The 72,089-nt window shown below is 36.6% G+C and overlaps 2 protein-coding genes and 1 non-coding gene across 3 annotated transcripts; 1 reads left to right on the plus strand and 2 right to left on the minus strand.

Moving 5' to 3' along the window:
- Window positions 1-13,734: 13,734 nt before the first annotated feature.
- Window positions 13,735-14,507, minus strand: LOC108473752 (uncharacterized). The gene is made up of 3 exons (XM_017775492.1): window positions 14,283-14,507; window positions 13,955-14,174; window positions 13,735-13,811 (listed from the first exon to the last, which is right to left on the minus strand). The coding sequence occupies exons 1-3, from the start codon at window positions 14,505-14,507 to the stop codon at window positions 13,735-13,737; spliced, it is 522 nt and encodes a 173-aa protein (XP_017630981.1).
- A 22,183-nt stretch (window positions 14,508-36,690) lies between these two features.
- Window positions 36,691-36,797, plus strand: LOC128282870 (small nucleolar RNA R71). Its single transcript, XR_008273222.1, has one exon. It is a non-coding gene; the product is annotated as a small nucleolar RNA R71 (small nucleolar RNA).
- Window positions 36,798-66,898: 30,101 nt separating this feature from the next.
- Window positions 66,899-67,663, minus strand: LOC108473743 (uncharacterized). The gene is made up of 3 exons (XM_017775479.1): window positions 67,546-67,663; window positions 67,205-67,503; window positions 66,899-67,138 (listed from the first exon to the last, which is right to left on the minus strand). Exons 1-3 carry the CDS (start codon window positions 67,661-67,663, stop codon window positions 66,899-66,901), a joined length of 657 nt encoding a protein of 218 aa, XP_017630968.1.
- Between the last annotated feature and the right edge of the window lie 4,426 nt (window positions 67,664-72,089).

Raw genomic sequence — 72,089 nt, forward strand, 5'->3', positions numbered from 1 at the left:
AATTTCAGGTTTATCATCATCGTTTTTGACCAGTGGGTCTCTATGTTAGCTTGGGGAGCGAATTGAACGATTCGAGTGCTTATCTTGTAAATCAGGTGTGGGTTTCAAAACTCTTTTAGGTTATTTGTGAATTGATGATTTAATTTTGTGGCAATTTGTATTGCGTGTGTGATCAGAAACCCTTTCCCTTCGTTATAGAATTTTTGATTTGATTCGGTGAATTCGACATTGTTTGTGTTCTTGTGAAATTGACCATTTGAAAGGTCGAATATCGTGGGATAGCTTGAAACTAGGTGGGATTTTGATTTATTTCTGAGTTATTAAGGATTGGGGAACGATTCGACAACAAAGGCACATTCGGTAGCCTATTTTGGTACGGTTTCGTGACTACATGGGTGACCACATGAGCGTGTACCCCTACATGGGCGGTTCACACAGCCGCGTGCAATTGGGATTTACGGTTATGGGTTGATTTAGGTGCTACACGGTCGTGTGGCTAATTTAGGGGAATTAGTCAATTTTCACACAATCGTGTCCCCTGGGCATACGTGTGTATGTTTTGGACACACGGTTATGTTTGGTAGGCACACGAGCGTGTGAGACCCTCACACAGCTGTGTCTACCCTGTACTCTACTTTAGCACAAATGGATAGAGAGTTACATGACGTGTTCACACAGCCATGTCCCTGGCTCACACGGGCGTGTGCCTCAGCCACATGGTCGTGTGCCTCCTCTCACACGGGTGTATTGACCCCTACACAGCTAGAGTACATGGTCGTGTCGTGTGGTCTTAAGTCACCAATTTTAGTTCTGTGTATGTGTTGATTTGAAAATGTGTCTGTGTGTTTCGACCCTTGGCTAAGCTTTAGTGAGGGTAGTTAAGACTCTAATCTGGGCTTCAGCTTATGTGTTATTTGTGACTGTTGTGTGAAATATATGATTCTGAACCTGGTTAGCTGGGTGTGTATACATATTTGTTTCTGTCTGACTGTCTGTCGATGTGTTCATTGTTTCTGTGATGTTGTAAGCATACATGCACTTGCATAAAGAAATTTTGGGGTTGGTTGTGAAGAGAAGGAAGACTGATTTTGATCTTACAATTTTACTGCAACTTACTCGGATAGCAGTTTACCGCACCGTACTGCATGAATGTCAACTTTACTGCGTACCATTATCTGATCTAGCAGTTTAACTGCAACATGTCTGTATAGTGGTTTACCACAATGCACTGTACTGTATATACGCTAGCCTTGTTGCGTATTTTTATATGAGTGGGTTAGTTCACATACATTGTATGTAAGGTTGGATGGGCCTTTTGAGGTCCTATGCGGTGTGTTTGGTTGGATGAGCTTATACAGCTCTTTTGGGGTGTGATTGGGGGATAGAGCAATTTTTTGGCTGGATTGATGGGTTTTTATTACTTGACTGCATTCATATGCATCTATCTGAGTGACCGAGTGTAAGATTATTTGACTGTATTCTATCTGATTGAATAACACTTGTGACTGAGTGTTTTATGTATAATATTGTGTGATTGAATTGTTACGTACTATTGGTACATTGGTTCCAAGTTTACTTTCCGATTCTATGAATATATGTAAGTTTGTTTCGCTATCAAATTGATATTTGTAATACTGTTTATAGTCACTTGTCGAACTCACGTTGAGCTCGTGTAGCTCACCCTTTTAGTGTTTCCCCTATCTTGTACATTTTCGTCTTCTGTAGCTAGACTCGGCTTGCAGGAGGTCTCAGAAGCTTCGCGTTTCTAAAATTAGTTAATAAAGTGTTTTCTGTAAATCTAAGTTTTATGTAAACGATTTTGGACTATAAGTTCTGTTTTAAACACTGTAGTATGAAATTTTGTGTTAAATGCAAGTAAATGTTGTTTGGATTGAACAACTGTATTTTGAAATATCGGGATTTGATAATTGAATTTTTTTCTTAACCTAAATATTGTTTGTTTTTTGACTTGTTGAACCAAAAACTTTCTACGATCACTTCAGTGATCAATATAACCTCAGGGATTCGGTCTAAACTTCTAGGCCATGTTTTTAGACGTTATAAAAAGCCCGTCGATGCGAATTAGATTGTATAGGATGAGCTTGATAAGAAGGTTCTGTCAACAATTTAGTTGTGCCTCATGAATAATATGTTGTAGGGGGTGCTTATAGAGAAAACGACAATAGTCATATGGAGAAAGTTAGTAACCCTATACATGACAAAGTATTTGACTAATCTATTGGTGTTGAAACAACGCCTATACATGTTCCATATGAATGAAGTTGAGCACTTTAGGGTTCGCATCAGTCAATTTGTTACTCTCTTGAACAATCTTAAGAACGTCAAGGTTAAGATAGATGATGGAGATTAGGCTATGTTATTATTGTGCTATTTGTCCCCTTCATATAAGCCTTTCAGGGAGACTCTGATTTATAGTAGAGATAAACTCTCGTTTGATGATGTGAAAAAAAACTTGTTGAGCAAATACTGTAACAACCTAACTTTCAGTGGTACCAAAAACGATGGTTTTAGAAACTCGTATATTATTATTTAGTATTTATGAGCCTATTATAGTATTGAATTGAATTTTGGTCCAGTAATTTCATGGAATGAATGATTAATTGGGGTTCAATGACTAAATCGTAAAAGTGGTAAAAGTCAACGCTATAGATTTTTATTAGCTTAAGGGCTTATTTAGTAATTAAATTAAAGTCCAAATATCAATTAGACCATTTTTTAGTTGTGAGTGGACGGTTGGAAGCTTACTTAGCTTATAAAAATATTAATTTATGTTTTAAATTAAAAATTAAAATAATAAAATATAACAAAACATGGAAAGAAAGAGAAACACTTTCTCATCTTCTTCTCCATTCAGGAAAACACCATTTTTTTTCAGAGGGGAGAATAGGTCATAGGGCTTTAAACATTAAGTCCTTGATTGGTAAGCTTAGTTATTTTCTTGTAATTTTTATGTTTTTGAGATCCCGAGAGCTTGATGTAGCTAGCCCAAGGACTATTTTGCAAAATTATTAAAGTTTTGAAAAGTTACCATTATGTTTTCTTGAAGATTTTGTGGTTAGTTGGTTAGATTTGAAACTTATATATGAAAAATGTCTAGTTTGTAAAATAAAAGTTACTAGTTTTAAACATAGGGACTAAAGTTTAATAATTTCAAATTTGGCATGAAATTTCTATAAATATAAGTTTTGATGGACTGTAGAAGGATGGAATTAAGATAAATTTTGAAATCAAATCTCAAATTTGAAAGTTATGACATTTTTTATTTTAGGGGCTAAATTGAATAAAATGTAAAACTTGAGAGATTATTCGATGGATTAAATTGAACTATTAGATAACTTTAGCATGTTGTTAAATGATGTTTGGAATCGATAATTGAATTCAATTATGGTTTAGATCAATATTTACAACAACTGGAGGATATACGAGAAAAAAGGGAAATTTGTTAAATAGTCACTGATGCCTTATCCTTTTTTGTTTTTCCAAGTAAGTTCATACAATATAAATAAGTTTAATTTTGCTATTAATTTGTATCTAAAAGCACATATATGAAATTTCAATTGAATATTTGAATTATTTATGAGTTAGTACATAAGTTGTAATTGGACTGAACTGTAATGAAATGGTACTGAACTTTAATGTTGAGATAATCCTAATGAACTTAGTAAAAGTATCGTACACATGGTTAAAAGTTGATTCTGATGATTTTGAGCTCCAACATTTGTTGCGGACTCAATGATACATGTGACTCAGGTTTAGTTCAGACGAGCAACCTGATGTTATTTTATAGGTTTAGCTCGGATGGGTAACCTGACACTAATGTAGATAATTAGCTCAGACGAGCATCAGATGTGATATGCACCTGTATGCAGAGTTCTTTTATGATGTTTCATCGGGTTATATAAAAGATATGAAATGTGAAATTATGATATCGATAATAGTGAAGATGAAATGAAATTAGTATCTGAAGTGTGTTGGTTTGAACTTGGTATATTGCCATTTGAGAATTGTAAGTGTGATCATATATTAAATCTCACCTTGTTAATGTTGTTGTGCTATGCCATGATAGGTGAAATTGTTTTGCATAATGATTTGTATATTTTAAATGATTAAGGTAAGTTAATTGTTTATACTGTATGAGCTTGCTAAGTATTCGGAACATATTGATCGAATCAGCTAGAAGCTCACACCTTCTGTCTCTCAATTCGGTAGACTTTTGATTGTTTTGAGCTTGGTTATATGTGGCATGTACATAGGAGTGTGAAATAGTTGTAATGAAAAGTATATTTTGTGGCATGATTGATCTTTGAACATATATGGTAACGTTATGGATGTGATAAATGGTTGTGTTCATAATTTTGGTATATTATAGTGCAAATATGAATGGCTAAGCATAATACGTTATGTGTAAATGAATTATCGTGTAATATGAAATGGATAAGAGTTATGGAATGGTTTGTAATGATTCATGTACATTTTTTTGATTTGGTGCCAAATGTGGCATATTGGTTAGATATTAGGGAAATGTTGTATGACATGTTTTGGCAAGGTATTGACATATGTTGAACAAGTTTATTTTTGGCCAAAATGCATTATAATTAACTTTTAAGAGTTGGACTTGTAACAAACAACAAAAAGCCTATTTTTGCACCACAAGGGCTAACATATAGCCGCGTGTCACACAGGGGTTAGTGACACGGCTTTGTGCTCACTAGAAATTAGGAAACATTTTTACCACATGATTTCCGGTTGTCATACGGGCTGACTACACGCACGTGTGAGTACTGTAGGTTTGGTCATTTAGTTTTCACATGGCCTAGCTACACGCCTGTGTGACTTTTGATGAAATTTTGTAATTTGACCTATATGGCCATAGTGAGCTACATGGCTTGGACACATGACCGTGTGACTCTAATTCTACATGGTCACAATTTGTTACACGGCATGGGCACACGGTCGTGTGACCCCTGTTTTGAAAAGTTTTCAATTTGGTCCTCGTTTGTGCTCAAGTCCGCTTAAGAGTTTTTGTAAGCTTGATTGAGACTCTAGTTAGTTTGTAAATCATATTATGTAAGGATTATGAATTGTGTTTATTGTTTAATTGAATTTTAAAGGCTGAATTTTATGTGAGTTTAAGTAACTATTGTAGCACCCTATAACTTAGGTCCTGCAACTAGACTGGGTGAAGGGTGTTACAAAGACAAATTCGACAATGAGTTTGGTTTAGACAGCAAGCCAGATAGGCAAGCTTCATTTTTGGTTGTAAAAGGCAGGATTAGACCGAAATCAAGGAATCGAAATAAGACATATGGCTACTACAAGAAGTTAGTCACACTAAGGAAGAGTGTTATAAGCTACAAACTAAGAACAAGAAGGACGCTGAGAGCAACGAGAGAGCGGTGGCTAATGCTAGTGTGGCCGAGGAAAAAGGTGATGATTGGTTGCTAGTGTTTACAATAGAAAGGTCTAAGCTTACACCCAACTGAATCATAGGTTTAGGGTGTTCCTACCATATGTGTCCCAACAATGATTGGTTACCCACATACAGTTCAATTGAAGGTGGAGTTATGCTTATGAGGGATAGCTCACCTTGTAAGATAATCGATATTGGTACCGTTTAGATTAGGATGCACGACAAAATTATCAGGACATTGTCAGGTGTCAAGCATGTACCGGATTTAAAGAAAAATCTTATCTCCCTGAGTATGTTAGACTCGAAAGATTGTAGAAATGTCATCGAGTCATGTGGCATTAAAGTATCTCATGGAGCTCTCGTTTTGATGAAAGGTCATAAAAGCAATAGTTTATATACTCTGCAAGGTTCAACAATGACTAATGCAGTAGCAATTTCCTCGTCTTTTATAGAGTTTGAGTCAACTTGGTTACAACATATGTGACTTTGGTCATATAAGGAACAAATGTATGACCGTTTTGAATAAGATTTGTTCAATTTTTAAGTTCAAGCACGACTTGGATTTGGGTTAAGTATCCTATAAAATCAAGTTAGGCCATTGACGGGGCTCAGTAAAGAAGGCATTGTGAAACTATGAGCCAAGGTGGAGATTTGTGAAGTGTGTCCCGTATTTTTGGCTGAACAGACGGTGACATCACAACTAAAAGCTTTCTAACTTTGCAATGACGGACAACATCGTGACGGCACGAATGGGAACGTTACGATGTGGCGATGTGTTTCTTATATAAATCGAGTTTTTTCTCCTAGTCAAACTCTACTATCTTTTCCCAATTAATCTTTGATTATTCTAGGAATATTTCAGTCCATATTAGCCCATGAAATTCAACCTATAAAAAGGACCTTAGCAACCCTAGAATTAACATATTGACATCTTCATAACATTAAGCTTTTAAGAGAATATTAAGAGTAGATTTTGAGTGAGTTTTGCTATTCAGGGTTTAGAGTTTTATTGTTTTATTATCTCTATCTCGTACTCTTCAATTATTTGCTCACTTAGTGAAGTCTTTTCGCCCGTGTTTTTATCCTCTTCATTGGCGGAATTTTTTCACTTAAATATTTATGCCCAAATTTTCTCTATTTTATCTTGTTACATAATGACTGATTTTCGATGGTAATGGCACAATGGTTTTGGGATCACAAATTTCTGTCTTGTCAACTTGTAAATATTATTTTTAGAATATTTATAGAGTCATTATAGTCGTATTAAAATTTGGTTAAGAAATATTAATGTTTAGTTAGTTAATTAAAGAAAAAGGACTAAATTGTAAAAGGTGCAAAACTTGCTAATTAAAGCAATTAGATGTTGAAATGGTTTAATTAATTTTTTAGGAAGGACTTAAGTGATAATTAAGCCCTAAATAATATAGTGGGACAACAAATTGATGGAAAATGATAAAATAATGAATTTATAATCGCAAACTTGTAAATTAGTTGAAATTAAAACAAAACAAATTGAAAATTTAAAGTTTTCCTATTCATTTCCTTATTCAATGGTTGAAAGCCATAGTTAAGGTGAGGAGAAGTTTCATGAAGTATAGGAAGCTTGCAGGTAAGTTCGTTCTAATCTCGTTTCTTGTAATTTTTATGTTTTTTAGATCATTGCAACTAGGTCCAACTAGCCCATACCTTTATTTTTGATTCTGTTAAAAATTTTGGAAGTTTCCATTGATGAATATTGAATGTTCTTGATAAATACCATGTATTAGGAGCTTTGATTTTGTTATTTGATGATTTTATAGAGTGATTTTTGTTAAATTTTGATTTTAGGATTAAATTGTGAAAGTATCAAAATAATAGGGTTTAATAGTGAATTTGATATTTATTAGGGGCTTTTGAGGGCCTAGTATATTCGTATATATATTGGTTTGAGAAAAAAAGGTTAATTCGATGAATTTAGAGTTAAAGGACTAAATTGTAAAAATTATAAAAGTTTGAGGTAATTGTGTAATTTTAGAAATAAAAGGGTATTAATTGTAAAATGGATTGGAAATGAAATATATGTTGATAAATAAAGAATTTTACATTTTAGATCAAGATCTTGTAGATACTCGTGGAAAAGGAAAAATTTTAGAATAGTCCCTACACTCCTGCAACTTTTACAATTTGGTCAAAGTAAGTTCGTACGATTCAAAAATTTAATATTTATATTGTTAAATTATATATCATGACATAATAGGTAAATATATTTTTTGATATTGAATGATTATTTGAGTAATGTAATTGAAATTGATGTTTGGATCGGTTTGAACGCGAGATAGAGTATAGTTGGGTTTTGGTGCGTTATGGTGGTTTGGAGTGGAGATGGTATTGGAGGGATATATTTGTATATTGCCCGAGTAAACCGATGTTCAATATTTTTTGTGAACTCTCGTGTTATACTCTTTATTTAGTGTGTTGGTTGGATTAGCTCTTATGAGCATTGGTGTGATGGTTGGTTTAGCTCTTATGAACATTGGTGTGATGGTTGGATTAGCTCTTATGAGCATTGGTGTGATGGATGGATTGACTCAAGTGAGCATTTGGTGTGTTTGGTTGAACTGATGATGTACTTCTATCTGTAAGTCATTCTTTGAGTTGAAAATCTCGATAAGTTAACTTGTTGGGTAACTCTGATGAATTTTCCATATATACTTGGAATTTGAATTGATTAATCATGAATTACCAAATGGGATTGTGGATGATAGGAAACTTTCAGGTTTGTTATATTATTGTTTTTGAATTGTTGTATTCTCTTCCGTAAGATTTATCAATTTAATACGTCGAACTTACTAAGCTTTATTGAGCTTACTTGTGTTAAACTTTATTCTTGTAGATACTCGGAAGGTTGGACGATTGAATCAACACTCAAGTCACACTATCCAGCATAATTTGGTAGATTTTGAATGTTTACTTCAGATTATATGGCATGGAATAGGCTGTATGATGATACTAATGTTTTGGATATGTAAATAGTTAAATATGAATTTGGTTGTACAAATTGCTTTGGTTGATTTTCTTTTGGTACTTTTGGTGCCTTATCAATATGTGTTAGTATGGTCATTTGATACTTGTTGGAATGGTTAAAAGAATATGTAATGAATTGGTTATTAAGTAGCTAAGATATTGTATGTTTGAGTTGGTGTTGATAGGTGATATCTTGAATGAATTGATATGTTGAATTGGTGTTATGTTTTGATATAAAATTTATGTATACTTGTGGTATCGATGAGGGTACATTGGTTAGGCACGAAATTAGGTTGATTTGACATGTTTTTGGCATGATTAAAATCAAATTGGATAGGTATTTTAATTGGTAAATGGTTTGCTTAGGTTCTAAGTAAGCTTGAAATGGTAAACTTGTTAAATAAGGTACATTTTAGGTCCACACGGCCAGAGACACGGGCATGTGTCTTAGCCGTATGTCCCTTGTAGGTTCAAGGCATGCAAGTCAGACTGTTACATAGCCTAGCACACAGCCTGGCGCATATGCGTGTAGCTTGGCCGTGTGACCCAAGTTAGTGAGTTACACGGGCATGGACACGGGCTGGGACACAACTATGTGTCCCTATTTTGAATGTCCACATGGTCGGAGACATGGGCATGTGTCTCAGTCGTGTAATCCTTGCAGTCCAAAATTTTCAATTTTTTCTTAAAATTTTCAAATGTTTTCGATTTAGTCCTAGATTGTTTCCGTAGTATTTTTTGGGGCCTCAAGGGCTCTATTAAGGCACATTATGAATGTATTTAGATGAAGTTTGATTAAGTTTGTATTTATGTATGATTTGAATGGTTTACTATTATGTTTGTCCAGTAATGCTCTGTAACCCTGTTTCGGCGATGTATACGGGTTAGAGGTGTTACATTTGGATGTATGATTTGAATGGTTTACTATTTTGTTTGTCTAGTAATACTACTTAACCTTGTTCTGACGACGGATAAAGGTTAGGGATTTTACATTTGGATGTATGATTTGAATGGTTTATTATTTTGTTCGTCTGGTAATGCTCTGTAACCCTGGTCCAGCAACTGATATGGGTTAGGGTGTTACATGTTCATTGCTTATATGGGTCTATCCACAACAATAACAAACAAACTAAAGAAAAGAAAAAAGACAAATTTTTTAAAAGCTTCATGAACTCAACTTTATGTGTACGTTTTTATTAAACTTTCATTTTTTTTAAGCTTCATGAACTCAACTCTTATTATAGATTTTTTTAAAATAATATTGTGGATAATTTTGTTGTTTAATGTAAGGGGTATTTTCTTTCATTGTTTACTTTAGATTTGTTAAATGATGAAATTTCATTTGTGAAGTTTATCGGTGAGTATTTTATATAATCAATTAATATTTTTATTTTTGAAATTATTTATTCTAATTCATTTGATATATTTAATTTTTTTTCAAAAACACCAGTAAATCTGAAACGATATACTGAAATAGATCGGTATTGGTACATACCAATTCCAGTAAGAAAACGATACGTCCACCAGTATGGTATTGACTACCTTAGGTCCAAGGCCCTTACTTACCCCTCCACTATCGCCCCTAAATCCAATGGTTGTCAATATTTGATCTTGAATATGAGTTTGAAGAGTTGCTAGCTTGAGATTACCTAAGAATTGATCAAGGGTCTTCGAGATTTGATATTAGATTGAAAGGTTCACTTCAAAAAGCAGCGAGACTTGATCTTGAAGGATTGTCTCTCTCTTTTGTGTTGGTGCAATCAAATTGGAAAGAAATTTGATCTAATGGTCTTTAAGACTTGATCTTCAATGGATCATTCCACTCCAAGTGCCTTCTAGACATGATCTTGAAGAATGGGTTTAGCCCAATGTAGTTGATTTTGCATCGATTTTTGTTGTACCCATTGATACACACTGTTTCAGTAATAAATTGGAACAACCGTTTCTATTTTCCGCACTTTTGATTCGATCTGTGCGGTTACTTAAAGCTTGTTCGACCAATTCAGTTTGCACCAATTGGAACATTGCTCCCCAATCAATGCATGAATATGTGAAAATAGATATAATTATTATTTTTACCAACTTTAAAAAATTATTAAAAAATTTAGAATTTAAACTTTAAACTAAATTAAAGAAAATAAATAAATAATAAAAAGTAATGAATTTATATAACAAACAAACTAAAATAAATAAATTTTCTAAAAGCTTTGTGAACACAACTTTACGTGTATGTTTTTATTCAACTTTCATTTTGTATATTTAATATGGAATGATCTTATTATAGATTTTTAAAATAATGTTTTGGATAATTTTGTTGTTTAATGTCGATATATTGTTTAATGATCTTAGTAACATATTTTAATTTCATTTTTAATGCGTCCATGGGTGATATTTCAAAGTTAATCGTGAATTTTATGCTCCTCATCCTTTAAATTCATGTTTTTATGCTTAATAGAGCATTTGGAAGAAAAAAGAGCGAAAAACAAGTGAAAATCATAAAATCGGAGCAAGGTATAGGAGCCACATAGGCTGACCCCTTCCACACGATCGTGTGAGCCACATGGGTTACCACATAGCCATGTGGGAGGATGCATCAATTGCGTGAATTTGCATTTTGAACAATGGAAAAACATGATTTTTAAGTTTTTAGGCATTCTAACACGTATATATGAGAAAAATAAGAACACAGGAGTGGGCCATCATAGAATATTCAAAAAAACAACTCGAAAAACACCATTGAAATCAATTTTAAAGCAAATTTCTGTCAAGATTAAAGATTCATGTTTGATTTCTTAGGAGATTATCATAAGTTTCTTTGTTTCTTATGGTAATACTTTATTTTGATTGTTTTTATTTTCAAGCATGAACTAATTTTCTAAATACCTAGGGAGATAAACCCTATGATGGATTATGTCGTTTGATTTTTATTTAACATAATAAATACTTAGATCCTATTCTCAATTATGTGTGCTTAATTCTTGGTTTTATTGTTCTATATTATTGATCCATGTTTAATATGCTTAAATTAGAGGAGGAATAGACCCTATTTAAGAGTAGATCTTGTGTAATTGAGTGGAATTGCATGCAATTCTAGAAATAGGACAACATTAATCTACCGGATTAGAGTCAAATCTAGGGGAATCCATAAATTGAGTTAATGCAATAATAAGGGTTTTAATTAGAAAGAAATTTCAATTAATCAACTTAGTGTAACACTCCAAACTCGGCCTAGACGCTATGGCCGAATCTGGAGATGTCATAAAAAAATGGGTTTTGAAAACGAAGTTGTTACGTTGAATCATCTCAGTCTATTATCTCAAAATATTTTATAACCATAATTGAACATGTTAATTAATTGCCAAACTTATTTTTCAGCGGAAGTCCAACAAAACCAACATATTTTAGAAATTTGATTCGTGTTTTTAGGAAAACATCATTTTACATAAAATCCATCGATTTCATAAGATAATTTAATCAATCATGCAAATATCAACAAACCAATAATCAACATTTTAAAAATCATAAAATCCAGAGAGTCTCAAAAATTACAAACTCTTAGAAGAAAACCAAAACCATAAATAAAACCATAAATTAACAACTGTAAGTAGTTTACGAACGAGTGGTCACCGTTGAGACTCTGCCACAGCGATCCACCTAAGTTTGTGGATTACCTGTACGGAGCAAACAACAGAGGTGAGTTTTCATAAACTCAGTGTGTAACCCAACAGAATTAAGCATGCAAACATACAGAGCTATGTACACTACTATATACAGATTCAGATTCAAACCACAGTCTCAGATAACAGATTCAGATTCAGATATGCAACATCCTACCCCCATCCTCTACACACCAACTCCGACCATCCATCACACCATTTGGGGTTAAAAACACCCACCCATCCCTACACACCACATTGTGCCATTTAGATACATATCAGAATATAAGCAGCCAAGCTGCTAGAATATAGACGATTAACGCCGAACATAATACTTCCTCCTCAAATTCAAATCCCACCCCAAATCAGGTATAGAAAACCATTTACAGATTTATCAAATTAACAATGTTCAACATGCTTTTATACAAATTACAGATATACATATAGCAGTACAGTCAGGCATACATCAGTATCCTACCTAGATCAGTCTATCAAAATATCATAGCATTCAAAATAGGGTTTAAATAGCCCTTACCCATCCTACAGTAGGCCCACAGTCGATCGGAGCGACCTCTGCGACCCTAGGGAAAATTTCAGAATTATGGGCCAACATGCCCGTGTGGCCCACACGCCCAGATTTGGCCTTGCCCGTGTGACCCACATGGCCTGGCCCAAAATCCACACGCCTGTGTGACATGCCCGTGTGGCCCACACGCCTATCCTGACCTTGCCCGTATGACCCACACGGTCACACTCAAGCCACCACATGGCTGTGTGCAGCACACATCCATGCTTTCGTTGACCACACGGTCGTGTCTCACATATGGCCATCCACACAAGCGACCACACGCCCGTATATCGTGGACAGTGCAGTTTTTTGGCTTTTGCCGAAACTCTATTTTTCGCGTTTTGGGAACACACCTTTTATCGACTCATGAGCCTTTAGAAACCTAAAAACAGAGTATCTCAAACCTTTTAGCAACCAAACTACACATTTTTTATGTTTTGCACAAATAAGCAAAACCGACTTACCGCTTACAAAACGTCTACAATCTCGAATCAAGCCGTTAGAGTACGATTACTCGCTCCACCACCTTCTTCTAATCATGGAATTCATCACTTAGCCGTCAAAGACTGACATTACTAGACCCCAGGCAAACTAAAGGGCTGAACAAGATCACTTACCAGTCGAAGCAGGGATCAAGAACGCAATAGTGATGATTAACCGAGAAAATCCAATAGGAAGTAGAAGACCACGAAGAATCGAAGAAGAAGAAAGAAAAACAAGAAAGAGAAAAGGGGAAGAAGAAACATAAAAAACGCAGAGAGAGTTTTGGGAAAAATAAAATAAAATAAAATAAAACAAATTAAATATTCTTCAACTTCCCACTAACACCTCAATCCTAACCACCACAGAATTTAATTTCCACCAAAACTTTACCACAAAACCGAGCAAAAATACTACCCACGCTTGCACGACGATTCAAACACAGAACCTTCAACACACCTACTCCCTTACCACTTGAACCAACATGCTCATTCTGATATGAATTTGCAGGTAATTAATATAAGGCCACTGAAAAAGGGTAAAGCTTGATTCCTAAAATAACAAAATTAGCAAAGGTGGGACTTGAACCTAATACCTCACACACACACACCAAGAACACTTAACACACCAAGAACACTTAACCACTGAAGCAAATACACATTTGTGCCAAAAACTGACAAAAATAGAAATAAGAAAGTCAAGGCGTTACAACTCTACCCCCTAATAGAAATTTCGACCTCGAAATGCTTAATCAGAATAGATGAGGATACTGCTGACGCATCGAGTCCTCAGATTCCCACGTGGCCTCCTTAGTACCATGATTCCACCAAATAATATTCACTAGAGGAGTGGATTTCGTCCTCAGAACGTTAACATCTCGATCCGGAATCTGAACAGGCTCCTCTTCAAAAGTCAAGTTCGGCCTAACCTCGATTTCCTCAATCGAGAAAACATGAGATGGATCCGACGGATGCCACCTCAATATCAAAATATGAAAGGCATCATGGATACGGTCTAACTCTAGAGCTAACTCCAACTGATAAGCGATCAATCTCACTCACTTCAGAATCCGATACGACCCAATAAACCTAGGGCTCAACTTGCCCTTACGACCAAATCTCAAAACTTTCTTCCATAGAGAAACCTTAAGAAACACAAAGTCCCCTACAGAGTTCTCTATATCCTGCCTCTTCAGATCTGTATAAGATTTCTGTCTATCATAAGTCGCCTTCAGACGATCCTGAATCAGTCTAACCTTATCTTCGGTCTCAAAAACCAACTTAGGACCCAAAACCCAACACTTACCCAACTCAGTCGAACATAACAGAGTACAACACTTACGACCATATAAAGCCTCGTAAGATGCCATATGGATGCTAGACTAGAAATTATTATTGTAGGCGAACTCAGCTATCGGCAGATAGTCCTCCCAACTACCTCGGAAATCAATAACATAACTCTGAAGCATATCCTCCAGTATCTGTATCACCCTCTCAGATTGACCATCGATTTGAGGATGATACGCAGTACTGAAGTCCAATTTTGAACCCAGAGCCTCGTGTAATTTCTTTCAGAATCGAGAAGTGAAACGCAGATCTTTATTAGAAATAATTGAACAGGAACCCCATGCCGTCTTACAATATCAGAAATGTAGAACTTCACTAACTTCTGCATAGAATAGCCCATCTAAATGAAATAAAGTGAGCTGATAGTCAATTGATCCACAATGACCCAAATAAAATCCTTCTTAGTGGGTGTCAAGGGCAACCCACTAACGAAGTCCATCATCACTCACTCCCATTTCCATAAATGGATCTTAATAGGTTGTAACAAATCTGAAGACAATTGGTGCTTAGCCTTAACCTGCTGACACGTTAGACATCGAGCAAAAAAATTCGTGATCTCACACTACAAACTCGACCACCAGTACAATTCAAGAAGATCACGATACATCTTATTACTACCGAGATGCATAACATAAGGGCTGCTTGTCTCCTTTAGTATTGACTGCCTCAAATCAGTTTCATTTAGCATACAGATCTGACCTAGAAAACACAGAACTTCATTGCTATTCAGCCCAAAATCCGAAGTTCTTCCACTCTCAACCTGACGAAACCATAAACCCAGAGATTCATCCCGTAATCACTTAACTCGAATCTGATTAATCCAAGTCAGCTTAACTTGCAACTTGGTTAATAGACTCCCATAATCGAACAGACTAAGTCGAGCGAACATCGCTCTCAAATCAGTCATCGGTCTATGACTTAGAGCATCGACCACTACATTGACCTTACTAAGATGATTCTCTATCGTGCAGTCATTATCTTTGAGCAGCTTAATCCATCGCCGCTGTCTAAGATTCAACTTCTTCTAAGTAAGGAGGTACTTGAGACTCTTGTGATCACTGTAAATGATACACCTCTCACCATAAAGATAATGCCTCCAGATTTTCAATGCAAAGACCACAACAGCCAACTCGAGATCATGCGTCAGATAGTTCCCTTTATGTGTCTTAAGCTGACCGGATTCAAGTTGTATTAGAACAAAAGCCTAAGTTAGAACAGACTTAAGCTTCTCGAAGCTTGATTACTACGTATCAGTCCAGACAAACGGAACACTCTTATGCAAAAGCTTGGTCAAAGTAGTTGCAATCATAGAAAACCCCTCGAAAAACTGCCAATAATATTCTGCCAAACCCAAAAAACTACGAATCTCAGATACGTTCTTAAGCTGGTTCCAACCAAGTACAGCCTCAATCTTTTTTAGATCAATATGGATCCCCTCAGTAGAAACCACATGCCCCAGAAAAGTCACCTTACGTGACCAAAACTCACACTTGTTCAACTAAGCGGAAAACTGTTTCTCACGTAAAATCTGAAGCACTACTCTAAAATGCTCATCATCTTCATCTTTAGTCTTAGAGTATACCAGAATATCGTCGATAAAAACCAAGACGAGTTGACCTTAATAAGGCTAAAAGACTCGGTTCATCAATCCATGAATGCCGCTGGAGCACTCGTCAGACCAAAAGGCATTACTACAAACTCGTAATGTCCATAATGAGTCCTAAATGCAATCTTATGAACATCAGCATCCTTAACCCTCAACAAGTGATACCCAAAACGAAGATCTATTTTAGAGAACTCTGAAGCCCCCCGGAACTAATCAAACAACTAATCGAACTCCCCAAATGGAAGCTCTATCAGATTTTCGAAGAAGAAAACCCCTTGTACTGCTAACGGAATATCCCTATGGAGTTTACTAACCCGAACAGACTGCCCAACGGACTTAATACAATAATCTCACTAGAAGTGCTTGTAACGTGTAGGTTTGTGCAAGTGTACACAGTCGTTACCAAGTAATAAGTATTGATTTATCGTCTCCACAAGGATTGTATTTGTGTTGAATCACTTAATTGTAAAATTATATTAACAGCTTGGTAAATAAAAACACAATATGATTAAGAAGTGATGATTAAAATTAAATATATTAAACTAAATGCACTGATCCGTAATGCAAATTATCCTAAATATGCAAACTATATGAATGAAATAGATTTGAGCAACATTAAACACAATTTGCAACAATTAGAACATAAATGAACTAGGACAATTACTTTAATTAAACTCAATTTATTATCAACATGCTTAATAACATTCAGAAAAACATTCCATGGTAACTCGATCTTTCATGAGTTTGGAAACCAAATTAGGTCCTTTCGAAATCCTTTACTTAGTAAATATGCATTTTACTGATCCTTATTTACTAAGAGTTTCTTAGCATTCGTGTGAGGTAATAGGGACATGTTAGGTTTGAAACAATTTAATCACACAAATCTAACAACTATGCAGATAACAGAGCTTGGTTAGAGTTGTTATCCAACCTGCAATTTAATCGGGTTAGGATCTAAATTGAGCATGCACATTTCAATTATGTGCCCACTAGTCGTCGTTTGGTTAGGATTGCTCAGCTAATTCAGATGCATTTCAATCATGTATGAACAAAATATAGACTTGACTTTAATTGAAAACATGATCGATTGAGGCACAAACATTATAAGCATGACTAAAATAAATATTATTTAATCAAAGCAATCATTCTAGATTAAATAAAATTATGCTAACATTGTTGTAACAAGAACAAAGAACAAATAGCAAACATTTTCAGATTAAATCAAAGAAAAGAAAGGTTAATCCCAAATCAAAGTGGTTGTCACTCAAAACTTTGACCGATGAGGCTCATTCATTCCTTTGCTTTGCTCCTTTGTTAATGGCTCTCCAAGGTGGCTGACCAAGGGCTCTTTAAAAGGTTTAATTGCTAAAGTCTCTTTGAAGAAATGATGCTAGGCGTGGGGAATGGAAAATTGTAAAGAAAATTGAGAGAAAAAAGAGAATGATGAGGGATGAGGGATGATTAGGAATGGTGAAATGAAGTCTTATTTATAGGTGAAGAGAGGAGAGTAGTTTGCTAAAAATAGATAGGTTAAGTCTCTTTAAGCTTCTTCAATGAGTGGCCGGCCATCATTAGTGGATTTTGAGTTGAATTTTGCTTGATTTTTAAGTAATTTAAATGCCATAACAACTCAGGACTAAGACTCGGTAAAATGTAAATCTTCGGGAAAATCTTTAGTTTCTTCAACATTGCAAGGACCTTGTGTAATTAAACCAAAAGTGGTTTATGTGGACAGCCATGTGTAGCTGAAATTGGGTTGACTTGGTCTTCAATTTGGACGGTTTTTGTAATCCAACAAAGCTATCAGACCTGCATCTAAAATAAATCAATAAATTAAAGGACCAAATAATAAAATAATTAATTAATTAAAACCCAAATTATTAATGAAATATTTTAAAATGAATTATTAAATATAATTTTATATTTTATTATTTAATTTAATCATGCATGGCCCATTTTATGTCTTAAAAATATAATATGTTCAAATAAATATAAAATAAGCCATTTTATGCGTGAAAACTATATAATAAAGCATAAAATCACATTTTAGTAATTTTTATGTCCTAATTTCATATTTTCACATATTTCATTAATTTATTAAACAATTACTTAGTTTTAACAACGAATTTAAGTAAAAAGGTGATAAATTGCATAGGAAAAATCCTGTATATTTTTTAGTTTACAGTGCTCTCCAAAAAAATTCCAAATTTTCAGATACAGTGCTAGCTACATAAGATTGAGTGGAACCTATGTCTATCAAAGCATTATAAAGCACATCAAATATAAAGAATGTACCAGTGATGACAGTAGGAGCATTTCTATCCTCTCGGCATCGTGTAGCATAAATTAGTGCAGACTACCTTACCTCAGCTAGAACAGTACCTCTACTCGATGTCCTCTGCCTACAAACCATACCATTACCACCCCTAGCTTGACCACGGCCTCTAAGTGGTTGCTAAACTACCCTCTGAGGCTGTGCATAACTTGGTCCCAAAGGTTGCATCTGATCAGCCCTCTGTGGACACTCTCAAATTCGATACTCTAAAGACCCACACCTTAGACAAGCCCCTATCCTCTTCCAACACTCGCCCGTGTGGCTCCTACTACAATCTCCACACAGCTGAATCCTAGTAGGAGCAACAGGGGCTCCCACTCTAACCGACCCATCAGGTCTGGCCTTTTTCTTAGGCCTCTGAACAAAACTATAGGGCTCTGAATCCCTCTTATCCCTATTTTGGCACTCCACGCGCTTAACATCCTCAGCGATCTTCACCTTCTCAACTAAAACTTCAAAGTCTCGCTCCCTCAATGGAGCAATCAAAACCTTCAAGTTATCCCTAAAAATTTCCTTAAAGTGGACACACCTATCATACTCAGACGCCACCATGCCTTGAGCGTAACGGCTCAGCATCAGAAACTCAGCCTCATACTCGTCCACTAACCTATCGCCTTGCATGAGATTTATGAACTCACGCCTACATGCATCTACATAGCTCGCCCCCATGTACTTACTCTGAAAGGTGGTCTTAAAGAAATCCCAATTCAGATGATCAGGCTGAGTACCCTCTTCAATCGTCAACCACTGCTGGTAAGCCTCATCACAAAGCAAAAAGACTACATACTTCAGTTTTTGCTCAGGAGTACAGTCTAGATCACTCATGATCCTCTTGGTGGCCTCTAACCCATACACGGCCACATTAGGGGCGATTCCAGTGACACTTCTAAACAACTCAGAACCATTGGACCGGAGTCATTCAGTTATTGACCCTCGGCCCCCAGCTCCTGAATGGGGTCCAGCGACCCTCTCCAAGATCCTCAACATGGCTTGGGACAGTGCATCATCTCATCCGAGCGACTCTGAGACCCAGCCTCAGTAGCAGACGAAACTGGTGTCTCACTCGTATTTAGGTTTGGTATATTGTCCAGAGAGAAAGACTCAGCTCGAACCCGCTACAGCCTCTACCACGGCCTCGAATACCACTTCCGCGAGTTCCACGAGCGCTCATTGTATATTTTTAGTTTTCTTTACATCAAAAAATTTATGCATCAGTTTCAGTATTTATTAGCAGATGTTTTATGCATAAATTATCAAAAGTTCAGAATTGTTTTCAGAGATTTCAGTCTCTAGCTAACTCAGTACAAGTTCAAAAGATACTAACTATAGAGTTTCAAAGCAGTCGGCGCTGGGGACTCAGTATACCACATACTTTCTCAATTGTTTAAATTATTTAAAAACCAATTCTTTTTGAAAAATAATTTTGAAGCCCAAAATTAACAGCCAAGTTCTGTAACATGACCTTGATATCACTAAATGTAACACCCCAAACCCGACCTAGATGCTATGACCGAATCTGAAGATGTCACAAAGAATGGGTTTTGAAAACAAAGTTGTTACGTTGAATCATCTCAGTCTATTATCTCAAAATATTTTATAACCATAATAAAAAACGTTAATTAATTGCTGAACTTATTTTTCAGTGGAAGTCCAACAAAACCAACATATTTTAAAAATCTGATTCGTGTTTTTAGGAAAACATCATTTTGCATAAAAACCTTCTACTTTATAAGATAATTTAATCAATCATGCAAATATTAACAAACCAATAATCAACAGTTTAAAAATCATAAAATATAGAGAATCTCAAAAATTACAAACTTTCAGAAAAAAACCAAAACCGTAAATAACACCATAAATTAACAACTTTAAGTAGTTTACGAACGAGTGGTCACCACTGAGTCTCCGTCACACTGATCCGCCTAAGTTGTTGGATTACCAGTGCAGAACAAACAACAGAGGTGAGTTTTCGTAAACTCAGTGTGTAACCCAACAAAATTAAGGATGCAAACATACAGGGTCATGTACACAGCCATATACAGATTCAGATTCAGACCATAGTCTCAGATAACAGATTCAGATTTAGACATGCAACATCCTACCCCTATCTTCTACACACCAACTCCGACTATCCCATCACACTATGTGGGGTTAAAAACACCCATCCATCCCTACACACCGCATTGTGCCATTAAGATACATATTAGAATATAAGCAGCCAAGCTGCCAGAATATAGATGATTAACGCCGAACATAATACTTCCTCCTCAAATTCAAATCCCACCCCAAATCAGGTACAGAAAACCATTTACAGATTTATCAGATTAAAAATGCTCAACATGCTTTTATACAAATTACAGATATACATATAGCAGTACAATCAGGCGTACATCAGTATCCTACCTAGATCAGTCTATCAAAATATCATAGCATTCAAAATAGAGTTTAAATAGCCCTTACCCACCTTACAGTAGGCCCACAGTTGATCGGAGCAACCTCTGCGACCCTAGGGAAATTTTCAGAATTATGGGCCCACATGCCCGTGTGGCCCACACGCCCAGATTTGGCCTTGCCCGTGTGACCCACACGGCCACACTCAAGCCACCACATGGCCGTGTGCAGCACACATCCATGCTTTCATTGACCACACGGTCGTGTCTCGCACATGGCCATCCATACAGGCGGCCACACACCTATGTGGCATGGACAGTGCAGTTTTTTGGCTTTTGCCGAAACTCAATTTTTCGCGTTTTAGGAACATACCTTTTATTGACTCATGAGCCTTTAGAAACCTAAAAACAGAGTATCTCACACCTTTTAGTAACCAAACCACACATTTCTTATGTTTTGCACAAATACGCAAAACCGACTTACTGCTTACAAAACGTCCATGATCTCGAATCAAGACGTTGGAGTACGATTCTTCGCACCACCACCTTCTCCTAATCATGGAATTCATTACTCAATCGTCAAAGACTTGCATTACTAGACCCCAACCAAAGTAAAAGGCTGAACAAGATCACTTACCTGTCGAAGTAGGGATCAAGAACGCAATAGCGATGATTAACCGAGAAAATCCAACAGGAAACAGAAGACCACGAAGAATCGAAGAATCGAAGAAGAAGAAAGAAAAACAAGGAAGAGAAAAGGGGAAGAAGAAACGTCAAAAACGCAGAGAGAATTTTGGGAATAAAATAAAATAAAATAAAATAAAACAGATGAAATATTCCTCAACTTCCCACTAACACCTCAATCCTAAACAACTTAGAATTTAATTTCCACCAAAACTCTTCCACATAACCGAGCATAAATACTACCCACGCTTGCGTGGGGATTCAAACACAGAACCTTCAACATACCTGCTCCCTTACCACTCAAACCAGCAGGCTCATTCTGATATGAATTTGCAGGTAATTAATATAAGGCCATTGAACAAGGGTAAAGCTTGATTCCAAAAATATCAAAATTAGCAAAAGTGGGACTTGAACCCAATACCTCACACACACACCCAGAATACTTAGCCACTGAAACAAATATACATTTGTGCCAAAAACTCACAAAAATAGAATTAAGAAAGTCAGGGCGTTACAATTCTACCTCCTAATCGAAATTTCAACCTCGAAATACTTGATCAGAACAGATGAGGATACTGCTGACGCATCGAGTCCTCAGATTCCCACGTGGCCTCCTTAGTACCATGATTCCATCACGGAATATTCACTAGAGAAATGGATTTCGTCCTCAGAACCTTAACATCTCGATCCAGAATCTGAACAGGCTCCTCTTCAAAAGTCAAGTTCGGCATAACCTCGATTTCCTCAACCGAGATAACATGAGATGGATCCGACCGATATTGCTTCAACATCAAAACATGAAAGGCATCATGGATACGATCTAACTCCGGAGCTAACTCCAACTAATAAGCGATCAATCTCACACATTTCAGAAACCAATACGACCCAATAAACCTAGGGCTCAACTTGCCCTTACGACCGATTCTCAGAACTTTCTTCCATGGAGAAACCTTAAGAAACACAAAGTCCCCCACAGAGTACTTGATATCCTGCCTCTTCAGATTTGTATAAGATTTTTGTCTATTAGATGCCGCCTTCAGACAATCCTGAATCAGTCTAACCTTATCTTTGGTCTCAAAAACCAACTTAGGACCCAAAACTCGACGCTCACCCAACTCAGTCCAACATAACAGAGTACGACACTTACGACCATACAAAGCCTCGTAAGGTGCCATATGGATTCTAGATTAGAAATTGTTATTGTAGGCGAACTCAACTAGCGGCAGATAGTCCTCCTAACTACTTCAGAAATTAATAACATAACTCTAAAGCATATCCTCTATTATTTGTATCACCCTCTCAGAATGACCATCGATCTGTGGATGATATGCAGTACTGAAGTCCAATTCTGAACCCAGAGCCTCGTGTCTGTTCTTTCAGAACCGAGAAGTAAAATGCGGATCTTTATTAGAAATAATCGAAACAGGAACCTCATGCAGTCTTACAATCTCATAAATGTATGGCTTCACTAATTTCTGTAGAGAATAGTCCATCTGAATGAAATAAAGTGAACAGATAGTCAATCGATCCATGATGACCCAAATAGAATCTTTCTTAGTGGGTCTCAAAGGCAACCCATTAACAAAGTCCATCGTCACTCGCTCCTAATTCCACGAATGGATCTTAACAGGTTGTAACAAACCCGAAGACAACTGGTGCTTAGCCTTAACCTGTTGACACGTCAGACATCGAGCAACAAAATTCGTGACCTCACGCTGTAAACCCGGCCACCAGTACAATTCAAGAAGATCACGATACATCTTATTACCATCGGGATGTATAACATAAGGCCTACTTGCCTCCTTCAGTATTGACTACCTCAAATCAGCATCATTCGGCATACAGATCTAACCTAGGAAACACAGAACTTCGTTGCTATTCAACCCAAAATCCAAAGATCTGCCATTCTCAACCTGACGAAACCACAAACCTAGAGACTCATCCTCTAATTACTTAACTCGAATCTAATCAATCCAATTCAGCTTAACTTGAAACTTGGTTAACAAACTCCCATAATCGAACAGACTAAATCGAGCGAACATCGCTCTCAAATCAGTGATCGCTCTACGACTTAGAGCATCGACCACCAAATTGGCCTTACTAGGATGATACTCTATCGTGCAGTCACTATCTTTAAGCAGGTTAATCCATCACCGCTGTCTAAGATTCAACTTCTTCTAGGTAAGGAGGTACTTGAGACTCTTGTGATCACTGTAAATGAAACACCTCTCACCATACAGATAATGCCTTTAGATTTTCAACGCAAAGGCCACAGCAGCCAACTTGAGATCATGCGTCAGATAGTTCCCTTCATGTGTCTTAAGCTTACTGGATTCAAGTTGAATCAGAATAGGAGCCTAAGTCAAAACAGACTTGAGCTTCTCAAATCTCGATTACTACGCATCAATCTAGAAAAACGAAACACTCTTACGCAAAAGCTTAGTCAATGAACTTGCAATCAGAGAAAACCCCTCGACAAACTGCCAATAATTTCTTGCCAAACTTAGAAAACTACGGATCTCAGATACGTTCTTAAGTTGGTTCCAACCAAGTACAGCCTCAATCTTCTTCAGATCAACATGGATCCCCTCAACAGAAACCGTATGCCCCAAAAAAGTAAGCTCACACAACCGAAACTCACATTTGCTCAATTTAGCGGAAAACTGTTTCTCATGTAAAATCTGAAGCACTACTCTAAAATGCTCATCTTCTTCATCCTTAGTCTTAGAGTATACCAGAATATCATCGACAAAAACCACGACGAGTTAACCTTGATAAGGCTGAAAGACTCGGTTCATCAATCCATGAATGCCGCCAGAGCACTCGTCAGACCAAAAGGCATTACTACGAACTCGTAATGTCCATAACGAGTCCTAAATGGAGTTTTATGAACATTAGCATCCTGAACCCTCAACTAATGAAACCCAAAACGAAGATCTATTTTAGAGAACACTGAAGCCCCTCGGAGCTAATCAAACAAGTCATCGATCCTCGGAAGTGTATACTTACTCTTCACAATCAACTTATTCAACTACTGATAATCAATGCACATTATCATAGACCAATCATTCTTCTTAAAAAATAGAACAGGTGCCTCCTATGGAGACACTCTGGTACGGCTGAAACCACTATCCAAAAGTTCTTGAAGTTGAGCTTTAAGCTTAAAAGCTCATTCGGTGCCATACAGTATGGAGCAATAAACACCAGAGTTGTACCCGGAAGGAGCTCAATTCTAAACTCAACCTCTTGATTCAGAGGCAAACTCAGTAACTCCTCAGGGAAGATATCTGGAAAATTCCTCACCATTATGATATCTCCAATAGAAGAGTCCCTAGAATCAGAAACATTGAGAGAAAAAAGAGAATGATGAGGGAGAAAGGATGATTAGGAATGGTGAAATGAAGTCTTATTTATAGGTGAAAAGAGGAGAGTAGTTTGCTAAAAAGAGAGGTTTAGTCTCTTTAAGCTTCTTCAATGAGTGGCCAGCCATGATTAGTGGATTTTGAGTTGAATTTTTCTTGATTTTTAAGTAATTTAAATACCATAACAACTCAAGACTGAGACTCAGTCAAATGTAAATCTTCGGGCAAATCTCTAATTTCTTCAACATTGCAAGGACCTTGTGTAATTAAACCAAAAAGTGGTTTATATGGACAACCATGTGTGGCCGAAATTGAGTTGACTTGGTCTTCAATTTGGATGGTTTTTGTAATCCAACAAAGCTACCAGACCTGTCTAAAATAAATCAATAAATTAAAGGACCAAATAATAAAATAATTAATTAATTAAAACTCAAATTATTAATGAAATATTTTAAAATGAATTATTAAATATAATTTTATATTTTATTATTTAATTTAATTATGCATGGCCCATTTTATGTCTTAAAAATATAATATGTTCAAATAAATATAAAATACGCCATTTTATGCATGAAAACTATATAATAAATCATAAAATCACATTTTAATAATTTTATGTCCTAATTTCATATTTTCACATATTTCATTAATTTATTAAACAATTACTTAGTTTTAACAACAAATTTGAGTAAAAAAGTGATAAATTGAATAGGAAAAACCCTATATATTTTTCAGTTTACAGTGCTCTCCATAAAAGTTCCCAAATTTTCAGATACAGTGATAGCCACATAAGAGTGAGTGGAACCTATGTCTATCAAAGCATTATAAAGCACATCAAATATAAGTAATGTACCAGTGATGACAGTAGGAGCATTTCTATCCTCTCGGCATCGTGCAGCATAAACTAGTGCAGACTGCATTGCGTCAGTCTGAACAGCACCTCTACTTGATGTCCTCTGTACACAACCCATACCATTACCATCCCTAGCCTGACCACGGCCTCTAGGTGGATGCTGAACTACCCTCTGAGGCTATGTAGAACCTGGTCCCGAAGCTTGCATCTGATCAGCCTTCTATGGACATTCTCGAATTCGGTACTCTAAAGACCCACACCTTAGACAAGTGGTACGTGATATTCACGACAGGTTTTAAATATTTATAATTAATCGTTCTTGAAACTAACTATTATCACGATGAAGGCAAGTGTACCTATCGAACAGTAGTATAGTTCTGTAAGACCGGATTGTCGAACCCAAAGGAACCACGAGTACTAGTATTTAGTTTCTTTTTATTATCTAGCTTAAAAATTAAGAGGTTTGGTTATCTAAACTAATTACTAAACTAAGAATTCACAGAAGGAAAATTTGGGAAAATACTTTTAGGAAAATTTGATTGATTAAGACAATACCTAAGGAAAAATCCACCTATACTTCACTTGTTATTTGACTCTGAATCAGACAATTTATTCATTTGACTTGATCCATAGAAATCCCTAAGTTATATTATTATCTCTCTCGAGACTAATAACGTCTAACCCTAGGTTGAATAATTGAAATCTCTTTCTAATTAACACCCTAGAATTGCATTAACTTGATCTATGGATTCCCTTATTAGGTTTCACCCTAATCTGGCAAAATCTTGTCACCATATCTCTAGGCGTGCAATCAACTCGGCTTAATTATGACAAATTTACTCTTAGACAGGGTCTATTCCTCCTTTGAATAAGAGCATTAACTCGAATCAATGTCCTGGAATATTAAAACAAGAATTAAGAACACATAATTTAGAACAAGTCAAATATTTATTATACAATTCAGATAATAATAACAAGATCCATCTTAGGTTTCAGTCCCCTTAGGTATTGAGGGGGTTTAGTTCATGATTATAGAAGAAAACATCTCAAAAGCATAAAGATAACAAAACATAAGAAAACCCAAAACTCCTTAAGGAACTTGAAGGGAGATCTTCAGTCTTGATGATGAATTCGGCTTCTGAGATGGATCAATCGGCTTTCCTGGAGTAATTTCTTGCTTCCTACTCTACGTCCCTCTTCCTAAGTGCCTCATCAGGTGTTTAAATAGGCTTTAGAATGCCTAAGAGCCCTCAAAATTGGCCTTTTTTTCTGAATAGGGTTATACTTGGGCTCGTCAGGGACACGCCCGTGTGCGATTACTCCAGCTGTGGTCAAGGCTGTTGAACAGGCATAGGCATGTAGTCTACCCGTGTAAGTTGTGCTTCGATCCTGCCAAAGGGACACGGCCATGTGAGGAAGTCCAGGCCGTGTTGATTTCCCACATGGGCCAATTTTCTCTATTTTCGGCCTATTTCTCGCTCTTTTTATTCTCCTATGCTCACCTAAGTATAAAACATGAAATTAAAGGATTAGGAGCATCGAATTCACCAAATCTAAGGAGAAACCATCCATTAATGTGCTAAGCATGGGATAAAAATATGTATAAATTACGGTTTATCAAATATGCCCACACTTAAGCATTTGCTTGTCCTTAAGCAAAATCCTCAACTTATAATCAAAATAAATTCTTCTCAATTTATAATCCCTATCAATAATATCTCAAAATAATCTATAAGTATTCATACATTGAAAATTCAACTAAAAGTACATCTAAGTTTCAAATATTCCAAGTTGAGTATTTTATCATGAAAACATAAGTGTCTCCCCTCATCTAAGTGATTACCTTTGATCAAAATATCACAGAGTTTAACATCCTCACTAAAGATTCACTCAAATCACTCAAGGTGTTTAAGGATATCAATTGAAGCACTCATTAGTCAATATGAAAAGCTATTACCATAGGCTTGCTTGAAAATCAAATCTCCACCACTATATATTGAGCTGAAACATCAATCAAAAAGGTCTTTTAGAGGGTTGTAATGTGGCTTTGGTTAGGGGGTGCGGTCACAAGCTGAAAGAAAATGTTAGAATTGAGATTGAATTGAAAAATTACTTAGCTAGAAAAATGACTAGTCATCTGTTGAATACAAGTGCTCTTCTTCTGGAATATGGAATTAACACTCAAGCTCAAAAATGATGAATTACTACTAATATGTATGTAAGTATTGTTTTTTTTATTTAAGAACAAGTCAAATACCTAGAGAAACAAAACATAACTAAGTAATTTGTTCAAATTAAATCTCGACAAAAATAGGGATCAAATTAGGGGATTTCAACAATAATGGGTTATGGTTTAATATTGAGGGTAAATCAATTAATGGCTTGTTAGGCTCAAAAGGGGTTCACTAAGGGTTAATTATAGAGGTAGGCTTTTGTAGAGTGAGTGGGTTAAACCTAAGTACCTTTATCGTCTTAACATATTAACTCAATTGGTGTGATCTTGACATGCATAATCAAGCAAGTTCTAGAATAACAAATCAATACTGACACACTTATAATAAAAGTAAGCATGAAAGAAATAAAATATGCTCTAAAGGCTCAAGATCTCACAAAAATTATGGCTTTGTGATGTTTAAGCTTGTGAATTTCAACTCAAGATAATACCTAAACTTAGGGAAACAACCTAAAAGTTTTTAATTATTCAAAAATCAACTTATCATGCTTGATTCCCTAACGTCTTAAAGTTTAAACAATCAATGCATAAATGCCTATGTTTTAATTCAAGACATATCAATAAAAATCATAAATTAATTAAAATTGATTCTAATAGTGATATGAGTGATTCATGTGAGAATAAGACACAATTCAGGGATTGCTAATGATGATATAAAAGCCCTCCATTGTGACAGCCCAAAATTAACCCTAGTCGGGAAGTGGTTTCGGGACCGCTAAACCGAGTCACCGAAATGTTTGAACGTAATATTTATTGTCTAGAATATGTAATTATGAATGTGTGAAAATTTCAAGCTTCGATTTAGTCGATTGCATGTGAATTCAGTTAGTAGGACTTGTGTGACACTTTTGAAATGTGATAGGCTAATCTATAAGGATCTAATAGTGCATGTAATCAAAAGGGAGGACTTGCATGTCAAATTTCCCCCCTAATTAGTAGTGGCCGGCCATGCTATGAGTGGAAACATGTCACAAACATGTTATGTTAGTGATGTATGGTAGGAAAAATAAAATAAGAAGTATGGGTAATAAAGAAATGGAAAAAAAAGGAAAGAATGTGTGTGAGTGTTTCTACCCCCCCCATTGCCGTGAGTTGAAGAAAAGAGAAAAAAAAATTTGTTCATCCTTTTTCATTTCTTTTGGCCGAAAATTCTAAGGAAGAAGGAAGGAGTTCTTGCTCATGTTTGGTTTGGAAGAGGATTAGGAAGAGGTTTGGCCATACTTGTATCTAGATTAAGGTATGTTTGAGGTTGTGCCATGAGATTCATGCATGTTTTTAGTTGCTAGCTTGAGTTCTAATTAGCCCATGGTTCAAATCTTTGCTATGTCATGGGGATGATATTCGGCCAAGGTGGATTTTGTGTTAATGCCATTGCATGCTAAATATGAAGCTTGATAATGATACATGTGATGGTGGATTGATGACTCTTGGATTTTCTTTTTAGCATTTTTGAGTGAGACATTAAGTTCTTTGTTTAACCATGACCAAAATTGAAATGGTATGGTGTTGTGATGTATTCGGCCATGGCATATCCATAAGTATGATTTATGCTTATTGCATGGTAGGTAAGATTTGTGTTTTGGATTTATGTTCATGTTTAGTTATAATCAACTTTGAGATTCGGCTCTTGCACATATATATATATATATATATGTTTGCACATGACGTATTGGTATGACATATACAATATCTCAAGGTATATACTTACATATGATGGTGTTTCGGTTATGGAGTACATGATGGATGCGTATTGAGTTATAATATGTAATGCATTAGTTAGTAAAAGGTATGCCATTTGTGTGTGGTATTGAGTATATAATTGGCCTCAACATAGACATGCATAATCGGCCACATGAATGAGTACATAGGTTGATGTGTTGTTCGGCCATAGGTAAGCATATTGAAGGCTTTATCTTGACTTAGAAAATTCGGCTAAGGAGAGTATTAACTAATGTGTTGAGTTTGATTCATGATTCCGTACATATGTGACTTTAATGTCTAATGAATATATGTGGGCTAAGTACCTTGAGTTCCTCTTTTCGATGCTCAAATGATTAAATCAATTTATTTGTTAAATTAAGCTCAAGAGCAAAGGGGAACTAAATCCGATAAAGGGAAGGAAAAAGTGGTCGAATAGCCATCGAAATTGTTCGACAACATCCGAGGTAAGTTTTCGAGTAATGGAACTTAGATTATGATTTGATTAGATCATGCTCTTTGTATGTGGCTAATGAGCCGAAATTGCAAGTGTGATAAGTGTCTTGTGTTTGAGCTTTGCTAATGAAAATGAAATACGGATGTGTCATGATTTATTAATAAATGTGCATGGTTATTGAATGATGTCCTGCTAAGTCCCAAGGCTTTGTGCTAAGTGACTATATCCGGACTAAGATCCGAAGGCATTTGTGCGAGTTACTAAATTCGGACTAAGATCCGAAGGCATTTGTGCGAGTTACTAAATCCGGGTTAAGTCCCAAAGGCATTTGTGCGAGCTACTATAACCGGGCTATGTCCCGAAGGTATTTGAACGAGTAGCTTTATCCGGTTAAACTCAAGGTGCGTGATTCGGGAATGAATGAACTTGCTGTAAAAATTTCAGTTAATACGCTTGAAATCCCAACAATGAGGTATGTTTCAGTATGTGCTTTGAATTAGTTGAGCCCTTACAAATAAGTATTCGCTCGGTTGATAAACGAGCTCTACCGCCTTTAGCTAAGTTGATCTTTGTGTATGAATATAAGGGTTGGTAATGTGAAGTAAGTATGATATTGAGAATTTGTGCATATGAAATTATCTGTTTAGCTACATAAATGCTATACTTTGGTTGTGTCTAAATTCATGACTCAAACTTACTAAGCATTAAATGCTTACTCCTTTTTTGATTCTCTGTTTTATAGATTTTGGCTCGTCACTATCGGACTCGGGATTTTTGGAAGTCGAAGTCTCCCACACTATCAAAGCCCCCTTTTGGTACAATTTTGGTTGAACTTTGAAATGGCATGTATAGGACTACCCTTTTTGTTGTTGGTCATGTACCCATGGATTTTGTGTAAATTTGGATAGCCATGCGAAAATGGCTTATATAATGTTTTAGCATAGTACTATAATCGTTTTGTATGTTGATCACTAAGAGGTATGGAAATGTTTGGAAACGATTAGCCATTGGAATAGTTAATCATGATTATACTTTGTGCTATGTATGCAAAAAGGGCTAATTGAATCATGGAAACTATGAAATAGGTAAAGTCTACCTTAAAGGCAGATGCTGACAGCAGCAGTGATGTGGATGTGAAAAATCACTAAAAATAGTAGGAATGGAATTAAATAGTGAATAAATTATGTAAATGAACCTTGATGAATCTACTTTCATATGGAAGAAACGAAACTGTCATATGAGTTGTATGTTAATAGATATTTAGGTTTTCGTGAAACAGGGCCAGAATGGTTTCTGGATTCCCTATTCCAACTTTGGAAATTCATTATAAATTAACCAGAGATAATCAGGAGTCATGCCATATATGTATAGATTCATCTTTGAGTCTAGTTTCTATAGAAACAAACAGAATCAGTATTGAAGCCCTGTACAGGGAGATATCCAAGTCGTAATGCGCAAAGGTCAGTGTAGTCGATACCTGTAACATGGGAGACTTTAACTAATAAACTGTACTAATTGGACCAACAAAAAATTCTAAAAAAAAATATGTAGATGGAAACATGAGTCTAGTTTCAAGGAAAAATTACTAAACTGATTTTCGAGTTTTTAAACTCAAGATATGATTTTTAAGGTAACAGTGACGCAGTTAGCCAACTGCCTGGAAATTTTTAAAGTGGTCTGTAAAAATGAGCGATTTAAGCCCGTTAACCCCTCGTGTCTGACTCTGGCAACGGTCTCGGGTACAGGGTGTTACACCCATACTTAAGATGTGCATTACCCTCAATGTACAAAGATAGATATATTGAAACATAAAGATATATAATCATAAGTTAGGGAGAGAAGTGAAACTTCCTTAATGATGAATGAACTCTTTGAATTAGAGTTATGAAGAATAATCAGCCAAACCAATGATGAGGGTGGAGGAGGATACTCCGGTGGTGGTAGAGGTTCATTAGTCCATAAGTCCTGTACCAAAATAATGTTATATCTGGTACTTGCAATGGTTGTGGTCGAGTAGGACATGGCGGTTGTGGAGAACCTTTCCCAGTGGAGTTTTTGGTTCCTATGCGATGATGAGCTTTAGAGCTCTTTATAACTGTGATAGAATCAGGAACTTTTTTGGGAATATAATGAAGCATAATTACTCGTAATGAAATAGCAAAAACTATAAATTATTCAATAAAAATTATAAAAACTAAAATGAAAATAATATTAAAGGAAAATGAAATAAAAAGTACTTAATTAAGATAAATAAAGATAAAAGTAAAATTAAAAATAAAAAAAGTTTTTAAACATTGTCATTGCTGGATGGTTCGCGAGGTGGTGATGGCGATGAGATGTGGAAGTGCTGAAAAATCTAATGTAGAGTCGCATCAATGTGATCAAACCGCTGAAAACATTGTTGCTCAAATTGTGTAAGGCGTTCAGAGATGTCAGCATATGAAGCCGCCGCATGAACCGGACGATGGATGAGTGGTGGTTGAGACGGTGGGTCCTCATGACTTGGAGGGACATCATCAGTAATGTCCTCTAGGTCCTCCTCCTCGGTGGACTGGACGAGACGGTACTGAAGAGGGTATCTGCCTCATCATTTCTTGATCATCCTCATACTTAGCATGCTCGAGATGCCCTATGGGGACATCTGGCCGATGAGAGTGAGGGAGGATGATTGTGCTGCTGTGTTGAGAAGCCCAAAGTGCCGAGCCAATCGAGCTACATAGGGCCCGATAGAGATAACCCCTCTCCTGTGTCGCTCCGTCTGATGGTGGATGGCGAGGGCAATGAAGTAGGCAAGGTTGAGGACGTGCCCATTCTCCATGCTCCATAAGAAATAGGTGTCGTGGGTGGTGACGATGCTGGTGCTTTCTCGTTGTCCCGTCAGAGTATGGGCCAAGATGGCATGTAGGTATCTCAAAGATGGAGGGAGAGAAGATGCCTTGGAGCGGCTAGGATCGTAGATGGCTGAGGCAGGGACGAGGTCTCTCTAGCACTTTGAGGGAGAGTAGTGGATGTGGCGGTAGAGGGTGTCGAGTTCATTTTCGTCTATGAACTCCTCTGTAGACAGCCCTAGTGCAATCCCAAACTCGAGTATGCTGAACTGGCGCACTAGACCACCAAGGCGGAACTAGACTGTTCTAGGATCGTCGAAGTTGGTCATTACGGTCTGAATATGGAACGTCGAGCAGAGTTTCAATGTGAACTCGAGATACGTCGACTCAACGATCTCAAGGAAGAGCCCCCACGGGTCAGTTGTCAGGAGGGCTTAGACTGCGTCAACTAATTGAATCTATTCAAGTGTGGCCCAGTCAATGCAGCCGCCCACACCTAGGGGTCGGTCTTGTAATATCTGATATAATTCCTCTTGGGGACCCAAGGGAACCTGGAGAAACGGGTGCCTAATCTCTAAGGCAGGGCCCGAGGATGACCCTGCTCCTTTCCTCTTCTTCGAGGCGGGAATAGCGGTCTTCTTACCACGTGAGGATGACATTGTACCTGCATTGAAAGTTCGAAGTTCAACCAATACATCCCAAAGATAGCATATAAAAAAAAACTAATTAGGAATATTTCATGAGACTCGCGTACTAAATGAAGAGAACAAAACTAAAACAACTAAAGCAATTATATCAAGTTATTAAAATAGGACTATGAGAATAATACGACGGGGAAATCTAATGCATAAATGTATGTGGGTAAACATAAAATCCATGGAAACAAAAAAAAAGGATGAATGTAGTATGAAAAATGGAAATATTCTTTAATGACAAGCATGAGTATTATTATTATTCTACTATGAATGTTCACTTAAAATAGTCAAATGGATTAGAGAAAACATGAAATAGGCAAAATATTTAAAGAAAATAGAGAGAAAAGAGTAAACAAATGCAAAAGGGAGAAGCTTGAGTCATCGGAAATAGTGTTGTAGGTGGCGCACGGGCGTGGCAGGTAGGGCGTGTGGAGTTGCAACGGCTAGGGTTAGGGATTTTTAGGGAGGAAGATGATGAATAGTGAAGGGTTTATATAGATTTTGGGGCACAAGGCCGTGGGGCACACCCGTGTGCCCTAATTTTTGTCCGTGTGTTTCGCGATTTTTAAATTTGGGCGCGTCTGACATTCGGCCCACGCCCGTGTTCTTTGGGCGTATGGATGACACGGCCGTATCTTACTTCGTTCGCTTCTCCCACGCCCGTGTATGATAGCCCACGCCCCTGTTCTTTTTGACAGTGTCGACCATGGGTGAATAACACGGGCGTGTCGTATGCTTATGTTAATTCAACCACGGTTTCAAGGCACGGGTGTGTCTCACACCCGTATTGTTTTGGCAGTTTCACCCACGTCCATGTCGCACGGCCGTGGTAACTTATCGCATCCCGTGTTGGGAAAAAACTTTTACCCTATTTTCATACGGCCGTATCACACGGCCATGTCTCCTCTTGTGGTTTGAGCATGGCCTAAGGTACACCCGTGTGCCTGGCTGTGTGGATGGGAAAACCCTGTGTTTCAAGACTCAGTTAGTAGGTTAGATGTGAAAAACTAGAATTCAAATAAATTATTACTATTAGTACTCAGGTTGCCTCCCGAGAAACAATTGTTTATAGTCTAAGCTTGACTTACCTTTCTGGTGCATGGTCATGGTGGTGCGAGGAGTTTACACTCCTCATCCCTGCTATCAATTTTATCAAAATAAGGTTTAAGATGAGTATTGTTTACCTTAAAAGTTCTGAATTTGGAATGAATTACCTCGACTATACCATATGGGAAAATATTGAGTACCGTAAGAGGGATTGCTCCGTTAGGTTCAGAAGTAGCAATGCGAGGGTCTGCTGCATCTAGTAGTACTTTGTCTCCAACCTTAAGATGATTTGGCACGTCAGTGAACTGGTCCTGGTTCGGTTTCGATTTCTCGAGTGTTCTCGATTTCTGTGTCCACCATTCATCTAGCTCCTCGATTTGTAGCATTCGTTCTTCATAGATAGGTCTTTTGATGTCTCGTGTAGGTTCTTCAAACTTATTTTCTACAAAGTAGGTTGCACCACATGGTCAGTTTTAGTGGAATGATTTATACAACCACCTTCAATTTTCGTTGTGTTACTCGAATTACGAGCTTGAAGGGTGATTGTTTCATTTCCCACACGAAGTGTGAGTTCACCTGTACCAACATAAATAATGGTTCTAGCAGTCGCTAAAAAGGGTCGTCCTAAAATCAAAGGTGCGTTACTATCATCTTCCATGTCTAGAACAACAAAGTCTACTGGGTATATAAATTTATCGATCTTAACAAGAACATCTTCAATGGTACCTCTAGGAAATCTAATGGTTTTATCAGCCAATTGAATGCTCATCCTAGTTTGTTTGGGTTTCAAAAGACCTAGTTGTTTAAACATTTTATAAGGCATAGCATTAATGCTTGCCTCTAAGTTAGCCAATGCATTATGAACATCTAAACTACCAATTAAACAAGGAATCGTAAAATTCCCTGGATCTTTCAATTTTTTGGGTAGCTTATTCTGTAATATGGCTGAGCAAACTGCATTCAACTCCACATGCGACGCCTCATCCAACTTTTGTTTATTTGCTAGAAGCTCCCTTAAAAATTTGACTGCGTTTGGCATCTGCGAGAGAGCTTCGATAAAAAGTAAGTTAATATGTAATTTCTTTAATAGTTTAAGGAATTTACCGAATTATTCATTTGTACGGTCTTTTCTTGTCGTATTGGGGTATGGCACCCGTGGTTTTTACTCTTTACTTACCGTTTTCTGGTCATTGTGGTCCACGTCACCCCTACCTTTACTTATCACAGTTTCTTGCCTCAGTTCGGGTTCAGGTGCAACTAACCCTTCCTTTTCATGAGTGGTAATCACATTGAGTTGTTCCCTTAGGTTAGATTTTGTGTTACTCGGAAAACTACCTTGTGGTTGTTCAGAAATCAGTTTGGCGAGTTTGCCTATCTGAGTTTCGAGCCCTTGGATTAACGCTTGTTGATTCTTAAGGGCTGTCTCGGTATTCTAGAAATGAGTTTCTGACACTAAGATGAATTTTGTTAGCATCTCCTCAAGGTTCAGCTTGTTCTCTTGTTGGTAGGGTGGTTGTTGGAAGCCTGGAGGCGGTGGTCTTTGATTCCCTTGGCCTCCCCATGAGAAATTTGGGTGGTTCCTCCAACCTGCTTTGTAAGTATTACTATAAGGATTATTTTGAGATCAAGGATTATTACCCATATAATTTAACTGCTCGTTCTCCATGTTTTGGCCATAGGGTGGGTATTCTGATTTGCTTGATCCACCTCCAATTGCTTCGCATTACATTACTGGGTGAACCTGTGAAGAATTAAGAAGACCATCAATTTTTTTATTCAAAAGTTCTACCTGATTAGAGAGCATGGTGATCGAATCGACGTTATAAATGCCGGCCACTTTTGTTGGCTTTGTCCTTATGACTTGCCACTGATAATTATTCAGTGACATCTCTTCTATAAATTTATAAGCATCTTCAGGTGTTTTATTATTGATGGTTCCACCAGCGGCTGCATCGATCATCTGTCGAGTCAAAGGATTCAGGCCATTATGAAATGTTTGAACTTGTAGCCAAAGTGGTAACCCATGGTAAAGGCACCTTCTCAAAAGGTCCTTGTATCTCTCCCATGTATCGTAGAGTGTTTCTAAATCCATCTGCACAAAAGAAGAGATATCATTACGTAATTTGGCTATTTTAACCGACGGAAAATATTTTAATAAAAACTTTTCTGTCATTTGTTCCCAAGTAGTGATTAACTCTCGTGGTAACAAATTCAACCATTGTTTAGCCTTATTCCTCAATGAAAAGGGAAACAATCGAAGGTGAATGGCGTCATCAGAAACACTATTGATTTTAAAAGTGTCGCAAAATTTTAAGAAATTTGCCAAGTGAGCGTTAGGATCTTCGTCCTGCAAACCATCAAACTGAACAAATTGCTGTATCATTTGAATTGTGTTAAGTTTCAGTTCAAAATTATTTGCAGCAACAGCAGACCTAACTATACTTGATTTAGTTCCTATTAAAGAAGGTTTAGCATAATTATACATAGTACGTGGAGCAGGATTCTGATTTACTGGATCAGCAACAATCGCAGGAGGTAGCGAATTTTCTTGGTTTTCAGCCATCTCCTCAGTTGTGGTTGAAGTATAGTCCTCTAGCTCTTCCTCTGTGTATCGTAAGCTTCATCTTATTTCTCTTCGGCTTCTACGAACTGTGCAGTCGATCTCACCGTCAAAAAGTAGTGGTCCTGACAGGTTTTTTCTGGTTATAAACTAGAAAAACCTGTCAGAAGAAAATAAATGAAAAATTAGAAAAGAAAATAAAAATTTAAATTGCAATAAAAGTAAAAAGGCCAAAGTAATAAAAATAGAGTGTTCCTAATATCCTAGTTTCCTGGCAACAGCACCAAGAACTTGATTCGTGATATTCGCGACAGGTTTTAAATATTTATAATTAATCGTTCTTGAAACTAACTATTATCACAATGAAGGCAAGTGTACCTATCGAACAGTAGTATAGTTCTGCAAGACCAGATTGTCGAACCCAAAGGAACCACGAGTACTAGTATTTAGTTTCTTTTTATTATCTAGCTTAAAAATTAAGAGGTTTGGTTATCTAAACTAATTACTAAACTAAGAATTCACAGAAGGAAAATTTGGGAAAATACTTTTAGGAAAATTTGATTGATTAAGACAATGCCTAAGGAAAAATCCACCTAGACTTCACTTGTTATTTGACTCTGAATCAGGCGATTTATTCATTTGACTTGATCCATAGAAATCCCTAAGTTATATTATTATCTCTCTCGAGACTAATAACGTCTAACCCTAGGTTGAATAATTGAAATCTCTTTCTAATTAACACCCTAGAATTGCATTAACTTGATCTATGGGTTCCCTTATTAGGTTTCACCCTAATCTGGCAAAATCTTGTCACCCTATCTCTAGGCGTGCAATCAACTCGGCTTAATTATGACAAATTTACTCTTAGACAGGGTCTATTCCTCCTTTAAATAAGAGCGTTAACTCGAATCAATATCCTGGAATATTAAAATAAGAATTAAAAACGCATAATTAAGAACAAGTCAAATATTTATCATACAATTCAGATAATAATAACAAGATTCATCTTAGGTATTTAGGGGGTTTAGTTCATGATTATAGAAGAAAACATCTCAAAAGCATAAAGATAACAAAACATAAGAAAACCCAAAACTCCTGAAGGAACTTGAAGGGAGATCTTCAGTCTTGATGATAAATCTGGCTTCTGAGATGGATCAATCGGCTTTCCTTGAGTAATTCCTTGCTTCCTACTCTGCGTCCCTCTTCTTAAGTGCTTCTTCAAGTGTTTAAATAGGCTTTAGAATGCCTAAGAGCCCTTAAAATTAGCCTTTTTCCGAATAGGGTTATAATTGGGCTCGACAAGGACACGCCTGTGTGCGATTACTCAAGCTCGTGGACAAAGCTGTTGAACAGGCACAGGCGCGTAGTCTACTCGTATAAGTCGTGCTTCGATCCTGCCAAAGGGACACGGTCGTGTGACACGCCCGTGTGAGGAAGTCCAGGCCATGTTGATTTCCCACGTGGGCCTATTTTCTTCGTTTTCGGCCTGTTTCTTACTCTTTTTACTCTCCTATGCTCACCTAAATATAAAACATGAAATTAAAGGATTAGGAGCATCGAATTCATCAAATCTAAGGAGAAACCATCCATTAATGCGCTAATCATAGGATAAAAATATGTATAAATTACGGTTTATAAACAAGCCCCTATCTTCCTCCAACACTCGCCCTTGTGGCGCCTACCACAATCTCCACACAGCTGAATCCTGGTAGGAGCAACAGGGGCTCCCACTCTAACTGGCCCATCAGGTCTGGCCTTTTTCTTAGGCCCCTGAATAGAACTAGAGGGCTCTGAATCCCTCTTATTCTTGTCTCTCTCTTATTCCCTATTCTGGTGCTCTACATGCTTAACATCCTCAGCGGTCTTCATCTTCTCAACCAGAACTGCAAACTCTCGCTCCCTTTATGAAGCAATCAAAACCCTCAAGTTATCCCTCAAACTGTCCTCAAAGCGGACGCACCTATCATTCTCAGACGCCACCATGACTTGAGCGTAGCGGCTCAGCTTTAGAAACTCAGCCTCATACTCAGCCACAAACCTATCGCCCTGTATGAGATTCATGAACTCACGCCTACATGCATCTACATAGCTCACCCCCATGTACTTACTCTGAAAGGTGGTCTTAAAGAAATCCCAATTCAGACAATCAGGCTGAGTACCCTCTTCAACTGTCAACCACTATTGGTAGTCCTCATCACGAAGCAAAGAGACTACACACTTCATTTTTTGCTCAGGAGTACAGTCTAGATCATTCATGATCCTCTTGGTGGCCTCCAACCAATACACGACCTCATTAGGGGCAATTCCAGTGACACTTCTAAACAACTCAGAACCATTGGGCTGGAGTCGTTCAATTACCGACCCTCGACCCCCAACTCCTGAATGGGGTCCAGCGACCCTCTCCAAGATCTTCAACATGGCTTGGGACAGTGCATCGTCTCAGTCGAGCGACTTTGAGACCCAGCCTCAGTAGCAGACAAAACTGGTCTCTCACTCGTATTTAGGTTTGGTATATTGTCCAGAGAGGAAGACTCAGTTCGAACCCACTACAGCCTCTACCATGACCTCGAATACCACTTTTCGAGTTCCACGAGCACTCACTGTATATTTTTAGTTTTCTTTACATCAAAAAATTTATGCATCAATTTCAGTATTTATTAGCAGATGTTTTATGCATAAATTATCAAAAGTTCAAAATTATTTTCAGAGATTTCAGTCTTTAGCTAACTCAGTACAAGTTCAAAAGATACTAACTATAGAGTTTCAGAGTAGTCCTAACTAAGTTTCAAAAATACTTAAAAGATCGGCACCGGAGACTCAGTATACCACATACTTTCTCAATTGTTCAAATTATTTAAGAACCAATTCTTTTTGAAAAATAATTTTGAAGCCCAAAATTAACAGCCAAGTTCTGTAACATGACCTTGATACCACTAAATGTAACACCCCAAACCCGTCCTAGATGCTATGACCGAATTCGAAGATGTCACAAAGAATGGGTTTTGAAAACGAAGTTGTTATGTTGAATCATCTCAGTCTATTATCTTAAAATATTTTATAACCATAATCGAAAACATTAATTAATTGCCGAACTTATTTTTCAGCGGAAGTCCAACAAAACCAACATATTTTAGAAATCCGATTCGTATTATTAAGAAAACATCATTTTGGGTAAAAATCATCGATTTCATAAGATAATTTAATCAAGCATGCAAATATCAACAAAACAATAATCAACAGTTTAAAAATCATAAAATCTACAGAGTCCCAAAAATACAAACTTTAAGAATAAAACCAAAACCGTAAATAAAACCATAAATTAACAACTTTAAGTAGTTTACAAAAGAGTTGTCACTGTTGAGTCTCTGCCATATCGATCCGTCTAATTCTGTGGATTACCTGTATAGAACAAACAACAGAGGTGAGTTTTTGTAAACTCATTTTGTAACCCAACAGAATTAAGCATGCAAACAGACAAAGTCATGTACACAGCCAAATACAAATTCAAATTCAGACCACATTCTCAGATAACATATTCAGATTCAGACATGCAACATCCTACCACTATCCTCTACACACCAATTCCGACCATCCCATCACACCATGTGGGGGTTAAAAACACCCACCCATTCCTACACACCACATTGTGCCATTAAGACATATATCAGAATATAAGTAACTAAGCCGTCAGAATATGGGCGATTAGCACCGAACAAAATACTTCCTCCTCAAATTCAAATCCTACCCCAAATTAGATACAGAAAACCAGTTACAGATTTATCAGATTAAACATGCTCAACATGCTTTTTTACAAATTACAGATATACATATAGCAGTACAGTCAGACATACATTAGTATCCTACCTAGATCAGTCTATCAAAATATCATAGCATTTAAAATAGGGTTTAAATAGCACTTATCGAGCCTACAGTAGGCCCACAGTCGGTCGTAGCGACCTATACGACCCTAGGGAAAATTTCAGATTTATGGGCCCATATGCCCCACACGTCCAGATTTGGCCTTGCCCGTGTAGCCCACACAGCCTGGCCCAAAATCCACACGCCTGTGTAACATGCCCGTGTAGGCCCACACAGCCACACTCAGGCTACCACACGACTGTGTGCAGTGCACGACCATGCCTTGTCGACCACACGGCTGTGTCTCACACTCGACCATCCACACAAGCGACTACACGCCCGTGTGGTGTCGACTGTAACACCCCAAACCCGGCCTAGATGTTATGGCTGGATCTGGAAAAGTCATATGAGAGTGTTTTATAAAATGTAATAACCTTCAAATCATTCTTTTTATTAACTTTTACTCAATTTGGGAAACCAAATTCTAAATGATTTGATTCAAACATCTCTTTTACGCAGAGCTTTGGAAACCCAAATAATTTGTTTTAGGTAAAATCATTTATATTTAGGAAAACCTTAGTTTTTAAGAAAATCGTGTTTTGATGAGTTACAGTTTAAATAATCACAAAACCGTATAATGTCTCGAATTGAAACCAAACAGTCCAAGTCCAAAATTACATCAAAAACCCCAAATAAGTAATAAAAATCGGATGTAATCGAAAAAAATAGTCTAAAAATTTACCTATGGCCATCCTCGAGTCCTCTGCTCCGTCAAGTCTGGGGATTACCTACACAGATTAAATAGAATAAAAAAGGGTGAGTTTTCACAACTCAGTGGGTAATCCCCACAGAAATCATGCATACAGGCATATATCAGTTCATAATTATAATCAGTTTGGGCCGGAGCCCCTTACAGAATTCAATGTAGGCCTTAACTCACTCAGATGAAAAATTAGATATATATATATATTAGGGCCTCAGCCCATCTCAGATACAGTATGCAGAACAGAACAGATTAAACTGAGACCTATCCACCAACCTCTACACACAAACTCCGTCCAACCCTACACACCATGTGGGGATAAAATCGACCCACCCATCCTTACACAACATGCTGTACCGAATGGGGCACATAGTTAGATAATTGTAGCTGTACTGTGATAAACCGTAAATTATACATATTTTTACCCCATGTTTAATGCATTTTACGGATGATTTCCCATTAGAATTGGTGAATTCGATGCTCCTAATGCTTTAATTTCATGTTTTATACTTAGGAGAGCATAGGAGAGCAAAAGGAACGAGAAACGGGCCAAAAACAGAGAAAATGGGCCAAGGTACGAATCAACACGGCCTGGACCTCCTCACACGGGCAGACCACACGGCTGTGTCAATTTGGCAGGCTCAAGCATGGCCTGAAGTAATCGAACACAGACGTGTGCCACGGGCGTGTCCATGTTGAGCCCAAGTTGAGTCCAATTCGGAAAAGGCTAATTTTGAGGGGGCATTCCAAAGCCTATAAATACACCCTAGAGAAGGAAGAAAAGGGAGACGGAGAATAAGGAGTAAGGAATTACTCCAAGAAAGCCGATTGATCCATCTCAGAAGCCGGATTCATTATCAAGACTGAAGATCTCTCCTCAATTTCCCTTGAGGAGTTTTAGGTTTTCTTTATGTTTTGTACTATTTATTCTTCTAAGATGTTTTCTTATTTAGTTATGAACTAAAACCCCTAAATACCTAAGGGGAATGAAACCTAAGACGAATCTTGTTATTATTTTCTGAATCGTATGATAAATATTTAACTTGTTCTTAATTATGTGTTCTTAATTCTTGTTTTAATATCCCAGGATACTGATTCAGAACAAACTCTTATTCAGAGGAGGAGTAGACCCTGTCTAAGAGTACATTTGTCATAATTAAGCGGAGTTGATTGCGAGACTAGACATATGGTGACAAGATTTTGTAGGATTAGGGTAAAACCTAATAAGGGGATCCATAGATCAAGTTAATAAAACCCTAGAGTGTTAATTAGAGAAAAGTCTTGGTTATTCAATCTAGGGATTAGATGTTATTAGTCTTAAATAGGGATAATAACATAACTTAGGGATCACTACGGAACAAGTTGAATGAATAAATCGTCCGATTCGGAGCCAGACTAACAAGTAAAGTCTAGGTGGATTTTTCCTTAGGTATTATCTTAAGTCAATCGATTTTTCCCAAAAGCAATTCCCCAATTCTTTTCTCTGTGCGTTCTTAATTTAGATAATTATTTAATTAAAACAAAATTTCTTTATTTTTAGGCTAGATAATAAAAAGACAGTCATTACTAGTACTTTAGGTTCCTTTGGGTTTGACAATCCGGTCTTGCTAAAACTATACTACTGTTTGATAGGTACACTTTCCTACATCGCAATAATAGTTAGTTTAAGAAGGAGTAATTATAAATATTTAAAACCTATCACGAAACCACGCGATCAAGTTTTTGGCGTCGCTGCCGGGGAACTAAGATATTAGGAACACTCAATTTTTATTACTTTAACCATTTATTTTTCTTGCAATTTAATTTATTATTATTATTATTTATTATTTATTAACCTACTCTTTCTTTCTCTTGGCAGGTTTTTATAGTTTATGACTAGAAGAAACCTATCGAGACCATTACTCTTTGACGAAGAAATCGATCGTACAGTTCGTAGAAACCAAAGAGAAATAAGGAGTAGCTTAAGATAAATGGAGAATGAGCAAGAAGACGATACTCAACCCCTAACCAAAAAGATGGCTAAAAACCAAGGCAATCAGCTACCTCCTGCAATTGCGGTTAATCAAAATCCTGCTCAACGCACTATGTATGATTATGTTAAACCTTCTTTAATAGGAACTAAATCAAGCATAGTTAGACCTGTTGTAGCTGCAAATACTTTTGAATTAAAACCTAACACTATTCAAATGATACAACAATTTGTTCAGTTTGATGGTTTGCAGGATTAGGATCCTAACGCTCATTTAGCCAACTTTTTAGAACTATGCGATACATTTAAAATTAAGGGCATTTCTGATGATGCGATACGTCTTCGGTTGTTTCCCTTTTCATTGAGGAACAAAGCTAAATGTGGTTAAACTCATTACCACGAGGGTCAATTACTACTTGGGAACAAATGACCGAATAATTTTTACTAAAATATTTTTCGCCGGCTAAAACGACTAAATTACGTAATGATATCTCTTCTTTTGTGTAGATCGATTTAGAAACACTCTACAATGCATGGGAGAGATAAAATGACCTTCTGAGAAGGTGCCCTCACCATGGGTTACTCCTTTGGCTCCAAGTACAAATATTTCACAATGGTCTGAATCCTTCGACTTGGCAAATGGTTGACGCAGTGGCGGGCAGAACCATCAACAATAAAACACCGGAAGATGCCTATGAGTTTATAGAGGAGATGTCACTGAATAACTATCAGTGGCAAGTCATGAGGACAAAGCCAACCAAAACAGCCGATGTTTATAACGTCGATTCGGTCACCATGCTGTCAAATCAGGTAGAACTCTTGAATAAAAAAATTGATGGTTTTCTTAGTTCTTCACAGGTTCACCCAGTAATGCAGTGCGAAGCAAGTAGCGGTGGAACAAACCATTCGGAATACCAACCTTATGGCCACAGCATGGATAACGAGCAATTAAACTACATGGGTAATAATTCTCGACCTCAAAACAATCTATATAGTAACACTTATAATGCAGGTTGGTGGAACCACCCCAATTTCTCGTGGGGAGGTCAAGAAAATCAAAGACTACAACATTCTCCGGGTTACCAACAACCACCCTACCAACAGGAAAACAAGACAAACCTTGAAGAGATGCTCTCAAAGTTTATATTAGTGTCAGAAACCCGTTTTCAGAATACCGAGACAGTACTAAAAAATCAACAAGCATCAATCCAAAGCCTCAAAACTCAGATAGGCCAGTTTTCCAAACTAATCTCCGATCGACCACAAGGTAGTTTTCCAAGTAATACCGAACCTAACCCAAGGGAACAACTCAACGAAATTAATATTCAAGATGACAAAGGAGTCGTTGAGCCTGAACCAAAACCGAGGCAAAAAACTATAGTAAGCAAAGGTCAAGGTGAGGTAGATCAAAATACAAACAAACCAGTGACTGTCGAATATAAACCTCGTGTGCCATACCCCAACGCGACAAGGAAAGACCGCTCAGATGAACAATTTGGTAAATTCCTTAAACTCTTAAAAAAATTACATATTAACTTACCGTTTATTGAAGCTCTATCGCAGATGCCAAACGCAATGGAATTTTTGAAGGAGCTTTTAGAAAATAAGCAGAAGTTGGACGAGGCGTCGCATGTGGAGCTGAACACAGTTTGCTCAGCCATTCTCCAAAATAAACTACCCAACAAACTAAAAGACCCAGGGAGCTTTACTATTCCTTACTTAATTGGTAGTTTAGATGTTAATCAAGCATTAGCTGATCTAGGGGCTAGTATTACCGTCATGCCTTACAAAATGTTTAAGCAACTAGGTCTCGGGAAACCCAAACAGACTAGGATGAGCATTCAATTAGCAGATAAAACTATAAGATTCCCTAGAGGTATTCTTGAAGATGTGCTAGTTAAAATCGATAAATTTATATTTCCCGTTGACTTTATTGATCTAGACATAGAAGATGTAATGGCCTAAATTCAAGGTTATCGGAACAATGGTTTCGTAACCATAGATCCGATTTAAAGAGAAATTTATTTCAATATTTTTGCTTGAAAATTTATATGATAGGAAAATCGTATGAAAATATTGATAGGAAAATTCTATCAATTTAGTGATTAGTTAGAAAAAGAAATTATTGAAGAATTGGGTAAAATAAGGTATCGGGACCTCTATCTCGTAAAACCGAGTCAAAAATAATTTTATAAATATTTATGAAATGTTATTAATGTGGTATTAAAATTTCGTTAGGAAATTTTAATGTTTGGGTAATCAATTAAATGAAAAGGACTGAATTGTAATAGGTGTAAAAGTTGCTAGAGTGATTAAATAGCTTATTAGTCTAATGAGAAAGGATATAAAGGCAATTAGACCCAAAAGTTATTTGGGCTGGACGGCAAGGGTATGAAATCAGCAGAAAAATTGATAAATTAAGGGTAAAATTGGAATATTGTAAAATTAACTAAATAAAACTAGGACTAAATAGGAAATATCTAGATTTCTCTTCATTTCTCTTCAATTCCGGCAGCTAAAAACGCCATAGGAGGGTTCTCTAAGCTGGTATTTCATAATTTTTGCACCAAGTGAGTTAATCCTTGCCTTTTCTTGTAATTTTGTGTTTCTAAGACTTTTACAACTAGATCCTACTATTAAATTCATTAGTTTTTATTTCATGGATGAAATTGAAAGTCACCATGGTTGAGTGCTGTAATTTTATGATGAAATAGAATGAAATTAAAGCTTTAATTTGTTTATGAGATGATTTTATTAGGCAATTTCAATGGAAATTGATTTTTGGGACCTAATTGTGAAAATGTTTGGAATTAAAGTCTATTGCTGAAATTCTGATTCCTAAAGGTTGTAAACTAGTTTAAGGTGATAGAATAAAATGTTAATTGAGAAAAATCAGCTCAATTGAGAGGCTAATTGAGTAGGGACGAAATTATCATTTATTAAAAGCTTAGGGGAAAAATGATAATAAACAGCTTGCACTAAAACAGTTTGGACAGCAGCAGTAGACTAACTTTGAAAAATCACCAAAAATCGTAGGAATCGAATTAGAAGATGAACAAAATATGGAATTAAAGATTATTGAGTCTAGTTTCTCATAGAAGAAATATTGTAAGCAATGGATTTGTAAATTTTGAGATATAATGAATTTTGTGAGACAAGGTCAGAATGAATTCAGGTTCCCTGTTCTGACTTTGAAAAATTATAAAAATTGAATAAAAATAATTAGGGACTTAAATTTATATGTATAGAATTCTGAATGAGTCTATTTTTAATAGAAATAAACAATAACATCATTTGAATTCTGTATAAAGAGATAATTTATTTTTAGTGAAGAAGGGTCAGAACTGTTAGACAACAGAATAGGGGTGACTTTGAAGAATAAACTGTACTGATTGGCTAAACCAAAAATTCTGAAAATTTTATGGTAAAAATATATATGAGTCTAGTTTCAGGGAAAAGTAACGGATCTTAATTTGGAGTTCTGTAGCTCAAGTTATAAATAATTTAGTGACTATGACTCAAGTAGACAGCTTTGAATGAACTATAAATAATAGTTGAATTATAGAGAATGTTGCATATGAACATGAAATGTATTAAATTGATAATTAAATTTATTTATTTAGATCTAGAAGATTCAAATCTGAAGCTAGATCGAGGAAAGGAAAAAGTTCGGGATTAATAGATTTTCTTGTTTACAAACAAGTATCAAGGTAAGTTCATGTAACTTGAATTATATTCTTAAATGCTTGAAATGCATGTTTTGATATGAATATGATTTGAATGTTCATTGTATGAAAATTTATGAAACATTGATATATTTGATAAAATGGGAAGAAATCCCGTTTGAATGAAAGGAAAATTCGATGGATCTCGAAAAGGAATTTACGGTAAAAGGATCTAGCCAGACGGGTGATCCTATCTGATATAGCCCTCCAGAAGAATATGTGTAAAATGGATTTAGCAGGACGGGTAATCCGAATTAGGGTCTAAATTTAGCTTTGGATGGTAATTCAGATCCAAGCTCATTAGAGTAATTGTCGTTGCGAGGATTTAGCTTGGTGGCAATCCAGACAATACTCTATGAGTTTATATTGCGGGATTTAGCCTAGGTGTAATCCATTGCAAGGTTGAGGTTCATGAGTGTGCTCTCTGAAATGGAAATGTCGCATGAATATGAATTGACAGACAAAATTGTACACTAAAAGTGTACCTCTGAAAATCCATCGAAAATTCCAAGAAATTCAACGGGATAAATATGGAAAATAACAAGGAAATGGAAATCATGGTATTGACGAGCTCATCAATCATAGTATATATTATTGGTGCAGGAAATTATTGTACTAACTTGAATGTTGAGTTTGTGCATATTAGGGTAATAATGCATTGAATGGATATATGGATGTTTATTGTATTGTATTGAAAATATTAGGTAAGTATAATTCTTGTTACATGAGCTTACTAAGCACAAAGTGCTTACCCGTTCCTTTTCCTGTTTTGTAGTGTTAAGAGCTTGGAGGTCGGATTTGGTGGGAGACACATCACCTTTATCAACCTCGGGATTTCGGTATATAAAGAAACTTTATTTTGGAAATCAATGGCATGTATAAGCTAACAAAGTAAATGTTAACGTGAAATGAATGTAAAGTTAGCCATTAGTATGGTTAACAAACCTGGTTATAGATATGTGATGACGTTATCTTATATAAATGAATGAATCTATCATGAAAATATGTTGAATTGAAAAAAAAAAAAATTAATTCGTAAACTCCGATAATGCCTCGTACTCTATTCCGGCAATGAATACGGGTAGGGGTATTACATTTATTGGTATCAGAGCTACGGTTTAGCCGGTTCTAGGACCGATGTAGTAAATACCGGATTAGCTATACATGCCATTTAAATTATTATTGATAGTGTGATATCTCCCGACCATTTAAAATGTGTTTTTCTTATAGTAATGTCATCCGACCGAGCTCAATCTGAGGAAGCTGGGAGTCATGCTCCGCTTCCAGTACAAAGAGAAGAAACTAGCAGTAGAAGGCCCGAGACAGAGGGTCGAGGGAGGAGGCAAAACAACCTTCTTTCAAATGATGAATGAATGGTTTAATCAATACTTAAGAACTAACCACAGAGTGCAGCAAATTCAAGCTCCCCTCTTGCTCCTTCACGGTTCAGAGATCCCACAAGAATGCAGTCTTGAATCATCGAGAAAGGAAAGCTCCATAGATAAAATTCAAAATATGGGGTTTGAAGAATTTGACAGCGATTGATGATGATTCGAACGGGCTGAATTACGGTTAGAAAATACTACTCGGGTTACGGAAGAATTATCTTGTACACCGAAGAATGTCTAAAATGTGCCGTCTCACCGCTAAAAGATACTGACTTACCATTGGTGGAATACTAAAGCTTCAGTTGTTCGAAAGAAGAAATTACATGGGAATTCTTTCGAATCGAGTTCGAAAAAAAATATCACCGGAGGTTCCTTGACCGAAAAAGAAAAGAATTTCTTGAGCTAAAAGCAGGGCAATAGATCGATGTCGAATATGAAAGAGAATTTGTTCGATTGAGTAAATATGCTCGAGAATGGGTACAGTCGAAGTTGAAATGTGCAAACGATTGAAGAAGGGTTGAATGAAGACATTAAATTCTTGATCGAATTCTTGAAATTCGAGAGTTTGCTACATTGGCAGAGAGAGCTTATAAAGCAGAAGAATTGAGCAAAGAAAAGAAACAGGCTGAGAGGGAAGCTTGAATTTTTAGTAAAAGACCGATGAGGAAATCCCAATTTTCTGCTTCAAAGAAATTGAAGAAATATCAGGATCGTTCTACTTCAGCCATTGGGTATTCGGGCAAAGAACGAGGTTCTCAACGCACTAATCCAAGGCCTTCTACTCCATTAGTGACCAGTGTTGGCAGTGTTGGCACTCCTAAACCGAGATGCCAGTACTGTAATAAAGCTCATTTTGGTGAATGCCGATTTAAGAGTGGGGCTTGTTACCGATGTGGTTCTTTTGACCATTTCCTCAGAAATTGTCCAGAAAGGGTTGAAAAAGAAGTTGAACATATATCGAAGTCGAGTAATCTAGTTTCGAGGAGCTACAAAAGATACTATAGGTAGGCCTGAGGTACGAGCACCTGCTAGGACATATGCCATTCGTGCTAGAAGATGCTTGATGCCGATGTTATTCTTGGTATCTGAGTCAAAGATCTGAGCGATTCGATGGTATGTGAATTTTCCGATGTGTTTCGGAAGAATTACCGGATTGCCACGAGAAGAAAGTGGAATTTTCTATAGATTTGATTAGGGAACTACTTGATCTCCATAGCTCCGTCGGATGGCTCCTATAGAATTAAAAGAGTTAAAGACACGATTGCAAGAGCTTGTTGACGGGGTTTTGTTCGACCGAGTCATTCACCTTGGGGTGCTCCGATTCATTTATGAAAAAGAAAGATGGGTCTTTGAGATTGTGTATCGACTAACGGCGACAATAAAGTAACCATAAAGAATAAGTACCGTTACCGGATTGATGATTTATTTGATCAGTGAAAGGTTCTACTATGTTTTCAAAGATTGATCTTGATCGAGTTATTATCGATTCTGGGTAAAGGAGTCGGATGTGCCAAAACAGCCTTTAGAACCAGTGCGGGCATTATGAGTTTGTAGTTATGCCGTTTGGGCTAACTAATGCACTGCGGTATTCATGGATTTGATGAACCGGATATTTAGACCGTGCTTAGACAGATTTGTAGTAGTATTCATTGATGATATTTTGGTTTATTCTCGGGATGAAGAAGAACATGCGAACATTTGAGAATTGTGTTGCAAATTCTACGAGAGAAGTCATTGTATGCTAAATTCAATAAATGTGAATTTTGGCTTGAGAAGTGAGTTTTCTTGGACACATTGTATCTGCCAAGAAGCATCGTGTCGATCAAGTAAAATCTCAGCTATTGTCAATTGGAGTCCACCAAGAATGTATCCGAAGTTAGAAGTTTCTTGGGTTTAGCTGGTTATTATTGGAGATTTGTACAGGGATTCTCTATGATAGCTTCTCCAATGACTCGATTATTGTAGAAAGATGTAAAGTTCGAGTGGACTGATGAATGTCAACAAAGTTTCAATCTATTGAAAGACCTATTAATGAAAGCACCTGTATTAGTGCAGCCTGAACCGGGTAAGGAATTTGTTATTTACAGTGATGCCTCATTAAATGGTTTAGGTTGTGTTTTGATACAAGAAGGTAAAGTAATAGCCTATGCTTCAAGACAACTTAAACCACATGAAAGAAATTACGCGATACATGATCTTGAATTAGTCTGCTATTGTATTTATTATTGAAGATATAGCGGCATTACTTATGCGGTGAGAAATGTCATATTTATCTTGATCATAAAAGCTTGAAATATTTGATGACACGAAATATTTGAATTTGAGACAATAGCAGTGGCTTGAACTAATAAAGGACTATGATTTGATTATTGATTACCATCCGGGTAAGGCTAATGTTGTAGTGATGCTTTGAGCGAAAATCTCTATTTGCTTTACGAGCTATGAATACCGGTTATCATTGGTGATGATGGTTCAATCCTAGCTGAATTGAGAGCTAAACCGACATTTTTACAGCAAATATGTGAAGCTCGGAAGAATGATGAGAAGTTACAGTTAAGCAGACACGATGTGAGTCGGTAATGATTCGAATTTGATTGGTTACGATGATTGTTTATTATTCGGAGGTAGGGTATGTGTACCTCGAATTGAACTCATCTGAAGATTCTACGAGGCCCACAGTAGTACTATGTCCGTACATCCGGGAGTAATAAAATGTATAATAATCTGAAAAAGATGTATTGGTGGTCGGGAATGAAGCGTGATATCTCGAGTTTGTATCAAGGTGTTTAATATGTCAACAAGTTAAAGTTGAAAATCGGTACCTTGGGGTTACTTGACCAATTACTATCTAGGAATGGAAATGGGAAAGAATCACTATGGATTTTGTATCGGGCTACCTTTGTCTCAGGAAAAAGATGCTATTTGGGTGATTGTAGACCGATTGACAAAGTCACTCACTTTATTCCGATGCGTATGGATTATTCTTTAGATAAACTAATTGAATCGTACATATCTGAGATTGTCGGGTTACATGGAGTGCTGTCTCCATTATATCGAGATAGAGATCCCGATTTACGTCTCGTTTAAGGGACAAATTGCAAGAAGCCTTGGGTACTCGGTTGTATTTCATCTCGCATTTCATCCTCGAGACAGATGGTCAATCGGCGTGTAATTCAAGTATTGGAAGATATGCTCGATGTTGTATACTAGAGTTTGAAGGTAATTGGGAGAGGTATCTACCTTTGATTGAATTTGCTTACAATAACAGTTATCGATCTAGTATTAAAATGGCTCCGTATGAAGCTTTGTATGGTAGAAAATGTAGAACACCGTTATATTGAATGAGCTCGATGAAAGGAAGATACATGGGGTTGATTTGATCAGGAAGCGAAAGAAAAAGTAAAGGTTATTCGAGATAGTCTAAAAGCGACTTAGATTGTCAAAAATCATATGCCGACCTTAAGCGAAAAGAGATTGAATTTCAAGTCGGTGACAAGGTATTTACGAAAGTGTCTCCTTGGAAGAAAGTTCTTGATTCGATCGAAAGGGTAAATTGAGTCCAAGATTTATCGGCCCTATGAAATCATAGAAAGAATTGGACCGTTGCTTATCGATTGGCATTACCATCGAACTTGATAGAATCCATAATGTTTTCATGTATCTATGTTACTGACGATATCGATCGGATCCTTCACATGTTATTTCTCCGACGGATGTAGAGATTCAACGGATATGACTTACGGTGAAGAACCGGTCAAGATATTGGCACGGGAGACAAAAGAGCTTAGAAATAAAAAGATAAATTTGGTGAAAGTATTGTGGCAAAAGCACGGGATTGAGGAAGCAACATGGGAACCGGAGGAGGCAATGAGGAAACAATACCCAAACCTCTTTACTGGTAAGATTTTCGAGGACGAAAATCCTTAAAAGGGGGGGAGAGTTGTAATAGCCTAAATTCAAGGTTATCGGAACAATGGTTTCGTAACCATAGATCCGATTTAAAGAGAAATTTATTTCAATATTTTTGCTTGAAAATTTATATGATAGGAAAATCGTATGAAAATATTGATAGGAAAATTTTATCAATTTAGTGATTAGTTAGAAAAAGAAATTATTGAAGAAATTGGGTAAAATAAGGTATCGGGACCTCTATCTCGTAAAACCGAGTCAAAAATAATTTTATAAATATTTATGAAATGTTATTAATGTGGTATTAAAATTTCGTTAGGAAATTTTAATGTTTGGGTAATCAATTAAATGAAAAGGACTGAATTGTAATAGGTGTAAAAGTTGCTAGAGTGATTAAATAGCTTATTAGTCTAATGAGAAAGGATATAAAAGGCAATTAGACCCAAAAGTTATTTGGGCTGGACGGCAAGGGTATGAAATCAGCAGAAAAATTGATAAATTAAGGGTAAAATTGGAATATTGCAAAATTAACTAAATAAAATTAGGACTAAATAGGAAATATCTAGATTTCTCTTCATTTCTCTTCAATTCCGGCAGCTAAAAATGCCATAGGAGGGTTCTCTAAGCTGGTATTTCATAATTTTTACACCAAGTGAGTTAATCCTTGCCTTTTTCTTGTAATTTTTGTGTTTCTAAGACTTTTACAACTAGATCCTACTATTAAACTCATTAGTTTTTTATTTCATGGATGAAATTGAAAGTCACCATGGTTGAGTGCTGTAATTTTATGATGAAATAGAATGAAATTAAAGCTTTAATTTGTTTATGAGATGATTTTATTAGGCAATTTCAATGGAAATTGATTTTTGGGACCTAATTGTGAAAATGTTTGGAATTAAAGTCTATTGCTGAAATTCTGATTCCTAAAGGTTGTAAAATAGTTTAAGGTGATAGAATAAAATGTTAATTGAGAAAAATCAGCTCAATTGAGAGGCTAATTGAGTAGGGACGAAATTATCATTTATTAAAAGCTTAGGGGAAAAATGGTAATAAACAGCTTGCACTAAAACAGTTTGGACAGCAGCAGTAGACTAACTTTGAAAAATCACCAAAAATCGTAGGAATCGAATTAGAAGATGCAAAAAATATGGAATTAAATATTATTGAGTCTAGTTTCTCATAGAAGAAATATTGTAAGCAATGGATTTGTAAATTTTGAGATATAATGAATTTTGTGAGACAAGGTCAGAATGAATTCGGGTTCCCCTGTTCTGACTTTGAAAAATTATAAAAAATTGAATACAAATAACTAGGGACTTAAATTTATATGTCTAGAATTTTTAATGAGTCTATTTTTAATAGAAACAAACAAGAACATCATTTGAATTCTGTATAAAGAGATAATTTATTTTTAGTTAAGAAGGGTCAGAGCTGTTAGACAGCAGAACAGGGGTGACTTTGAAGAATAAACTGTACTGATTGGCTACACCAAAAATTCTGAAAATTTTATGGTAAAAATATATATGAGTCTAGTTTCAGGAAATATTAACGGATCTTAATTTAGAGTTCCGTAGCTCAAGTTATAAATAATTTAGTGACTATGACTCAAGTAGACAGCTTTGAATGAACTATAAATAATAGTTGAATTATAGAGAATGTTGCATATGAACATGAAATGTATTAAATTGATAATTAAATTTATTTATTTAGATCCAGAAGATTCAAATACTGAAGCTAGATCGAGGAAAGGAAAAGTTCGGGATTAATAGAATTTTCTTGTTTACAAACAAGTATCAAGGTAAGTTCATGTAACTTGAATTATATTCTTAAATGCTTGAAATGCATGTTTTTGATATGAATATGATTTGAATGTTCATTGTATGAAAATTTATGAAACATTGATATATTTGATAAAATGGGAAGAAATCCGTTTGAATGAAAGGAAAATTCGATGGATCTCGAAAAGGAATTTACGGTAAAAAGGATCTAGCAGGACGGGTGATCCTATCTGATATAGCCCTCCAGAAGAATATGTGTAAAATGGATTTAGCCAGACGGGTAATCCGAATTAGGGTCTGAATTTAGCTTTGGATAGTAATTCAGATCCAAGCTCATTAGAGTAATTGTCGTTGCGGGATTTAGCTTGGTGGAAATCTCGACAATACTCTATGAGTTTATATTGCGAGGATTTAGCTCGACTGGTAATCCATTGCAAGGTTGAGGTTCATGAGTGTGCTCTCTGAAATGGAAATGTACGCACATGAATATGAATTGACAGACCCGGAATTGTACACTAAAAGTGTACCTCTGAAAATCCATCGAAAATTCCAAGAAATTCAACGGGATAAATATGGAAAAATAACAAGGAAATGGAAATCATGGTATTGACGAGCTCATCAATCATAGTATATATTATTGGTACAGGAAATTATTGTACTAACTTGAATGTTGAGTTTGTGCATATTAGGGTAATAATGCATTGAATGGATATATGGATGTTTATTGTATTGTATTCAAAAAATTAGGTAAGTATAATTCTTGTTACATGAGCTTACTAAGCACAAAGTGCTTACCCGTTTCCTTTTCCTGTTTTGTAGTGTTAAGAGCTCGGAGGTCGGATTTGGTGGGAGACACATCACCTTTATCAACCTCGGGATTTCGGTATATAAAGAAACTTTATTTTGGAAATCAATGGCATGTATAAGCTAACAAAGTAAATGTTAACGTGAAATGAATGTAAAGTTAGCCATTAGTATGGTTAACAAACACAGTTATAGATATGTGATGACGTTATCTTATATAAATGCATGAATCTATCATGAAAATATGTTGAATTGAAAAAAAAACAATTAATTAAGAAACTCGGTAATGCCTCGTACCTATTAAAAGCAATGAATACGGGTAGGGGTATTACAGAAGAGGATAGCAACACTCCCTTAATTCTAGGAAGGCCCTTTTTAGCAGCTGCTAAAACAATCATTAATGGTGGCATAAGTGAACTCACACTCCGGGTGGGAGACGAAACAATCACCCCTCAAGCTCGTAATTCTGGCAACACATCAGGAATTGAAGGTGGTCATTTGAACCATTCTACTAAACCTAACAATATGGTGCAACCTATTTTGCAGAAAATGAGTCTGAAGGAAGCACGTGAGTCATTCTCAAGCACTAGTAGAGGACCTGTTCATGAAGATCGAAGTTTACAAATTGAGGAACTTGATGAATGGCGGACGCACAAACCAAGAACACCCGACAAACCGAAACTACACCAAAACAAACCCAATACCTCTCCAAATCAACTTAAGGTTGGTGATAAGGTCTTATTAGATGCCGCAGATCCCCACATTGTCACAACCACACCGAATGAGGAAATCCCTCTTACGGTACTCAGTATTTTTCCATTCGATATGGTGAAGGTGAGTCATCCCAAGTTCGGCACTTTTAAGGTATTAAAACCTTATTTTCATGAGATTGATAGCAGGAAAGAGGAGTATAAACTCCTCAAACCACCATGACCATTCACTGGAGAGGTAAGTCGAGCTTAGACTATAAATAAGCGCTTCTCGGGAGGCAACCTGAGCATTAACAATATTAATTTCTTTAAATTTTGGTATTTAACTCCTAACATATTAATAGAAATCTTGAATACAGGTGTTTCCACAGAGACATGACCAAGCACACGGGCGTTCTGAAGGCCGTGTGAAAACATGGCCATAGATTTCCTGAACACGGGCTACAATTAAACGCCACGGCCGTGAGATATGGCCGTGGTCGAGCCTGCCAAAACAATACGGGCGTGCGACACGCTTGTGTCTAGTACCTGTGGACAACACTATCGCAATACCACGACGTGTGTGGAGCTACACAACCGTAGGAGAAGCGAACCACATCACACACGGTCATGTAACATGATCACATAGCCACACGACCTATGCACACGGGCGTGCCAGAAGGCCGTGTGACAACATTCTAATTCACGACAAACATGGCCGAGCCACGGCACACACGGGCGTGTGCCCTGGCAGTGCCATTTGAAGAATTAGAATAATCCTTTTTATTTTCCTACCATTAAGTTTTTAAGATTCATTTCTTTCCCTTTTAAACACAACTTATCTTTGTGACTACTATCAGATTATTACCTTCACTCTCTTTTTATCATTCAGAATCATGCTTGACATCTAGATTTAGTTCCAATACTCGATCTCACCAATCCAAGAATAACATCCATTCTTGATACAGGAAGTTCCACTTCTTCCTCTCTCTTATTCTTATACTTTAATATATATCTTTGTACATTGAGGGCAATGTACATCTTAAGTGTGGGGGGGGGGGGGAGGAGAGAGCATTCATGTCATTATCAGAAAAATCCCTGAATGATTACCTTGTTCTCTTGAAAAGCTCTCATATCATATTTAGGATAAATTTTAATTGATTTATGATTTTGATTGATATATCTTGAATTAATACATAGGGATTAATGCATTGATTGTATAAACTTTAAGACATTAGAGAATCAAGCATGATAAGTTGATTTTTAAGAATTTAAAATTATAGGTTGTTTCCCCAAGTCTAAGTGTTACTTTGAATTGGAATTCACGAGTCTAAACATCAAAAAGCCATGATTTTTGTGAGATTTTTGAGCCTTTTGAGCATCTATTAATCCTTTCATGCTCACTTTTATTATTGCTTTGAGTGCGTCAATATTGAACTGTTATTCTAGAACTTGCTTGATTATACATGTCGAGACCACACCATTTGATTTGATATATCAAAATGATTAAGGCATTTAGGATTAACCCACTCATGCCATGAAAAGCCTACCTCCACGATTAACCTTTAGTAAACCCATTTGAGCATAACAAGCCATTCATTGTATTAGCCTCAATATTAACCCTTAACCCATTATTGTTGAAATCCCCTAAATTAATTTGATTCCTATTTTTGTTGAGATTTGAGTTGAAAAAATTGCTTAGCTATGTCTTGTTTGTAATAAGTTAGTCTATGATTATTTAACTTATTCTTAAAAAAAAAAACCTATGTATACATATCTGTAATTTCATATTCTGATAAGAAGCTCTGTTGTACGTAAGTGAAAATTAACTATTTTTCTAGTTAGGCAATTTTTCAATTAAATTTCGATTCTAACCCTTTCTTTTAGATTGTGACCACACCCCCTAACCAAGCCTCACTATAACCCTCTAAAGGCCTTTTGATTGATGTATCATCTTAAATTATAGTGGTGGAGATTTGATTTTCATGCAAGCCTATGGTAATGACTTTACATTATTAAGCCTATGGTAATGACTTTTCATTATTGACTATTGGGTGCTTCATTTATTGTCATTAAACACCTCGAGTGATTTGAGTAAATCTTTAGTGAGGATGTCAAAACTCTGTGATATTCTGAATCAAAGGTAATTACTTAGATGCGGAGAGACACCTATGTTTGCATGATTACATACTCAATTTAGAATGTTTGAAACTTTTATGTTCTTTTACTTGAATTCTCAATGTATGATTACTTATGGATTATTCTGAGATATTATCGATAGAAATTATAAGTTGAGAAGAATTTATTTTGATTATGAGTTGAGAATTTTGCTTGAGGATAAGAAAATGCTTAAATGTGGGGGGTATTTGATAAACCGTAAATTATACATATTTTTACCCCATGTTTAATGCATTTTATGGATGACTTCCCATTAGAATTGGTGAATTCAATGCTCCTAATGCTTTAATTTCATGTTTTATACTTAGGAGAGCATAGGAGAGTGAAAGGAACGAGAAATGGAGTTGATTGCGTGCCTAGACATATGGTGACAAGATTTTGCCGGATTAGGGTGAATCCTAATAAGGGGATCCATAGATCGAGTTAATGCAACCCTAGAGTGTTAATTAGAGAAAAGTCTCGGTTATTCAATCTATGGATTAGACATTATTAGTCTTGAATAGAGATAATAACATAACTTAGGGATCACTACGGAACAAGTTGAATGAATAAATCATCCGATTCGAAGCCAGAATAACAAGTAAAGTCTAGGTGGATTTTTCCTTAGGTATTGTCTTAAGTCAATCGATTTTTCCTAAAAGTAATTCCCCAATTCTTTTCTTTGTACGTTCTTAGTTTAGATAATTAGTTAATTAAGACAAAATCTCTTTATTCTTAGGCTAGATAATAAAAAGACAGTCATTCCTAGTACTTTTAGTTCCTTTGGGTTCGACAATCCGGTCTTGCTAAAACTATACTACTGTTTGATAGGTACACTTGCCTACATCGCAATAATAGTTAGTTTATGAACGAGTAAATATAAATATTTAAAACCTATCACGAAACCACGTGATCATGCTGCCAGATATGAGGCTTAGGAGCCTTTTAGAATACTTCCTCCATAAACATTAACCCAACCTCGGTGCAATGTAGCATAAAATACATGAAATGCAAATATGCAATTAACAGATCATAAATACAAATCAGTGCACATGATAAGGCACATATATACATAGTCAAATCATGTAGTCAAGAGTCAAGTAACTCTCACCGACCCTACAGTAAGTCCCAGTCGACTTGGGCGACCCGAGCAATCTTTCAGAGTATTTTAGAAAATTGGGCTCACACGACCATGTGGCCTACCCGTGTGTCCTACACAACCCAAATTAACCTTGGCTGTGTGGATCACACGGCCTGGCCCAGAATTCCATACGCACATGTGACACACATGGCCCAATAGGTCGAGCCCGTGTGCCACACACGGCCTCACCAGCTATCACACGGCCGTGCCATGCACCCGTGTCCTGCATGCACGACCTGGCTAGTCGATCACATGCCCGTGTGCTTCCACACGGCCTACCACACGGCCTACCATACTACCATGTGGCGTCAACAGAAAGGTTTTCAGCTTTCACCAAAACCTCGTTTCTTACATTTTTAGGTACACACCTGTGTCGTTTACGCTACTAAAACAACTACAAGCACTCCCAAACCTACACACAACATTGGAACACACAATTTTAGTCTTTACACTCGAATAAATTGAAACCCAGAATCAACCTCAACCTTAAAACAAGCACTTACCACCTACTCCAGTACTCTAAATGACTGACTACAACTCCGCAAGCTCAGAGACACAAGCTTCTCGATTCGTTGCTACCAAATACCCATATATTACCAAATCGAAATAAAAGATAACCGATTTAACGATTCTAAAACCCAAACAGAAAAGCACCTATTAAACTTAACAGAAATTGCAGAATGCGGAAAGTCAAATAGCAAATAAAAAACAGTAAAAAATATCGGCAGACAGGAGCAGAGAAGGAAAAGATGAAAAAAAGAAACGACTGAGTGGTTTAGGAAATTTCGGCAGAGGGAGAAATAAGGGGAAATTTTTAAAAAGAAAATAAAAGAAAACAAAATCATGGATATCCCCACAACCCTAATTTCACTCTCCCTCTAACCCACTTCTCAGAATTCCTGTTTGACCTAAACTCCTTCGGTTAACCGAGCAAAAATAAATTACATCGCTCACACAGAGACTCAAACACAAGACCTCCATCACACCAACACCCACTTAGCCACCAGACCAGCAGACCCATTCTGATATGAAATTACAAGTATTTTAATATAAGCCTGCTGCCTAAAAGTTAAGGCTTAATTCAAGGAAAAGACAAAATTTACCCAAGTTGTGGCTTGAACTTAGAACCTCTTACACACACCTAGAACACTTAACCACTGAAGTAAATACACATTTGTGTCATAAATTCACAGAAAAAAATATAACTTTTGAGGCGTTACAACTCTACCCCCCTAAAAGAAAATTTCGGCCTCGAAATTTACCTGATCAGAACAGGTGAGGATACTGCTGAAGCATCGCATCCTCAGGCTCCCACATACCCTCATCAGTGCTATGATTCTATTACAGCACCTTCACTAATGGAATGGCTTTCCTCCTCAGAACTTTAACATCGCGATCTAGAATCTGAACCGGCTCCTCCTCAAAGGTCAGATCTGGCCGAACCTTAATTTCCTCAACAAACACAATGTGTATGGGATTAGAGCAGTAGTGCCTCTACATAGAGACGTGGAGCACGTCGTGAATCTGATCCAACTCCAGAGGTAGCTCCAACTGATAGCCGACTGGCCCTACTCGTTTCAAAATACGGTATGGCCTAATAAATCTAGGGCTTAGCTTGCCCTTGCGACCGAACCTCAGAATCTTCTTCCATGGTGAGACATTTAAAAACACAAAATCCCCCACATAATACTCAATCTAACGTCTTTTCATATCTGCATAAGACTTCTACCTGTCAAAAGCTGCTTTCAGACGATCCCTAGTTAAACCAACCTTATCCTTTGTCTCGGAGACTAATTCAGGACCCAGAACACGTCGCTCGCCCAACTCAGTCCAATATAAGGGAGTACGACACTTACGACCATACAGTGCCTCGTAAGGTGCCATCTGGATGCTAGACTAGAAGTTGTTATTATAGGCGAGCTCTACTAATGGCAAGTACTCCTTCCAATTACCTCGAAAATCAATAACACATCTTCTCAACATATCCTCTAGTATCTGAATCACCCTCTCTGACTGACCATCTGTTTGAGGATGGAAAGCAATACTGAACTATAACATCGAACCCAAAGCCTCATGCAACTTCTTTTAGAACCGAGACATGAAACAAGGATCCCTATCAGAGATGATTGAGATAGGTACCCCATGCAACCTCACTATTTCAGAAAAATAGAGTTTGGCCAATTTTTGCAAAGAAAATTTCGTCCTGACTGGAATGAAGTGAGCGGACTTGGTCATGTAACATCCCTAACCCGTATCCGCTGCCAGAACAGGGTTTCGGAGCATTACTACCATTTACAGATCACTAAAAAAAAATTTAAATACTTACCGATTCAATGCATCATATAAATAAATATATTACCATTCAATCAACAGTTTGACAGTTGTATAAGCATCAAACAGCAACATTGTTAGTATACTTGCACATATCTCATATAAATTCAACACTGATATATCTATTTTCTCGACATATCGTACTTGAGTTTAATAATAGTCTCAATTACATAATTTTCCTTGTATCAACATATCAAAGATAATCATATATGTACATGTCATGAAACATATCATGCTCTTACCATTTCTTCATAAGCATATATCATTCATTTCATTATATCAATATTTCATGCTCCATCATTTCCATATATTTTATGTATATTTATTAGGTAATAGCTTATATCAAACTTAACATAAATTACATTTCATGTACTTATACTTATTTCGTTTATCTATCTTCATAATTATTTCATATAACCATTAGTCATCGATACATATTACACGAATATCAATTGTTCAACAGATGTTAGGCGTCTCCCATCCACGGTCTTATTTATCTTTGACATGATGCCATAGTGTCTTTCAACTATGGTCTTACTCATTTTCTGTCATGTTGTCATGGTATCTTTCAACCATGGTCTTGTTCATTTCATATCACGTTGCCATGGTATCTTTCAACCATGGTCTTACACATTTCATATCGAGTTGCCATGGTATCTTTCAACCATGGTCTTACACATTTTATATCGAGTTGCCATGGTATCTTTCAACCATGGTCTTACACATTTTATATCAGGTTGCCATGGTATCTTTCAACCATGGTCTTACACTCAGGTTACCATGGTATCTTTCAACCATGGTCTTACACATTTCATATCAGAGAGCACACTCCCGCGAACCTCATCCTTACAGTGGGATTACGGTCCGAAGCTAAATCGCTGTAATATAAACTCATAGAGTATTGTCGGGATTACCGGTCGAGGCTAAATCCTGCAACGACAATTACTCTAATGAGCTTGGATCTGAATTACCGTCTAGGCTAAATTGGACCCTAATTCGGATTACCGTCCGGGCTAAATCCATTTTACACATATTCTTCTGGAGGGCTATATCAGGATAGGATCACCCGTCCAAGCTAGATCCTTTTTACGTCGATTCCTTTTCAGAGATCCATCGAATTTTCCTTTCATTCAACCGGGATTTCTTCTCCTTTTATCAAATTTATCAATGTTTCATAAATTTTCATACAATGAACATTCAAATCATATTCACATCAATAACATACAAACTCAAGCATTTAAGAATATAATTCAAGTTACACGAACTTACCTCATTGATTGCTCGTGTTTATTATTTCATTATTCTGATATATTTTCTTTTCCATGATCAAGTCTCGTATTTGTGTCGTCCGGATCTTTATAAATAAGTTTGATCATGATTTTCATTCATTTCATATTCTAATACATTTAATTAATGCTCTAGACAAAATTACCATTTTGCCCCTAAACTTTTAATTAATGACGATTCCATCCTTAGGGACAGGAAAGTAAAATTCTTGCAATTTAATCCTTATTTCCAACTATTATTCTCATATATATTGATAACAGTCCATGAATTCTATAAAATATCAAAATTTTCCATAATTTCAACACTTTTCAATTTAATCCCTAAAACATGTTTTCCCGATCTTGAACTAAATTGATAATTTCGTTAAATTTTTGTAATTTAAATAATAAAATAATCTATTTCATGCAATTTAGTCATTTCGACATTTTTACAAAATTGCCCATAAAATTTTACTTTTATTCAATTTAGTCCCCGAGCCTAAAACATGCAAATTAGCCATGCTAGATGAATATTCATACATATTTTCCTCCTCCTCCTCTCCATTCCACATCCTTAATTTATATAACATACAACAAGTAACATTATCAATAATTTCACTATTTACTTATATGTACATTCAAAACTGTCCATTTGCGTCATAGTCACTAAATTATTTATATATTAAGCTACAGAACTCGAAATTAAGATCCGTTAATTTTCCTGAAACTAGACTCACATTTATTCTTATCATAAAATTTTCAGAATTTTGGTTTAGCCAATTAGTACAGTTTATTCATTAAAGTCACCCTGTTCTGCTGTCTGACAGTTCTGACCCTTCTTCACTAAAAATTAGTTATCTCCTTTTACAGAATTCAAATGATGTTATAGTTTGTTTCTAATAAAACTAGACTCATTCAGGATTCTATAAATATAAATTTAAGCCTCTAATTATTTTTATTCATTTTTTATTATTTTCAAAGTCTGAACAGGGAACCTGAATTCATTCTGACCTTGTCTCACAAAATTCATTATATATCAAAATTTACAAATTCATTGCTTACACTGTTTCTTCTATGAGAAACTAGACTCATTAAGATTTAATTCCATATTTTTTTCATCTTCTAATTCAATTTATACAATTTATGGTGATTTTTCAAATTTAGACTACTGCTGCTGTCCATAACTGTTTTAGTGCAAGATATTAATTACCATGTTATAACACCCTTATTTTCTTTTTCTACACCATTTCTCATCACTTTCTCTTATTTTCTCTTCACTAACATATCAAGAACATAGGACCTTATGTAATAAAACTCTACTATAACATTATTTCCATGATTTATCAACAATAACAAACTTAAAAACATATTGAAATCTTGATGTACTTACCTTATTCTCTTGATACCAATCTTTAACTTGATTTTCTCTCTCCTCCAGCTTCTATTTCTTGAATCCAACTTGATATTCTAACTCCCCATGTTCTCCTTAACATTTTTCTCTCTTGGTAGCTATGGAAATTCATTTGATTTTGGGTGAAAATGGTGAATTTTGGTAAAGGACCAAATTGTAAAGAAAGTAAAACTTTCTTTCTTCCTCTCTTTCTCTCACGTTAGTTTGCATGGAAAGGAAAGATGATGAAAATTCTTCATCTTTCTTTCCTTATATACTAAATTAATAATAATAAAATAATATTAAATATCTCATAAAATATTAATAAAATAATATTTATCTAATTAATTAATTTAAAATATCATTAACATAATCATTACATTCTAGAATTCTCTCTCTTCTGATTGACCATTTTGCCCTTCATGATCTTTTAGAATTCCATCCTTGAGTCATCATTTAATTTGGTAAAATTGCAATTTAGTCCTCATAGTTCTTCACTTATTCAATTTGGTCCTAATTCATCCATTTTCCTTAGTTTCTAGATCATTCTACCCTTAAAATATTTACACTATTGGTCCTTCAACTTTTTCATATTTACACTTTAACCCTTTAAGTCTTGAGTATTTACTCTTAGGCAACAAAACTTTTCTAACTTTTACAATTTAGTCCTTTCCTAAATCAAGATATCATAATTTACTTCCCAATGTTGCCATAACTCAAAACTTCCCTTTTTATCACTTTATTTCCTTATTTTATTATATCAAGGATAATGTATTACTGTAAAGATTTTCAGGGTATTACAGGTCAATTGATCCACGATGACCCAGACTGAATCCTTCTTAGTGGGTGTTAGAGGTAACCCACTAACGTAGTCCATCGTTACTCACTCTCATTTCCATAACGATAACTTAACAGGCTACAGCAAACCCGAAAGTAACTAATGCCCAGCTTTAACCTGCTGACAAGTCAAGTAGCGAGCAACGAAGTCAGTAATCTCACGCTTCAACCTTGGCCACTAATATAAATCTCACAGATCTCGATACATTTTGTTCCCACTGGGATGCATAGCCTAAGGGCTACTATGTGCTTCCTTCAAAATCGACTGTCTCAAGTCCTCGTCATTCGGTACACAAATTCGATCGCGAAAACACAATACCCCATCCTTATTAATCCCAAAATCAGTAGTAACTCAAGAGACTTGTCCCTCATCTGTTTATCTCTCATTTGATCAATCCATGTCAGTTTCACTAGAAGTTCGGCTAACAGACTTCCATCATCGAAAAGACTCAGTGGAGCAAACATTGCTCTCAGGTCTGTCATAGCCCTACAGCTTAACGCATTGGCCACTACATTGGCCTTACTAGGATGGTACTCGATAGTGCAGTTGTAATCCTTAAGCAGTTCAACCCATCAATGCTGCCTAAGGTTTAACTTCTTCTAAGTGAGGAGATAATTGAGGCTCTTGTGATCAGTGTAGATGATACACTTTTCACCATACAAGTAATGCCTCCAAATTTTCAGTGCAAATACCACTGCGGCCAAATCCAAGCCTTGCGTCGGATAGTTCACCTTATGAGTCTTGAGCTGACGAAACGCATAAGCAACTACCTTACTGTCTTGTATCAGAATGCAACCCAGACCCACATGAGACGCATTACTGTATACCACAAAATCTCTGCCGGGCTCACGCTGTATCAGAACAGGAGCCTCAGTTAAGACAATTTTAAGCTTATCAAAGCTCTTCTATTGTACTTCGGTCCAAACGAAAGGAACTCCCTTATGTAGAAACTTAGTCAACAGAGTTGCGATCAAGGAGAACCCCTTTATGAATCGTCAATAATATCCTGCTAGCCCCAGAAAATTATAGATTTTAGACACATTCTTCGGCTGTTTCTAACTCAACATAGCCACAATATTATGAGGATCAACAAGAATCCCCTCAGCTGAAACCACATATCCCAAGAAGGTCACTTCTCGGAGCCAGAATTCACACTTACTGAGCTTCGTAAATAACTGTTTCTCACGGAGAGACTGTAGAACCACTCTGAGATGCTCATCGTGTTTATCTTTTATCTTAGAATACATGAAAATTTCGCCGATAAACACCACCATAAACTGATCCAGGTAAGGCTGAAATACTCGGTTCATTAAATCTATAAATACCGCCAGTGCATTAGTCAAACCAAAGGGCATAACTAAGAACTCATAATGTCCATATCGAGTCCTAAATGTCATCTTATGCACATCGACCTCCTTAACTCTCAATTGATGATAGCCCGAACGTAGATTGATCTTAGAAAACACAGAGGCCCTTCTGAACTGATCAAATAAGTCATCTATCCTTAGAGGTGGGTACTTCTTCTTGATCGTTAGCTTGTTCAACTGACGATAGTTGATACACATCCTCATTGTCCCATCTTTATTTTTCACGAAAAGAATAGGTACTCCCCACGGAGACACACTCGGACGAATAAACCCACGATCCAACAACTCCTGAATCTAAGTCTTAAGTTCCACCAGCTCTTTCAGTGCCATTCGATAAGGGGCGATAAACACTGGAGCTATACCAGGAATCAACTCAATCCCAAGCTCTACCTCACGGCTCGGAGGCAACCCCGATAACTCCTCAGGAAAGACATTTGAAAAATCTCTTACAGTTTTGATATCCTTAACAAAAGAGTCTCTCGAATCAGAAATACTGACGTAGGCCAAGAATGCCTCACATCCTTTTCGAACCAACTTTTTCACTACCAAAGCTGAGATCACATTAGTCAGGCAGTCTCGTCATTCCCCAATTACAATTACCTCGTTGTCCTCATCAGTCCTCAACACAACCCTTTTTGTCCCACAATCCAGACTTACTCGGTGCTTTACCAACCAATCCATCCCCAATATCAAATCGAACTCCCCAAACGAAAGCTCCATTAGATCAGCCTGAAATACTATCCCTTGGATCTCTAATGGAACGTTTCTAAACAGTTTACTTACTTGGATGGATTCTCCTAACGAACTCGCAACAGTTACCTCGCTAGAAGTACTCTCAACCGGAATGCTTAAGGTTTCAGACACAGTACTAGCTATGTATGAGTGTATAGAGCCTATGTCTATCAGTGCCAGATAAGGTACATTAAAGATTAAAAACATACCCATAATGACGTCCGAAGCATCTTTGTCCTCACGACTACTAGTAGCGTAGACTAAAGTAGGCTGCCTCACCTCAGTCGATCCAGTACCTCTACCCGGTGCTCTCTTTCCTCGGCCCATGCCGTTACTACCTCTGGCTTAACCTTAGCCCCTAGATGGCTGCTGAACTACGCTTGGTGACTGTGCAGTCTTAGTAACCAGAGCTTGCATCTGATCAGTTCTCAATGGACAATCTCTAACACGATGCTCTATGGACCTACATCTCAGACATGCCCCTGTAGTCCTCCAACACTTGCCCAGATGGCGTCTACCACAATCTCCACAAAGTAAGATCCAAGTAGGTGCAACATTAGGCCCAACTCTCACTGGCCCATTAGATCTGGCCTCTTTCTTAGGTCTCATCCCATAACTCGAAGGCTCTGCATCCCTCTTGTTCTTACCCCTCTCGCAATCTCTATTCTAGCGCTCTGCGCACTTAACATCCTCAGTAATCTTGGCCTTTTCGACCAGAGCTGTAAACTCACGCTCCCTCTGTGGAGCTATTTGCACCCTCAGATTATCTCTCAGGCCGTCCTCAAAACGGATACATCTCTCATATTCAGTCGCCACCATGCATCGTGCATAACGGTTCAGTATTAGAAATGGTGAGATTAAGGAATTCACGTCTCCTGGCATCAATGTAGTTGGCCTCTACATACTTACCCTGGAACGTAGTCTTAAAATAATCCCAAGTCAAACAGTCGGGCTGAGTGCCCTCCTTAACCGTGAGCCACCACTGGTATGCCTCATCACATAATAGAGAAACAGCCCCCTTAAGCTTCTGCTTGGTGGTAAAATCCAGGTCGTCCATAATTCTCTTCGTGGCCTCCATCCAATACTCAGCCATGTTAGGGGCAACTCCAGCGACACCTTGATTAACTCAAATTTCATTAGATGGAGTCGATTACATGAATCAAACCCTCGACCCTAGAACTAGTATTGGGCTCAGCGACCCTCTTCAAAATCCTGAACACAGCCTGGGACAATACATCGTTCTCGGCCATGCGATCACGAGACCTAGTCTCAGTAACAGGTGACACTGACGTCTCACTTGTGTCCAAATTCGGTATATTATCTATGGAAGAAGACTCAACTCAAGCCCCCTCTACGGCCTCTACCTCGGCCTCTAATACCACGTTTGCGAATACCTCGTGCGCTCATTGTCTAACCAAATTTATCTGTATTACAAACTTTATGGATTAGTTAACAGTTTCGATATTTTATTAACAAATATTTTATGCAATACAGTATTAAAAGTTTAGAGTCTGTTACCACGAATCGTAGTCTTACTACTTGTTTCAGTTTACACTTTCTAGAATGTTTTCAGTATGGTATACTACCTAAAGTAGTTTCAGAATATTCTAATCATATTTTCAGACAATTCTAAATAGAGTTTCAGAAAACTTACAGGAGCGGGGCCAGAGACTCGGTGTGCCACAAACTTATTCCAAGAAAATATTTCAAATTATTTACAAATCATTTCTTTAAAACCAATCTTTAAAACTAAATCCACAGTCGAGTTTTACAACTTGGCTCTTGATAAACCGTAAATTATACATATTTTTACCCCATGTTTAATGCATTTTATGGATGATTTCTCATTAGAATTGGTGAATTCGATGCTCCTAATGCTTTAATTTCATATTTTATACTTAGGAGAGCATAGGAGAGCAAAAGGAACGAGAAACGGGCCAAAAATAGAGAAAATAGGCCAAAGTACAAAATCAACACGGCCTGGACCTCTTCACACGGGCAGACCACACGGCCGTGTCGATCTGGCAGAATTGAAGCACGATTCACACGAGTATAGCACACGCCCGTGCCATTTTAACAGGCTCGAACACGGCCTGGAGTAATCGTACACGGGCGTATCCTTGCCAAGCCCAAGTTGAGTCCAATTCGAAAAAGGCCACTTTTGAGGGCTTATTGGGATTCCAAAGCCTATAAATACACCTGAGAAGAGAAGAAAATGGAAGAAGGAGAAGAGGGGTTAAGGAATTACTCCAAGGAAGCCGATTGATCCATCTCAGAAGCCAGATTCATCATCAAGACTGAAGATCTCTCCTCAATTTCCCTTCAGGAGTTTTGGGTTTTCTTGATGTTTTGTATTCTTTATTCTTCTGAGATGTTTCCTTATTTAGTTATGAACTAAAACCCCTAAATACCTAAAGGGAATGAAACCTAAGACGAATCTTGTTATTATTTTCTGAATCGTACGATAAATATTTAACTTGTTCTTAATTATGTGTTCTTAATTCTTGTTTTGATATCCCAAGATACTGATTCAAGACATGCTCTTATTCAGAGGAGGAATAGACCCTATCTAAGAGTACATTTGTCATAATTAAGCGGAGTTGATTGCGCGCCTAGAAATAGGGTGACAAGATTTTGCCGGATTAGGGTGAAACCTAATAAGGGGATCCATAGATCGAGTTAATGCAACCCTAGAGTGGTAATTAGAGAAAAGTCTCGGTTATTCAATTTAGGGATTAGATGTTATTAGTCTTGAATAGGGATAATAACATAACTTAGGGATCTCTACGGAACAAGTTGAATGAATAAATCGTCCGGTTCGGAGCCAGAATAACAAGTAAAGTCTAGGTGGATTTTTCCTTAGGTATTGTCTTAAGTCAATCAATTTTACCAAAAGCAATTCCCCATTTTTTTTTTGTGCGCTCTTAGTTTAGATAATTAGTTAATTAAAATAAAAACCCCTTTTATTCCTAGGCTAGATAATAAAAAGACCGTTATTACTAGTACTTTTAGTTCCTTTGGGTTCGACAATCTGGTCTTGCTAAAACTATACTGCTATTCAATAGGTACACTTGCCTACATTGCGATAATAGTTAGTTCAAAAACAAGTAATTATAAATATTTAAAACCTATCACGAAACCTCGCGATCAGTTCTGATACTTGATAAACCGTAATTTATACATATTTCAATCCCATGCTTAGCACATTTTATGGATGGTTTTTACTTAGATTTGGTGAATTCGATGTCCTAATGCTTTAATTTCATGTTTTATACTTAGGTGAGCGTAAGAGAGTGAAAGGAACGAGAAACGGGCCAAAAACGGAGAAAATGGGCCAACGTACGAAATCAACACGGCCTGAACTTCCTCACATGAGCAAACCATACGGCCGTGTCCCTTTGGCAAGGTCAAAGAATGATTTACACGGGTAAATCACATGCCCGTGCCCATTTAACAGCCTTGACCACGACCTTAAGCAATTGCACACGGCGCGTGTCCCTGTCGAGCCCAAGTTTAGTCCAATTCAGAAAAGGCCAATTTTGAGGGCTCTGAGGCATTCCAAAGCCTATAAATACACCCTAGAAGAGGAGAAGAGGGAGGACGAAGAGGAGGAAGTAAGGAATTGCTCAAGAAAAGCCAATCGATCCATCTCAGAAGCCGGATTCACCATCAAGACTAAAGATCTCCCTTCAAATTCCTTCAAGAGTTTTGGGTTTTCTTATGTTTTGTTATTTTTATTCTTTTGAGATGTTTTCTTTCATTAGTATAAACTAAAACCCCTAAATACCTAAGGGGGATGAAACCTAAGACGGATCTTGTTATTATTATCTGAATTGTATGATAAATATTTGACTTGTTCTTAATTATGTGTTCTTAATTTTTGTTTTGATATTCCAGGATATTGATTCAAGTTAAGCTCTTATTCAGAGGAGGAATAGATCCCGTCTAAGAGTAACTTTGTCATAATTAAGCGGAGTTGGTTGCGCGCTTAGAGATAGGGTGACAAGATTTTGTCGAATTAGGGTGAAACCTAATAAGGGGATTCATAGATCGAGTTAATGCAATCCTAGGGCATTAATTAGAAAGATATTTCAATTATTCAAACTAGGGTTAGACGTTGTTAGTCTCGAGGGAGATAATAATATAACTTAGGGATCTCTACGGAACAAGTTGAATGAATAAATCGTCCGATTCAGAGTCAAATAACAAGTGAAGTCTAGGTGGATTTTTCCTTAAGTTTTATCTTAATCAATCGAGTTTTCCGAAAAGTATTTTCCCCAAATTTCTTTTCTGTGATTTCTTAGTTTAATTAATTAGCTAGATAAACAAAACCCTTTTATTTTTTAGGCTTGATGATAAAAAGAAAGTTGATACTAGTACTTTTAGTTCCTTTGGGTTCGATAATTCGGTCTTGCTAAAGCTATACTACTGTTCGATAGGTATACTTGTCTTCATCGTGATAATAGTTAGTTTCAAGAACATTCACCATAAATATTTAAAACCTATCACGAATATCACGTATCAAGTTTGTGGCGCCGCTGTCGGGAAACTAAGATATTAGGAACACTCGATTTTTATTACTTTAGATATTTAATTTTACTGCAATTTAAATTTTATTCTAATTTTTATTACTAATTCTTCTTTTTCCCTTTTTCTGGAAGGTTCTTATAGTTTATGACTAGAAGAAACCCGTCAGGACCATTACTTTTTGACAATGAGATCAATCGCACAGTTCGCAGAAACTAAAGAGAAA

This window comes from Gossypium arboreum, chromosome 10 (assembly GCF_025698485.1).
Source record: "Gossypium arboreum isolate Shixiya-1 chromosome 10, ASM2569848v2, whole genome shotgun sequence".
Lineage (NCBI taxonomy): Eukaryota > Viridiplantae > Streptophyta > Magnoliopsida > Malvales > Malvaceae > Gossypium > Gossypium arboreum.

Excerpts from the sequence above, each read along its gene's own strand:
- LOC108473752 (XM_017775492.1), bottom strand. The coding sequence starts at position 14,507 with ATGGCATCTTACGAGGCTTTATATGGTCGTAAGTGTTGTACTCTGTTA. Across the intron at positions 14,175-14,282 it reads GGGACTTTGTGTTTCTTAAG|TTGGAGTTAGCTCTAGAGTT; the intron begins GTTTCTCTATGG and ends ATCGCTTATCAG. Across the intron at positions 13,812-13,954 it reads TATTATTTGGTGGAATCATG|TTTTTGGCACAAATGTGTAT; the intron begins GTACTAAGGAGG and ends TATTTTTGTCAG.
- LOC108473743 (XM_017775479.1), bottom strand. The coding sequence starts at position 67,663 with ATGGGCCGAGGAAAGAGAGCACCGGGTAGAGGTACTGGATCGACTGAG. Across the intron at positions 67,504-67,545 it reads TGCTTCGGACGTCATTATGG|ACATAGGCTCTATACACTCA; the intron begins GTATGTTTTTAA and ends TGGCACTGATAG. Across the intron at positions 67,139-67,204 it reads GGACTGATGAGGACAACGAG|TTGGTTCGAAAAGGATGTGA; the intron begins GTAATTGTAATT and ends GTAGTGAAAAAG.